A 70,669-nucleotide genomic window follows, 5' to 3' on the forward strand; every position below is an offset into this window, starting at 1 on the left:
TTTTTGTCAGGACTCCACCACTGTTTTTCCTGGAGGTAATTATTCTCAAAGTTGGCACAAACGTCCATTTGAACTCAAAGGCGAACCATGTAGATTTACAAGCCTTGAATTTGGCTTTTTGGCCAATGCCATATTGTTTTTTAGTACCAGAAGTGACACAATAATGTTAAGCAAAGTACAACTGAACTGAACAAGACTTTGCTAATTTTATTCTACACTTTTAAAAAAAGAACAAAAACTCCAAGAGAAGATTAAAGTTCTTACACGAAAACACGGGCAATACCCAAGCCAGAAAACACTGTGGAAGGGACCTGTCGCTTTGAAGGTATTACAGGTCACCTATTGTGCAAAATCCACTTCTTCATGTCTCTTCTACATCAAAATGTGTCCCCTCTTCTCCATGTCTCTTCTACATCAACATGTGTCCCCTCTTCTTCATGTCTCTTCTACATCAACATGTGTCCCCTCTTCTTCATGTCTCTTCTACATCAACATGTGTCCCCTCTTCTTCATGTCTCTTCTACATCAACATGTGTCCCCTCTTCTTCATGTCTCTTCTACATCAACATGTGTCCCCTCTTCTCCATGTCTCTTCTACATCAACATGTGTCCCCTCTTCTTCACGTCTCTTTTACATCAACATTTGTCCCCTCTTCTTCATGTCTCTTCTACATCAACATGTGTCCCCTCTTCTTCATGTCTCTTCTACATCAACATGTGTCCCCTCTTCTCCATGTCTCTTCTACATCAACATGTGTCCCCTCTTCTCCGTGTCTCTTCTACATCACCATGTGTCCCCTCTTCTTCGTGTCTCTTCTACATCAACATGTGTCCCCTCTTCTCCATGTCTCTTCTACATCAACATGTGTCCCCTCTTCTCCATGTCTCTTCTACATCAACATGTGTCCCCTCTTCTTCATGTCTCTTCTACATCAACATGTGTCCCCTCTTCTTCATGTCTCTTCTACATCAACATGTGTCCCCTCTTCTTCATGTCTCTTCTACATCAACATGTGTCCCCTCTTCTTCACGTCTCTTTTACATCAACATTTGTCCCCTCTTCTTCATGTCTCTTCTACATCAACATGTGTCCCCTCTTCTTCATGTCTCTTCTACATCAACATGTGTCCCCTCTTCTCCATGTCCTTTCTACATCAACATGTGTCCCCTCTGTAGAAAGAGACTCTGAAAGTTTCAGGAACAAAGATTCTCTCTCTTTTTGATCCATTTCTATAAAAACCTGTCTGAAAATGAGCTGATCAGATTTTGGCCACTTTATGATGTCATCACGATGTTTTGTCTTGTGTAACCATTAGCCAATCAGCAACCAAGGTAACTCCCCCCCCCCCCTTATCACCTGAATCTCCTCCTAGAGCACCATTGAGTTCTTTGTAACCAAATCTCTCTCAGAGGGGCGTGGGGAGGGGCTCCTTATTTTCATCTAAAGTAACAGACAGAGAATCAGCACTTTGGAAACAGGGCTGAAACAGAGGGGATTATGGGTAATGCTGCAATGATCTGTTTGGTGTTTCAGCCAATCAGAGACAGGTTCTGGATATATCTGAGACCTCTGATATATTGATGAAAAACAGTATGATAGGGGACCTGTAAGGAATCCTTGATGGGAGAACTGACTGCATTGTGTAATAGGGATCTTTAAAGTCGATCTTACTCGAGGCTCGGAGCGTTAAATCTTGGCCGGTAATCTTTGAAAACCGGGAAAGCATTTCCAGTGCAGCTGCTCAGACTGTGACAGCACAGTTTCTAGAGGCGAGAGCACAGCTGCTTTGCATTGATGTGATCTGACCACAGGGATGTTGAGGTTGTTAAGATACGGCTCTGTACAACAGGAGGGAGGGATTTAATATCTGAAGAACCAACACACACAAGATAAGTCTCTTTAAAGTTGTAAGAGCAAGAATGTAAAATGTAGATTTCGCACTGGAACAGAATATGTTTACAAAAATGATCTCCATACCACCTGAAGTCAATTCAGCCAGCTGGGACTTTAAAGAGAGTAATCTGGCATTGATAATACATAGACTGCAATCAATTTTTGTTCAAGCTGCTGCGATATGAAGTCATGCGTTTAATCAAAAACTGAAACACTGCTTCTAAAAGTTTTACTTGAAAGGAGCTTTTTCCTGCAGCCTCAGGGAGCAGGCATACATTTCTGATGGTTGCTGTTGTCATGGTATTAATATTAATGCCCCATAATCGTTTGGTTAGGTGGAGTAAAGGGTGAGTCATCTGTAAATATTCAAAGCATTCAAAAGCAAATGTGTCTCGTGCTCAAGAGCTAGCGTTGTTTTGGCAATACAAATCGTCAAGGGGCCCTATCCTGCTGATGTTCAGGAGTATATCAGTATGTAGTGTCTCTACTTTAAAGAGTCCTCTCCTGCTGATGTTCAGGTGTATATCAGTATGTAGTGTCTCTACTTTAAAGAGTCCTCTCCTGCTGATGTTCAGGTGTATATCTATATGTAGTGTCTCTACTTTAAAGAGTCCTCTCCTGCTGATGTTCAGGAGTATATCAGTATGTAGTGTCTCTACTTTAAAGAGTCCTCTCCTGCTGATGTTCAGGTATATATCAGTATGTATTGTCTCTACTTTAAAGAGTCCTCTTCTGCTGATGTTCAGTTGTATATCAGTATGTAGTGTCTCTACTTTAAAGAGTCCTCTCCTGCTGATGTTCAGGTGTATATCAGTATGTAGTGTGTCTACTTTAAAGAGTCCTCTCCTGCTGATGTTCAGGTGTATATCAGTATGTAGTGTCTCTACTTTAAAGAGTCCTCTCCTGCTGATGTTCAGGTGTATATCAGTATGTAGTGTCTCTACTTTAAAGAGTCCTCTCCTGCTAATGTTCAGGTGTATATCAGTATGTAGTGTCTCTACTTTAAAGAGTCCTCTCCTGCTGATGTTCAGGAGTATATCAGTATGTAGTGTCTCTACTTTAAAGAGTTCTCTCCTGCTGATGTTCAGGTGTATATCAGTATGTAGTGTCTCTACTTTAAAGAGTCCTCTTCTGCTGATGTTCAGGTGTATATCAGTATGTAATGTCTCTACTTTAAAGAGTCCTCTCCTGCTGATGTTCAGGAGTATATCAGTATGTAGTGTCTCTACTTTAAAGAGTTCTCTCCTGCTGATGTTCAGGTGTATATCAGTATGTAGTGTCTCTACTTTAAAGAGTCCTTTCCTGCTGATGTTCAGGTGTATATCAGTATGTAGTGTCTCTACTTGGACATGTCTCCATGCTAATGTTCCAAAAGCTCCTTATTGTCCTCATACTGCCTGTGCTGCAGCACCTCTTTTCACCCTCTGTCTGAAACCAGAGCCCAGTCTGCTCTGATTGGTTAGGTGGCCGGCTCTGTTGTGATCGGTCAACCGCTTAGAGATGTCCCGCCCCTTAGCCTATCACGTACAATGTGTTGGAGCGCTAGCCAATAGAAGGACAAAATAAACTCCCTCTGAAGGGAACACAGGCATTTTAGCCTTTGCAGACCATTTACATGCACTAAAACCTATATTACACACGAGAGGAAAGGAAGGGAAAACACCAAAAAGCATAATTGGGCTTCTTTAAGTCGCAATGTCATCCAACAATGCACATACAATATACCAAACAAAAAGAGAATAAGACATACAAAAGTGCAATAGGCATACTGGTGCAGGTAATAATTACATATAACATAGAATAGATCAGATATATGTAGCGGGGTCACTTTCTGTTGAAAGCTGGTAGGGACATGAGGGAGTTTTTAAAGGGTCCTCCACATTTACAATTTAGTGAAATGTACGAGGGTAATCATTTTGAGGTTGGTCTAGATAAAAGATTTGAAAAGCATGAAAATGTCAAGCAAGGTGAAATTCAGTGCATGCATGATTTTGGGTCCTTTTAAAATAAGTAAGCTAGGGTTGTTTCATTTATTTCATACAGTTGTATTGTGCTTTCTTAATGTGGAAATACGTAATTTTTGTAAACTTGACTTCATATCATATTTTGATTTAAGCTTTTTTCAAAAAATCTTTCCCAAAATACACTAAGAAATATTAATGGGGATGAATTCAGCCATGCATAAACGTCTGTGAGATTCCTCTGACTGACTGCTTCGTGTGGGAGGACGTTGCCGTGTTTCTACAGCCTGAGACACCCAGAGGAAGTGTGATCTCGCTGCAGCCGGCCGTATAAAAGCAGCTCGCAGTCAGAGCCACACGGACATGCTTCATGTGCAGCGTTACAGAGAGCAGCTTGTTCTCAGAGGAGGTCCTACAGCGTGCAGAATGAGGAAACACTGCAGGTGAAGAAGTCCTCTGACTCTGGAACGACACAGAGAGACACCAACAAGAACAACCTGGATTAACTTCTGCTAAATTCAGTTATGAGTGATCCTGATCATCTCCATGGATTTATTATTTAAAAGGTAAGTTAAATATATTTTATTTAAAGTAAAGGATGAGTAGTTTGTCCTGAGTTATGATCACTTTAAGTTACATTTTGGTTAAAAGTCCTATTTTACAGTTCATTTTAGATTGATTGAAATGATTGGAAAAACATCCACTTTAAAGCATACAAATAAATAAATAAATTAAAACGCCCTCATATCAAATGTAAGAAGGGAAATGTATGACTGTTATAAGTTATAATTCTCTCTATCATCATTATTATGTGCTTTAAATAATTTTTTTATCATGTTTTAACTATATATGAATGTCTTTATATTACCGACCAGCATGACATTTAAGAAAAATGAAATGCATGTTCTAAATAATAAACAAAATCCAAAGCAATTAAAAAAAAAAAAATTAGGAAAATTAAGGGCATGAAAAAAATCATGTTTGGGAATAGAAACAAATATATTCAGCCAAAACAAAAAATCGAAATATGAAACACAGTACCATATAAAACCACTTTAAAGAAAACAGTCAGTTGCAGTACATACATAGTATACATTACATGTCACTTGTTAGACGCTTTTATGCAAAGCCACTTACATACTCAATACTGTGGGCAATCCCCACAGGAGCAATTTGGGGTGAAGTGTCTCAGGGACACAACGACATGCTGACTGCAGTGGGGTTTGAACCTGTGCTCCCCTGATCCCAACACCACACGCCTCCTACATGTATATCGTATGGATGTAATCATCTAACACAGGGTTATTACTGCTGCTGCTTCTGCTGCATGATAGCAGCACTTTTACAGGAATGTGTGCAGGAGCTTTCAGTGTCAACAGAAACTGTCAGAACTTGTTCAGACGTCCCGGGTTGTGGTCTCGTGTAAAAAGAAGAATGAGGCTCTATGCAGAGACGGCTGAGGACTCATTTGTTGTGTTTAGACGTCAAGTTATTCTGCCTCGAGGTTAGCCCCCAGTGTGACATAAATAAAATATCTGATAACCTTTAAGAGACTTCATCAAGATTATAAGGGCATGAAAGGGAGAGTGTGTTTTAAAAGGGACGTAGCGATATCTGCATATCCTCGATTATAATTTAAACTAAATATTAAATATGAATTATTTCACATCTATGATAGATATCCCTCCATACAGTAACATTGAAGGGGTGTTATTGCCTTAAGATTTTAGCACAATACATGTATTTTTTTATTTTTATTATTCGTGGCTGTGGTCCTGGATCATAAGTCCTGGATGGATATCCTCGTGGATTCATCTTCTTATTATAGACACATGCATTTCCAAACATTTGGTCTACCTATGTTGCAAATGTATTATCTTTTCAATTTACACACGGCATCTATTGCACGTCTGTCCGTCCTGGGAGAGGGATCCCTCCTCTGATGCTCTCCCTGAGGTTTCTCCCATGTTCCCCTTTAAACTGTGGGTTTCTCTGGAAGTTTTTCCTTGTACGATGTGAGGGTCTAAGGACAGAGGGTCTAAGGACAGAGGGTCTAAGGACAGAGGGTGTCGTATTGTCATACTGATATTCTGTACACCCTGTGAAGTCCACTGAGACAAATTTAACATTTGTGATATTGGGCTATATAAATAAACATTGATTGATATTTATCTTATAATACAAAACAGTTTTGAAATGTGATTAAATGAAAACCCTTTTAGCACATACACTTTTTGAATCTTCTATTATCTTTACGGTCCAAAAAATCTGACACTCTCTCATATTTGTACATTCTAGATGGCACTCGACTTCTGCTGCTCAAAAAGCCAAAAACGACCTTTAAAAAACTCAACAAAAATGTCTCTTTGCAGAAATCATGACCATACTTCAGATTATCCACAGACCGTATTGTGAGCTGTTTTACGTAGGAACTACTTTCCTGCCGAACTTCACCTGCCTATCGTATCAGTGTGCCGAAGGAAGCTTGCACTCAAGGATGCACACGTTGACAAATTTAAACACTAATGACGTCCGTAAAGTTAGGAGAGCCTCTTGTCCAGGAGGAGATGGGCCCTTTCTGCTGTGCAGTGATACGTTATAAAATGAAGTGTAGTTTGGTTCACAACAAGGTCTGATTACCTTGCACGGCAACATTTCTGGAAAAAGACACGTTACAAATGTTTGAAGCACATGTTTGTGACTGAGCTTACCCTTTAAGTTTCAGCCAGCTGCATCATTCTATCAGAGGCAAATATGGTACCTGATTGTGCATCATTTTATTCACATTTCCCCCAATTTCAGGCTGCCATATATATGGTATCTTTGGAGGTATGGAAGCCCAAAAGTGGACTTTTTTCTGAAAGGATAATGTGGATTTGAAAAACCTTCATTAATGAGAGGACTGACAGGTTGCATTATGTGTTGTTGCACCAAAAGATCATGTTGGGGATGCAGTTTGATGCTTTTCAAATGTGTGTTTTGGGCGCTATGAGCATCACAACCCCAAAGCAATCTTTTGGAGAGAAGGCAGCCATCTTTAATGCTGAAAAGTCCAACACTATACCTCACACCAACCCACTATAGATTGATGAAAAGCACTGTAGGCTATAGGAATTTTGTATTTCTAATTTCTCATGTGAACTTCAGCTTTTATGCTGCTGCAACATACAAATGTCCCAACTTGGGATCAATAAAGTATTTCTTATCTGATCCTATCTTATCTTTAGCACACTGACCCAGTCTCTTTTCCTTTCCAGTGTCTTCTCACCCAGAGGAACCACATTAGGCCGACAGCCAAATGGTGATGCTGGCCATGCAGCACTACAACTCCTCCTGTGTTATCGCCCCCTTCCCCCTTTCCAACCAGACCCCCACGGTGCAGGAGACAGAGGTGGAGGCCGTATCGAGCAACGCCACCGGATCAGCTAACAACCCCACGGCCGCCGGCCTCAGCATGACTCTGGGCATCCTCTTCAACGTGGTGGCCCTCATCATCCTCGCCAAGGCTTACAGTCGCTACCGGCGGCGGTCAAAGGCCACTTTTCTACTCTTAGCGAGCTCGTTGATAGCGACCGATTTAGCAGGACATGTGATCCCTGGGGCTCTGGTGCTGAGGAGGTACTCGGTGCACACTCAGGGGTCCACAGATGATTCTGTTTCCACATTTCGAGGTGACCCGGAGAACCCAGATGCGTCGTGTTTGTTTCTCGGTGGTTGCATGGTGTTCTTTGGACTCTGCCCCCTTTTTCTGGGGTGTGCTATGGCTGCCGAGCGATGCCTTGGCGTCACCAAGCCTTTGCTTCACGCTCGTTTAGTCACAACAGCTCGGACTAAAATGGCACTCGCCTTGATTTGGCTGCTAGCTTTATGTGTGGCCCTCCTACCTTACTTCAGCCTTGGGGCCTACACTTACCAGTACCCGTGGACGTGGTGCTTTATCAGGGTGGTGGAAGGCACTAGAGACACGGATCTGGTCTTCGTGATGGTGTTTTCTGGACTGGCGTTGAGCTCTTTGGCCTCGGCCTTTGTGTGCAACACCATCAGTGGGTTCACGCTGGTGAGGGCTCGGCTAAAAAAGAAAAAGCCCTGCTCCCAGCGCAGCTCCGCAGGGTCTCAGGACACGGAGATGGTGGTGCAGCTGGTGGGCATCATGGTCACCTCCTGCATCTGCTGGAGCCCTCTGCTGGTGAGTGACTGCTAAAACAACTTCATTAAATCTTAAAAAGCATATTTGTAGATGACTAAATGTCAACATGTGTGTGATATTTCAAATCATAAATCGTTGTTGCATAGAGGCAACATTGTATTTTTATATTTAGGAAAGCCTATCTTAATGATTGGTCAGGTATAAATAAACGTTCTATGAATATTGAGATAGTAGATACAGATGTTCATTTTAATTCATATTTCTCCAAATAGTTTTACCTGCATGAACACATTAACAATCAAGTTACATTTTTGACATTGCATTTTCATTTTTAATTCATTTCATTTTCAATTTCAACAAACATTTGAACATTGTCCAATGTACGGCAAACTTTTGGAATTGAAAGTCTTCATTTTTTCATAAAAACACCCATACAAATAATTGGATTATTGCATATTCACTTTTCTTTGTATCAATGTTTACTCAAAAAACATATACATATTTGTTTAGTTTTAATGGTTGTATGGAATTACATTTACATTTTTGGGTTTACATAATCATTTAAATAAAGTCTACTATGGGCTGCCATACATTTCAAACAAATTCACCAAAAAGTTCTCTGGGTTTGTTATGAATAAAGATTGAGATAAAAGAGGTTAAAGCATTTGCTGTAATCATGCTTAAACAGACTTAATACCGAAGTATTTGTTTAAAAGATGAGGCCTTAACTTCTTTAATTGTTTCTTTAAAGGTTTTTGCACTGATGTCAGCCACGAAGTCGTACAGTGGCATGTTGGACAGTGATAGAGACACTTTTAGGGGGCTGATGGTGACCGGGGTCAGGATGGCAACCTGTAACCAGATCCTGGACCCGTGGGTTTACATCCTGCTGCGACGCGCCGTCCTCAGGAAAATCTACCGAATCACAAAAAGACGGGCCAGTTTCAAGGGGAGCACTTTCCGCTCTGCTCGCTGGGACATCAGCTCCTTCCAGACCTCAGAGAAAAGCAGCGTTAATAACATTTAAATGGACTTCTTCACCTCATGTAGCCCAGCACCTTTTACCCCTTCCTGTTTGAATGCAAAGTGTTAGTTCTTCTTGTTTAACACTAGAAGTTTTGTAAAAAATCTATTATATTTGGGAACATTTACAACTATAGAGCGGCGATATAATGGTTTATAGTACCACAAATATCAGCTATAAGTGGCTGGCAGGATTACAAATGTCCAGAAATCTATGAGGACATTTTTAATAACTCTGTAGTGTTTTCTTGGTGTAAATGGCTCCTATGAGGAACTAAGGAAAACCGAAGCACGCCAGCCTGTCAGACTCATGTTGGCTCAAAAGCAATTCATGTTGACATTGTTTTTGTAATAACTCTCACTGCCAGAAGGGTAGACGAACGTCCAAAGTCTGGAAGTTTATAAAAACATGTCAAACTAGAGACCAAATTCTCAAAATAATGACCCAGTGATGATTGGGTCATTATTATGATTGAAGATTTAAGATGATAAATTATGTAGTAGGCTATCTCAAAATAATGAACATGTCAGTTTGCTAATTAGCTAGCTAGTGAACATTAGTAATCTCTTTAGCTTGCTTACTAGCAAACGTTAGCTAACTTCCTAACAAGCTAGCTAGTGAATGTTAGTTATACATCTAATTAGCTATCTATCGGCAATTTGGCGATTCATAATGTAAATGATAATTTCTTATTTAATACCCGATGGTTAGGGTTACCCTATGTGGACCTGCGTCTACCCCTTATGGCAGTAAGAGAAATTGTAAAACCCCCAAACATCCGCGCAAATACTGTAATATGCGTTATTTGGATAAACTAATCACATGTTGGGAATCTAAATGGTTATATTCTTGCCTGGAAAAGTAATAATTTGAGTAACAGTTTATTTTTAAAAAAGCCTAAAAAAGGTGTCTTTTGCAAGTTAAGGTTGTTAAAGATGGCTACGCTAAGCTAAATAATCGCATTTCTGCCCTAAAACTGAAGTTTAAACACAAAATAAGCCAATGTGGAAGCTCCCTAGCTTGGACAAAGCGGGATGTGTCATCTACTTTTTATTGGATGATCTGTGTCTGATGGTCCGTATACTAGACATGTTTGCATGGCAGTCTGTCCTATACACGAGCATATGTAAATAGTAAATACAAAGAGATTACTTTGGTTGGAGTAAAATATGCTAACTTGTCGCTAAAGTGAAGACTGTATCATAAAGCAAACATCTCAACTCAAAGGGTTTGTTCGTTTAGTTCTCTGACACAATGTAAATTACTTTTATAAATGCTCACATAAGAGAGCCAAAGAAAAGGCTGTGCATTTACCTCAAATTGAAGATGTGAAAAAACAGCATGTATGTGTCTAATTTTATGCTGTGACATGAATGTGAATGTGTGACTGTTATTTGTATGTTTGTAAATGTCAATCAACAGTATTTCCCCCACGTTTCTGGGGACTGAAGTGAAGCTATTTGTTGCAAAAGCTAATTAAATGTGATGTTGTTATCAAAAAGGGAATGTTAAATTGAATAATAAATTGTTATCTGCTAATGTTTCATTTTCAACTGGTCTATAATTGATGACTTCAAATATCTTCTGATTGAATAATAAAGCATGGCACTCATTCTGTGGGAGTCTTTTTCTGCCAATATATTATGGAAAATAAGATACTGTAAGTCATAATAATAATAATAATAAGAAACATTCTAAAAATGATTTTGTAAAAATTATGTAAAATCTCAAAAGAGTATCTTTAAAAAAAAAAGTGTATTATTGACAACAATGACTCAATTTCTTGTTATTATGTAAAAATAAGTTTGTTTCATCACAAGGCTATGTTTTTTTTTTTTACTAGCAGACAAAGGCTTCCATATTTCTCTAATGTCTAGTCTTAATAACACATTACAATACCATAAAAGTAACCCATTAAAATACATAAATACATTTTAAAAAGGTGGTAGTCTACTATTGTGTAATGATTGCAAGTTTGAATTGTTTTAAGCCCAGCTGTATAATACGTGTATTCATTGTGAGTCTTATTTCAAGTGTCTAGTGCAGATTTGTGTTCCAGATTTTACGTTCCGGATTAGGATCAAAAAAAAAAAAAAAATTAACACTTTCAAGATAATGAACACAAAACTAACAGTGTTTTTCAGAGAACCACAAGCTAACTTGTCAGCTAACAATGAATTTCAGAATGAGTACCAATATTTTGGTGACTAAATAAACTGGAGAATTCCCACAATAATGCTCGACAGGTTTAGGAAATAAGATTATACTTTTATGTTTTACTTTGGTTACATTTGTCAGGCCCAAAATAACATTGAATGAATTAGCCCGGTGTTAGATGGACGACCATTACTCTTAATTGTCCACCTTCCTTTAGCCTGATTGGTTAACATCGCAGTCAGATGGGATATCTGACCAATGAGCGTTGTCCCTTTTGATATCGTGGGCGTGTCCATTTTATACTCCTGCTGCCTAGACCGGAGCAGCCGTCTATTAGCAGCAACGACACCACGGTAAGTGAGAATAAAACACAATTTGTAGCCCTTATTACGCATGGAATTGGTGTTTATTAGTCGCTGAACTCCAAGAGAACTAACGAAGCATGTTAATGTTTAATACAGTGTTAGTTTATATGCGCTTTATGAAGTGATACGTTTGGCTTTGTTCGGCTAAGCTAACAAGCTAACGGCTAACTATGGGGTCTCCTCGACCATTTTGGTGTCTGATAGGCAACAAAATAATATCTAAACACAGAAAAAAATCCCCCTTGTGTGTTTGCACTTTGATTTAGTTGTCAAGCTTGGTAGGTATGTGATGTGTTTGTGGTTCTGTGAGCATGTCGTCACGTCGCTTCAAACGATGGAAGAACCGTTTTTTTCAGTTGGGGGTTGCGTTCTGAAATAAAATGGCGTCTGTTTTCTAAATTCCCCTGATGATGAAGCTGCGGCTGGTTTCAATAACTGCTGGGTTTCTTCTTCATAATGCACGCTTCATGCTGGTTGAAAGATGTTGCGTCAATGCAGGTTTAACAGGTGTAACGGTAGCTTGCAGTGCCACACGTCAGTGACTTGTTGAATGAAACACAAACAAATGGCTAGTGTTTGTGCTGGTTGTAATTTAAACTAGAGGTATCACAATAACATCATGATATTTTGGATCCGATAAGTCGACATTGATATTGTAAGCTGGCATTGGTGTAGATCAGATTCAGAGTTTATCGCCAGGATATTTGCTTTGGTGTTTGGTGGTGCAAACATGAACACAACATAAGGAAATGGGTTGTAGGAGAAGATCAAGAATTATAAAAGGAGAATATAACTGTAAGAAATGGGTTTATATACAAATAAAATATTTTTTAAAACGGTTTAACATTAAAGAGAATAAGTAATATCTCGAACAGTTTGTGTTCGGGCTCCAAATTGATGCTTTCACAATATTTAGACAATTGAAATGGGGTGAATAATATAAATAAAAGTGAAAAAAGAAAACTCAACAATGTTACTATATATTTTCTTATTTCCTGATATTGATATTTAGCAGCCCTACTTTGACCCCCATGTCTTTGCTCCAACCAGTAAATAAAGAATCCTAATAAGTCTGTAAATCATCTCCAAACAAGCTTGCACTGGAGCATGTCAGCACTGTGGGTGTGTCACGATTGAAAAAGGATGTGGATCCTACAGATTTTTACCCTACTTTCCCCTCATGATCACATCCTATTATTGTTGCCACACAGTAGAGGTCATGCATGCATCATCACAGACGAATATCAGTCATCCATGAAGGAACATTGGTTGACCTCTACTCAACGATCAATCATGGCGGGTAGCATTGCCCGTTATGAAAAAAAATGATCATGTTGGCTCCATTGCCTCCAGATCTTGGTAGAACAATGAAATAGTTTGGTCGATTTCCTTAATCTATAAGCTAACATTTGTCTTCCAGCTGAATGACTTATTTAAAATAGTAAAATAGGTGCACGTCTTGTGAATCGATTCAGTGGTACTTTTGCATGACTCTTTGTGAAACTAATTTAGTTAATAACTCATCCAAGTGTTTGTTGACCAATCATTTCTTCACTCAAGTACACATGAAGTTGCCTGTGTTTATTACAACTAGCTGCATTTCTGCCTGGGCAAGCAGGGCTGTGTTGTGTTTAACCCCTGAGGCATTTGCTGCTGTGCCGACAATTCTCTTTTGTTTCCATAGCAGCTAACCACTTTCTTTACACTGATAGATGAAAGAGTCTTTTCAGAGTGCAGTGTTTCATCCTGCCCACATACATTTTCTATACAAATGGGAATGTATTTGAATGTGTGCCTGCCATTCTGACTTTAGTGGATGTGTTTCATTTCCAGATGGTTGAAGATGTTCCCATTTATTTCTGCCTTTTTATTAATGTTACAGACGGACTGCAACATCTGCTGCCAAGAACACGTTTTTTAACAGTCATTCGCTGGATATAGAAGTCACCACGGCCTCGAGACCAACAATGGTAATCACTTCATTTCAGTCTGTATTTAATGCAAATCTATGCATCACTTTCGTGGTTGTTTCTATGCCTCTCAATAGCCATGCAGCCAAAGCACAAGACAATAAATATTCCTTCTAACGTGACAAATAAATGTGTGGCGTCTAATTTGAGTCACAGGACTGGTGCCAGCGCTCGCTCTGCCCGAGGCTTTAGGAACACATGCTGCAGCTTCCACATCAGCGCTCGTCTCTAAATTAAATCTGACTGGCTGCGTAGACACTGGCTTGTGTAATCACTGGTGCTAGAAGCTGGGACTACACATGAGACCTTGTTATGCATGTTTTAAATAAATAATACAATGAGTGAGACGGAGATTCATTTTCATGGTTGACAAAGATGAAAGTTAAGCAGGATTTAATGAAGCTAGTTGAAAAACATTTCTCAATAAAACCTGGAACATTTTCAAGTGGCTCAGTGTTTTATGGTTCAGGCCCAGCAGCTCAGTAATCCTCCTTTTGTGAGACCAGTCTCTGTTGTATCAATTATGTTTGTTTTTCATCAAACTGTTATCAAAACTGCAGAATTGATAAGTGCAATATTATAAGAATATTAGGGCTGTCAAAGGATTACAATTTTAATCAGATTAATCACAGCTTAAAAATTAATTAATCAGATTAATCACCATTCGAACTATGTCCAAAATATGCCATTTCTTTATGTATATTGTTGTGGGAATGGAAAGATAAATGAAAGAAGGCGGATATATCCATTTAACATACGGTACTATGTATGTATGTTTATTATAACATTGTTCTGTGTGTCAAAATGAAAGACAGCACACACACCTATCAATCATCAAACCGTGCGGTCTTATTTCATTACGTGTTGATTTCTATCAACGGGGGAGTACTTCAGGAAAGTCGACGGGGGGTGCTAGTGGAGTACTTCGTGACCACAGTGTGAACGTTGTGATCAGCTGTTTTAGCGCAGTTCTCCAGTGACGGGGGGGGGGGGGGGGAGAGTCTCCCTCCGCAGCCGGTTTGTGTAGTTTTGGCACAATTCCGTTGTACAGACCAACGTTAAAAGCAGTCCTGTCTGTGCACATGGAGACCGACTCTGTCGTCCGGTGATTTAACCGCCTTCTGGAAAAGCTTCACAAGTACGTCGGTACGCAAATGCGCTTTGTGACACAAGTGACGGTACGCATTTCAGATTACGCACATAACCTGCGTACCAGTTATGTGCACCCCTGTACTACAGCAAAAGTGTTCTCCGTCGGGACTTCCTGCAACAACACCACGCCGCTATGTTTTATTGAGAAGACGATCACTACGCGACAAAAGCTTTCAAAGCAGTTTCTGGTCTTCGGTATTTCCAGATAAGTGGCTACTGAAATCAATCTTACTAACTGCTCTCTGTGTGAGTTGGCGGACTTTATTTTGCTTACTTTAACATCATTTTTCATGGTGGGGTTAAGCCATTTCTTGTTATGGGTGTAGCCTACCCCAGCCATACCCTGTCGCTGCCACTGGTGGGATGTATGGGGCGGGCCATTCTGCACATGCGTTAAATGCGTTACATATTTTAACTCAATTAATTAAAAAAATTGATTACCGCCGTTAACGCGATAATTTTGACAGCATTAAAGAATATATTTCTTAATTTAGTAATGTGTTGCAGAGAAGTTCAAGCCTACGAACCGTATTCTACAGACTTGACTAAAAAATCACACTGAGATTTATTTATTTTTTCCTTTACTTTTTATTTTTTCCTTTTTTATTACATTTGACAAAAAATACTTGACTTTTAAGTGTTTTTTTATATTTTTATAAAGAAGACATTAAAAACTCCATATACTACAACAAACTTCAGCAGCCATACATGTGGCATAATGATCATTTAAATATATTTTTTAATGTAAATGGTGTTTCCAATATGATGTGTCCCTCAAATATCTGGAATCATATCCCAGTTGCATTATCAGTCAAAAATAATCCTGTCAGAGCGCTACCTCTCTGCTGTTTCTTCCTCATTAACGTTCCTGTGTCTCCCCCCCCCCGCCCCCTGTAGCCTCCTCCCATGCGTCACCGGTCGATGCGCGTCTTCATGAACGACGACCGACACGTCATGGCCAAACACTCTGTGATCTACCCGACGCAGGAGGAGCTGGAGAGCGTTCAGAACATGGTCTCCCACACAGAGCGCGCACTCAAGGCCGTCTCTGACTGGCTGGATAAGCAGGAGAAGGGAACGTCCAAGTCTGACTCTGACATCGTAGAAACTGATAAAGAAAGGTGAGGAGATGTCAGATACCGTTTATATAGTATTTTATTCTATGCCTGAACGCACTGATGCTTCTTCTGTAACCCAATCATTTCCCAAATTCGGATAAATAAAGTATTTAGTTATCCATCTTGTGTTCAGTTTGTACAAAATGAGTCCTCCATTTTTTTTTAGTTTTTTTTTGGGTAGTTGTTGGCCTTGGGTGATTGTTTTTTTTCTCCCCCCGCCGACAATGACCGCCTCTGTGTTTTTGCCAGTGAGCACAGAGATCAGGCGACCCGCTCTCTGCGTGGTGTGATGAGAGTCGGCCTGGTGGCTAAAGGCCTGCTTCTGAAGGGGGACCTGGACCTGGAGCTGGTGCTGCTCTGTAAGGAGAAGCCCACCATCATGCTGCTGAAGAAAGTCTCTGAAAACCTCCTCGCACAGCTCAAGGTAAGTGCACGGTTCAGCTCATTCAATGCACTGAATAATTCAATATCAATTTCACTAGAGACCGACCGATATTGGGTTGCGCGTAGTAATCAGCAGTGAACCGCTTCAACACGTGTATTTCGGTTTATTCACAGCATTCATTTTCTTATTCTACAGTATTGTTGTTTTATAGTTATTTGTTAATGTAACCCAATTTGTGTTTTTTTTTATTGAAAAGGATATCGCATTGTGTGTGTTACTTTTGTTGCAGTTGTATATGTCTTAAGTGTAATTTGGCTTGGCTTCCTATTTTGTATGGACAAGCTTTTATTTTTTAAGGAGAGTTAGTTAGAAGTTATTGTTGCTATGGAAACAACGTAACGAAAAAAAGTCATATCTACATATAAAGACGGAGAAAGTAAACGATAAAGTTTATGGTTAAGTGTTGGCACCCCCCGAAGAGGCACAAGCTCTTACGTTCATATTGGAGATTTCAATCAATTCAATTTGAAAAAAACGAATATCCGAATAACGAAATTGAAACCCGAATAGTACTCGAACGAATGAATATTCGGACTTTCGGGTACAGCCCTAACAGGTTATAAGTACAGTGTGAGAAAAAGTTTTTAGAGAGTACTTGTCCATGGACAAGTGAGTTCGGCAATTTACTTGTCCGAATACATTTTTCACTTGTCCAGAATGGACAAAAATTGGGGCCACTGGAATCTTCTTCTTCGCCATCGTATTTTACATTTTCACACATAGGGTTGGGTATCGTGAACGATTCCGTTTCTGCTTTTCGATTCTGGTTATTTTCGGTTCTTTGAGAGGGTAAAAATAAGTCCCATGATAAAGTGGGAGAAAAATATATTTATGAAAACATTAAGTCAAATCTGTATTCCTATTTACAAATCACTTCATACTGTTTAATTTCTTTTGGTTATTGAATACAATTATATAAAAATAATCTCTGCATTGTTTAGTTAGTTCTAAGTGGTGCAGTTTGAGAATGTACAATTGGCCCAGTCTCCTCTGATGTTACACTGCAACCTGCCTGATACCTGCCTATGTAGAAAAGCGCTAGGCCTTAAATATAATGATAATAGGCTAATAATAATAGCTTATAATAATAAGTAATAATTAATTATTAGGCTACTTATTAGTAGCCTAATAATAAGGTCTAGCGCTTTTCTACAACTCAAAGACGCTTGCATGCTTACACATGTCCTTACGCATGTATATTACATGCTGCAGCTGCCCAGCTGCTCACTGTTTGTAAAAGTAAATAAATAGTATTTTCATTTCAATAATGTAGTTTCTATACCCTGCTTCATAAACAATACTGACATCCCTGTGCTCCTCCGAGTCTGGGGGTCCGGGGATGTGAGGACAGCGCGAGGACACAGGGAGGCTGCTTCACTTCATAAAGGAAATGGCGGTCAATATTAACAACACATGAGCTAAAACGCTTAATAACCTTCATTACGTGTTAGAGAAAGAACATAAGAAAGTTTGAAAAAGATGAGGCTGTTAAACGGGCAGCGGATCCGCTGTTTGTAGAAAGAGAGAGAGACGCTGAGCTGCACCATGCAGCGAACAGCTGATCCGGAGCATAGAGAGAGAGCTGTGGTCTGCGGGGCTCGGCCTCGCCTCCTGTCCTCACAACTCTTATTAATCCCGGTACCGGACAATTGTTATTTGTTCCTACTCGGAACAGAGTTTTGCTTCCCAACCCTGCCACTGTGCTACACTTCCAGCGCTGCCCCGCCCCTGTACAGAAAGCGGCGAGATGCATTTCCTTAGGAATCGACAAGCAGAACCGAAACTAACATTTCTAAATGATCAATGGCGGACACTGACAATTTGCGAATGAGTTCTGCCTTTTGTAAACTGAATTTATCAATAAATCAGGGCGAAAAACGTCACTTGTCCACCGGACAAGTCAATTGAAATATCTACTTGTCCGATATTGTAAATAACACGTCCCGGACGGTGGGACGTGTACTTTTTCGCACACTGAAGTAATACACTAACCAATTTGAATGAGACAATAATAATCCTTTCAACCCAAACATAGGTTTTGTTGCTCCTTAAACACTTTGCACTCTCACAGGTGATCACAGAAGACAAGTACATGATGACTCAGCACATCCGTGACGCCAGCATCGTTGTCAAGAACACGAAGGAGCCCCCCCTCACCCTCACCATCCATCTGACCTCCCCTCTGGTCCGCGAGGAGATCGAGAAGGGGACCACCGGAGGTAAGCTCCACCCGAGGGCCTCGGTGTTTCACAGGCCCTCCCCCCTCCTCCAGCAGGGGGTCAACCAGTTCAGATAGATATTGTTTATTGGGCCTTCAATGGAGCTAGGGGACATGAATGCACCGTCACATAACGAAACTCTGCTATGCTTATAGCTCTCTAGACTCTCTCGTAGTTCCATGTGATGTAAGTGTACATTTTTGATGGCCCAATATACAGTATAGAGGGCAGGCAGTTTACTGAAAGGCTCTTCTCTTCACCACCCATCAATGAAATGAAGGCTTACTGAGAATTTAACCCAAAAAAAAGCAAAGAGAGACCACTTTGTTTGCATGTGTTCTTATCATTGATGATGAACGGTTTGCATTGCAGCAAAAATGAGAAGCAAAACGTGGTGAAAACTGTCCTCAGACGTTAGACCAGGGGTGTCGAACTCAATTTCATCACGGTCTACATCAGCATTATGGTTGCACTCAAAGGGCTGGTTGTAACTTTAAGAGTATATCAAAATACATATATAAATATTTAATATATATACAAAATAATTTATTACTTTATTGCCTCTGCATTGGATTATTATGGGATAGGGTAATAACTTCATAATTAACTATGTCTGAAAGCAGAAGTCTAGGGCAAATAATTGCAAAAAAAAGATGTGACATTTTGAGAAAAAAAATCTAATTCTGAGAAAAAGCCACATTTTAAATGCATTGTGGGACATGTAGTTTATGGGCAACGTGCTTCTGTAAAGTAGCATGTAACTGTATAATAAACATATTATATTCTTTGCAAGCTCTTGTGGGGCCACATGAAATGAAGTCGGGGGCCGGATTTGGCCCCCGGGCCTTGAGTTTGACACCCCTGCGTTAGACCCAACAGTGGGCCGTTGACTGTCTCTGGTGTTCGTTAGCAGGGAAGGTACCGGGTTACAGATAATGTCAAGGGACACTTGGACTCTCCTGAACCTAAAGTCAAGGGGATTGCCCCCAGTGATGTTTATAAGATCCACAAAGTTTTCCAGTAGCTGTGGGGATTTAGCAGGTGTTGAACCTTGACCTTATCTGTAGCTCTGTGCTAACAGTGATGCCCATATTGGGTCTTCTTTATTTTTATTTTTTCAAGCCATCAGTTTTGCTGCAGTGTGGACTTGTTTTAATACCCACGTTTTTGTGCATCTGATAACTTCTGCCTGTGGTTCCAATTCTGATTCTCTCTGTCAAGCCTTCTAGTTTGTCAATTTTTTTAGGGACGCTGGACCTTTGACCAACTGGCCGCTCTCTGTCTCGGAAGGGGCAAAGTGCAGTGTACCCAGTATATGGGCAAAGGGGAGGGGCTCCACCTCCTGTTAACGCCAGGAAACCAAAAGCAGACCTTTTTTAATGTAACCACGGAGAGACAAACTCCTATTTTATACACCCAATTAGCACTTAAGCTAACTTTAAGTACGACCCACTTCACAGCGCTGTCGTTCCTGTGGGTTTTAAGGCTAACTATTAAATTGACGTTGGTTCTGCACTGGAGGGGTCCCCCTCCCCTTCCCCCTCCTGCCTGTGGTTTGGGAAAGCTGCCTGTGTTCCCCCTGGCCGGCTGACAGAACTCCCCTTGGTCAAACTGTACCTTGTCTTCTTATTCCACCTGCCAATAGAATCGCTTTCAGTCAACGATCCCCCGGATGTTCTGGACAGGCAGAAATGCCTAACTGCCTTGGCGTCTCTCCGCCACGCTAAGTGGTTCCAGGTTTGGACCTTGTCTTTATTTGTCTCTTAAAAAAAACAAACAGAAGTAGTTTTGTTTTATGCTGTTTTTTTGTCTTTTTTCTTTATTTGGGCGTTGTTCATGTTTTTCCTTTTATTTACTAGTAAGTAATACTTGACGATCTGGATGTGCGTTTCTTAGGAAACCTTTGTCATTACACTACTCTTTGCTGTAGAGTTGCTCACGTAACAGGTTTTTTTTTTTTTAATGTTTGAAGAAGCTGCTTTTTTAGAGTTCCTCTCACAACTCAATCATCCAAAACAAATCTGGGACTAATCCACCACGCATCCAGGTGCAATATTTCTCTAACGTCCGTGTTGGTGTGAGTTGCTGTTTTTTCACAAGCTACCTGCAGGTCACTGCTGCACCATTCTGTAGTTTTGGAGAGATTGTTTATTTTAATTTATTTTGTAGATAACTCATTTTGGCGTGTCATCTTCGGCTTTCTCACGGTAACAATCAGCGCTCCATCTCTGCAGCTTTTGTAGAGTATGTGGTCTCGACTTTTCCTGCTTTATCTGTCCCTCTGTGTGCCACCAAATCAACAGGAATATTGCACCTTGAGTATTTTTCTTTTTCACTGACTTAACCCCTTCAAATGTGTCATTTAATCTGGTATTAAGTTATTTACACATTTCTCTGAATTAAAGCATGTTTTGCAACACTAAAGGAAATGTCTTATATCTAATAATAACCCCATCAATCATGTTGGCTATTGACTTACAGCCATAAATAATCAAAAGTAGGTTCTTTGTATCCTGTATTTCCATAATGACAAAGCTAAGCTGCCTTAGTCTGTGTGGCTTCCTTTTATTTACTTTGATTCATTGACTGTGTTGCTTCAGGCCTCCCACGTCTTCCTCTTTGACTCAGTTTGCTTCTCCTCCCCCTCCCTGCTTGTGTCTCCAGGCCAGAGCTAACGGGCTGCGCTCCTGCGTCATCGTCATCCGGACCCTCAGGGACCTCTGCGCTCGAGTTCCCACATGGGCCCCGCTCCGTGGCTGGGTGAGAGATAAGCATCCTCCTTAGAGGCTAACACACAAGAGCGAGTGCATCACTTAGCCGATCTCCATTCAGAACACATACATTTTAAAAGGTGTTTCGCCTGCCGTCTGTCTGCAGACTTGTCAAAGCATTAATTCATTGTTTTTACTAACCAGTATCAGTATGTTGTTACTTCGGCATCATTTTGAAACGTGTATTACAATTAAATCACCGTCAAATATGTTCATTTTGTTGTAGTTGTAGCCTCCTTGCCAGCGATTCTCTTACTAGTTTAGCATACTCAGCCCGGTTGTTGGCCCGGAAAGAACCTGGATGTTGGAGAGCCAGAAAAACTGTGAAAAGGTACCCGCTAGCCGGAACTACGCCTAGTGGAAACACAACAAAAAACGAGCCGGGTTTGGCACGGCACGCTTAAACTGCTGCAGGGGAAATGCGCCATTAGTCTCGTCCTCACATCCCCTCTCTCTGGTCTTCTTTGCAGCCACTGGAGCTGATCTGTGAGAAAGCTATTGGCACCGGGAACCGACCCATGGGGGCAGGAGAAGCTCTGAGGAGAGTTTTAGAGTGCCTGGCTTCAGGAATCCTCATGTCAGGTATGCATGGATTATATTTAATGTGCTTTGAAATTGCAGTTTTCTTTCCTCTAAGTGCTCGGCCATTCAGTCGCTTCCCTTTGTTCCAGAAGGCGCTGGAATCTCTGATCCATGTGAGAAAGAACCCACAGACGCTATCGGCCACTTGGACCGGCAGCAGAGAGAGGACATCACAGCGAGCGCGCAAGTGAGTGAGACAGAGCTTTTTATGTTCACATTTACATGATGATAATAAATGTGTAATTGACACCATCTCTTGTATGTTCAGCATGCCTTAAGGCTGTCAGCTTTCGGACAGCTTCACAAAGTGCTTGGTATGGACCCCCTCCCCTCAAAGATGCCCAAGAAACCCCGTAGTGAGACTCCTATTGATTACACAGGTAAAGATGGTTTGTGGTTTTTTTCTTCTTAACCTGTTGAGCCCCGGGGGCAAAAACGCAACATCAGCAAGAAACAGTGTCTCATGCCCCTTTCACACCAATGCGTTTTCAGCTCCGGCTCGGAGGTGGAGCCTGAAAAGTACCGGCTTTTCCTTTTCACACCGAATCCGGTTCACTTCCAGCTCCAAAACATTGTCGGTCTAGAGGCAAGAGCTTCGGAGCTAAGAGGCGGCGTCGCTTAAGTCTCTCTTACGTCGAGGCGGGGGCAGGATTCGTCGTTGAAGTAGATGCTGAAGAACACAAAGAAGTCTTGCATTTCGCATGTGATGTTTGTAAAGTCGTCCCTTGTAAAGTTGTCCGATGCCTTCCATTTTGTTTCGTAAGAGGATAACCAAAGCGAACAGCGCTTCAATACGATCGGCCATTGTTGTTGTCGATGTGAGGGATTTCCGAGCGGTTTGGATTTTATGAAGCAGGCACGTAAACGGTGACGTCATGACGCAGCAGCGGCAGCTCTGGGCGGTGTGAACGGAGCGGGAGCAGAAAAGGGAAACCGGAGCTGAACCAGAAAAGCTCCCGCTCGGAGCTAGAAAGGGAAAAGCGCTGGTGTGAAAGCCGCGTGAGGGCTTCTTAACATTGCTTAAACTATGAATGTGTCATACCCACCTAACGGGAAAAAACGCAGCTAACTGAAGATACGAACCATTTTCACTGAAACAAAACACAAGTCTCACAAGAAGCGTCTAAATGAGCCCTGAGCGAAAAAACTAACAGAACTCACGGTATAAATACTTTATTACTTATCGGATCTGCACAAACAAGATATCGATTAGCAAGCTGAGATCCCACAGATTCTAGATATATAAGTATCATCACTGTCTGTGTCACTTTGAAATGATTACTGATAATCCATCAGCAATAAAACCTAGTTTTCAGTTTTCAGAACGTAACATAGCTTTCGACTGCGTGCTCATCACTCTCACTTCTCAATGGAACGTGTGTGGATTTAGGAACCTTCCCTTCGATTCTATTGGCTCGAACGGTTCAAAAGATATGTCAATCATCAAAATCGACCAATGGGTTCCAGAGAAACGGCAAATACACTCACATCCATCAAAATGACCCCAGAAGTGGGGTTTTTCTAAATCTCTCTAAAAAAAAAGAGGTCAAATTTCACTTGTTTTGCATCAATCTTGATACAGGGTACTTCTTATATGTTTGGATTCCTAAAGCTTTTAGTCGACTATCCCATCATTCAAGGGTGGTTTTCACTAAAAGTAATGTTTTATTTTTGAACGGACACTATCATTTACATTTTTTTACTATGTTCAATCTGAATTTACTTTAAAATAAAAAAAATCTATATTGATTCTGAATTTTCTACATCCAACTCACAGGTTTATCATGGCTTTGAGGAAAAAGATTATTCATTTACCCCTTTTTTAGAAGTGAAGATATAGTCAATTGTTCTGGGAATGTCATTTTCGAGCCTGAGGCCTAACAGGTTAAATGTACTGTAGAAACGCAGTGCGGTGTGGTGTGCTTCATTATGGTATCATTTTGTGCCTGTGTGTATCTCGCAGTTCAAATCCCACCCAGTACGGCGTACGCTCCACCAATGAAAAGGCCCATTGAGGAAGAGGAGGGAATTGATGACAAGAGTCCAAATAAGAAGAAGAAAAAGCTGCAGAAGAAATGTAAGTGCCATTTTAGCTCCTGTATTTGTTCAGAGTGCATCTTACCAACCATCCCTCTTTGAAACGGGTCTCATAAAGTTCTCTTAAGGGAGGAAAATGTGGTTAACGGATTATCCCGCTAACATGTATCTGTATCGGCTGTTCCCTCAGCTCCAGAGGAGAAGGCCGAGCCTCCCCAGGCTATGAACGCTCTGATGAGGCTCAACCAGCTGAAGCCGGGTCTGCAGTACAAACTGATCTCTCAGACCGGCCCGGTCCATGTTCCAGTCTTCACGATGGCTGTAGAAGTGGACGGAAAGAACTTTGAGGCTTCTGGGCCATCTAAGCGCACCGCCAAGCTGCATGTAGCTGTTAAGGTACCCAGGCACCTATTATGCAAAATCCACTTCTCCATGTCTCTTCTACATCAACATGTGTCCCCTCTTCTCCATGTCTCTTCTACATCAACATGTGTCCCCTCTTCTTCATGTCTCTTCTACATCCACATGTGTCCCCTCTTCTTCATGTCTCTTCTACATCCACATGTGTCCCCTCTTCTCCATGTCTCTTCTACATCAACATGTGTCCCCTCTTCTTCATGTCTCTTCTACATCAACATGTGTCCCCTCTTCTTCATGTCTCTTCTACATCAACATGTGTCCCCTCTTCTCCATGTCTCTTCTACATCAACATGTGTCCCCTCTTCTTCATGTCTCTTCTACATCAACATGTGTCCCCTCTTCTCCATGTCTCTTCTACATCAACATGTGTCCCCTCTTCTTCATGTCTCTTCTACATCCACATGTGTCCCCTCTTCTTCATGTCTCTTCTACATCAACATGTGTCCCCTCTTCTTCATGTCTCTTCTACATCAACATGTGTCCCCTCTTCTTCATGTCTCTTCTACATCAACATGTGTCCCCTCTGTGGAAAGAGACTCTGAAAGTTTCAGGAACAAAGATTCTCTCTCTTTTTGATCCATTTCTATAAAAACCTGTCTGAAAATGAGCTGATCAGATTTTGACCACTTTATGATGTCATAACAATGTTTTGACTTGTGTAACCATTAGCCAATCAGCAACTAAGGTAACCCCCCCTCCCCCCCTTATCACCTGAATCTCCTCCTAGGGCACTATTGTGTTCTTTCTAACCAAATGTCTCTCAGAGGGGCGTGGGGAGGGGCTCCTTATTTTCATCTAAAGTAACAGACAGAGAATCAGCACTTTGGAAACAGGGCTGAAACAGAGGGGATTATGGGTAATGCTGCAATGATCTGTTTGGTGTTTGGAGCCAAACACTTCAGAGGCATGTTTTGATGAAAAACCGTATAATAGGGGACCTTTAACCAAAATGAACGTGTATCGCAGGTCCTCCAGGACATGGGTCTGCCCACAGGAGTGGAAGTGAAGACTGAGTCGATAAAATTGGAGGAGGTGGTCGTAGCGGTCACTGTGGAGGAAGTGAAGCCGGTGATAACGCCCATCGAAGCTCCCAGCTCTTCCCCAGCAGCCGCCAACGCAGACGGCAGTGAAGCTGTAGAGGTACACCACTGTGGGCATGAAGAGGGGCTTCTTCTGGGGGGTGGGGGGGGTGTGCACAACATGTGACTGACCTGGTTTCTAAACTGTCAGACTGCTCGCCAACAGGGACCGATACTCACTAAACACGGGAAAAACCCCGTGATGGAGCTGAACGAGAAGCGCCGCGGCCTGAAGTACGAACTCATCTCGGAGACGGGAGGAAGCCACGACAAACGCTTCGTCATGGAGGTGGACATCGACGGGCAGAAGTTCCAGGGCACCGGGTCCAATAAGAAGGTGGCGAAGGCCTACGCTGCTCTGGCTGCTCTGGAGCGGCTCTTTCCAGAGGGCGCTATGGCCGAGGCTGCCAAAAAGAAAAAAGGACCACCAATGGTAAGCTCCCTGGAAAAATCACATCAAGGTGGAATTTCTAAATCAAAGTTTGGGTAATAATAATATATTACACGGTTTGTATTTTATAATGTTTCAAATTAAGGCTTTTATTGTCATGTGTGCGTAGCTAAGGTTAGATATGTCAATGAAAATCTTAGGTGGCGGCAAATAATCGATTAATATTCGCCAGGGCTGTCCGATTTTCTATTTTGATCATGGTCAGTTTCTGGCATCGCTATTAAGTACATGTTTCTGGTATCAGTACTTCACTCCACTGCTTATTTTTCTGACAACTTTTACTTCAAATACCTGTACTTTCTACTTCTTACATTTTCAAAACAGGTTTGTTACTTTAGTTTTAATCTGTGTTTCATTACATTTATTAGAGCACTTTTCCAAATGCTCAAAGCGCTTTACATTACATATCAGTCATGGAACAGTGAATACAGCAAATGAGGGTGAAGTGTCTTGCCCAAGGACGCAAAGTTATGGGTACTTTTTACTTAAGTACATTTCAAAGCCCATACTACTTTACTTTTACTAGAGTATTTTTAAACACGAGTATCTGTACTTCAGAGATGGCAAAAGTACACACATCCTTTACTCAAGTAGAAGTACAGATTACAGAGAAACCAGCCTGTTTGGAAAATGTAAGAAGTAGAAAGTACAGGTATTTGAGTTCAACATGTAAGAAGTAGAAAGTACAGGTATTTGAATTCAACATGTAAGAAGTCAAAGTAAAAAGTCGTCAGAAAAATAAGTACTGATACCAGCAACATGTACTTAATTAAGTAAACAAAGTATTTTTACTCAACTACTTCCCACCTCTGGTGTACTTCCACTTAAGTAAAGGATGTGTGTACTTTTGCCATCTCTGGTCATTAGGTTAAATAAGGGTCCTTATGTGGTGCATATGGCCTCTTCCTATTAAATGTACTAATGAACAATGTGTTTCCTCTTCAGCACACTCCAGGTTTTGGCATCATGGGAGCCTCGGGGGCCGGAGATGCTGCTCCGCCCAGGGGCCGAGGGAGAGGAAGAGGAGGCAGAGGACGAGGAAGGGGATTCAATAATGGAGGAGGCTACGGCCAAGGAGGTAAAAAAAAAACAACCCGCTTCTCACTGTAGCTCAGGGCTGGCCAAACCTTTTTCACCAGGGCCACATATAGAGAAGTATACAAAGGGCTGGGCCGCTCACTAGAGTTACATTGCCTGACAAGTTCAGTTGGAAGTTGGTAATATTTACATTAATGATGTGACCGTGTATGGGTTAAATTGAGAGATAGAGGGGAAGACATTGCCTGAACACTTCAGCGGGCTCGGGTTTCGAACCCACTAGCTCCTGTCGTGACAACTCCTGTCATTGATTGCATCTCTGCGTGAAATTAGATTTTAATTTGATTTCACCGACATGAAATCAAATGAAATGATGTTGATGCTTGAATTAGCTTCACATGTCGGCCTACTTAGTTCTGAACTTGCCATTTAGATCTAGAAAGGCCTTGGGGCTATGTTTGATTTAATGAAACACAATATATGCACTCCACTATGCTGTTGTAGTATTTACTGTATCTGAAGCTCTTTATATGATTGCTCATATTTCAAGCCATCTTTTTCCCGGCGCCTTGCTTTGGATCATCTTCATCAACCGGCCCCATTCCAAACTAATTGAATAGCCCTGTTAGTGTACAGTTTTACTATTATGCTGCTGCTGCTGGGTTTATTGTATTTTTGTAACTCTGGCACAGCAATGTCCTTCGGGATAAAGTCTTATCTTAACAAATCAATCCAATGTAGCTAAATCACTCTTGATACTTGAAACTGCCTACATCTCAGCTCTCCAGAGGGCTTCATTACTTTAGTTGGCCGCTCATTCCTTAAAACAGAAGCTTCAGGTTAGGGCTGCTCGATTATGGCAAAAATTATAATCTCGATTATTTGGGTCAATAATTGATATCACGATTATTACAAATTATTTTATTATCCATTTACTTTGAAAACCTCCATTTATTGAACAAAACACATTTGAACGGTATGTTTTGAACAGTTGATTACCCTGAACTCTAAGTATAATTCAACTGAAAAACAATATTAATAAAAAAAAAAAAAACATTTTATTTCGATTACGTTGTTTTCGTTGCAAGCCAAAATCGTAATTGTGATTAAAATATTAGTTCAGCAGCCCTACTTCAGATTGCTTATCATAAGAGGAAATATAAAGGGTGGATTTCAAGGTTATGTCAATGTGTCATTGGGCTTTTTTCTTATCAACTTAGATTTGTTTGAACATGTTTTCAACTTAAATTGACTGAATTTATTTGAGAAGTGGTCTTATTGACACATGAATACTGTGCGATATATATTTAAGAAGTACAATATAAGACAAGCAGAAGTTTCTTATACTTTAGTGATTATACAGCGTATTAAATGTCTTTCCTCCCGCTAGGTGGCTTCGGCTCATACGGTTACGGGAACAATGCCAACAATGCCAACTCCGGATACAGTGAGTATTCCTTTTAATCCTGGTTTTACTGGATGTTTAGTAGAGCTGCTCAATTAATCGTATTTTAATTACGATTATGGCTTGCAACGATTACGAAAACAACGTAATCGAAATAAAACGATAATTTTTTTATTATTATTATGACTTTATTTTTAAAAAAAAAAATTGTTCTTCAGTTGAATTATACTTAAAGTTCAGAGTGATCAACTGTTAAAAACATACTCTTCACATTTTTTTTCCTCCAATAAATCGATGTTTTCAAAGTCAATGAATAATCGCATTAAATAATCGCAATTACAATTATCGACCCAAATAATCGAGATTATGATTTTTGCCATAATCGATCAGCCCTAGTGTTTAGGGTTGCTGCTTGGCCACATGGTCAAAAAAAGAACCATGTCTTTTCTTAAGCTCAGTGAAAAAGGCCATGAGGTTAAGGAAAGCTGTGAAGAAGGCGAGTTCATCAGGACTTAAGAAAAGAGACTGCACTGACCCTGCAACACTTCATTCTGTTGAGACCAAGGAGGTTATTGAGTCTGCCTTGAAGGAACTCAAATGTTCCATAGATGGACTATTAAAAGCTACCAGCGAAACACCAGGAAGTGTTAACTATTTGATCATTTACAGTGACTAGTTCACACTGAGTTCTAAACATATAAGCACTTTACAGTTGTGGCATAAGATGAAAAGGTTTGATAAGCACTTTAACTGTCTCGGGTCAGGGCTCTAATGTGTTTTATTGACTTAACCCTTAGACGCATAAGTGGGTATTTTTCTTGAAGTATCTTTGTAATTTTATTTTTTTATCATTTCATATTCCAGCTATTCCTCAAAAAACATGTTTTGGATATCATGCCATTCAAATAAATGGTAGTTTTTGTATTTGTACCCCAAGCTTCCATAAGTGGGTCAAAAATGGAATCTTCTGGGAAAACGTTTTTTTTCTTTACGGGTCCTTTTTGACCCACTTATGGAAGAGTGTAGGGTCCAGTCACTCGTGCATCTAAGGGTTAACTAGGGATTTTTGCCTATTATAGAAACTCCAGGAAACAAGAATATATAATGTTTAAATATGTTGGGATGTTCCGAGTTGGATGATTTTACATTTCTCTGCTTTAAGCCACAGGATTGAATCTATTTTTTGACAAGCCGACCTCTTAAGAGAAGCCCTTTTTTCCCCTCTGAGGACTGACCTACCTGAGCGTGACGGGAGCAGAGAAATCTAAAAAAAAAAAAAAAAAAAAAATCTGACCAATGAGTCAACTGCCTCCTTTTGAGCAGATAAAAAAAAAAAAAAAAATCCAAATAAACAAAATCTAATTTTTTTTTTTTCCCTTCTCTGCCCTGTTTCACTCTTTAGGTGACTTTGTCTCAGACTGCTATGGCTACCACGAGTTTGCGACATAAATCGTCCCCAGTGTTAGAAAACCCAAAAAAACAGTCCTGTAGAGAGAGCGTAAAAAAAACAAAAACCCATGGACACATTTCTCAGTCGTGTTCCAGCAGCATCATGAACTCCCTTCACCACCAAGTCCTCATCCTGGGATTAAAGCGACACGACAACTCCTCCGCCCAATCATGTCCTTCGGGGAGACTTCCTGCCACTGCATGCATGTAGACATAAGTCTGTGGATGTCACCGGACTGAACGGCAGAGTTGTTATTGATGTGTAGGCCTGGGCACGGGGCGTCTGTGTAGGCGTGGGGTCAAAGCTTTCTCTTTATTTGGACCATGATTACGTGAAGGCCTACTGGACAACATCTCACTGCCTTTTGGATTATTGTCAAGACTGCAACACTGTCTCTATACTGTTTACTAATACCAGAACACTGGGGAAACATGACTAGGGCTGCACGATTATGAAAAGATGACTGATTTTGACCAATTGTGTGACGGAATGATCACTTTTGAACTATTATTATTTAGATCTGTCGAATACTGTTTGTAGTCCTGCAACGCAACAATACTTCATATATTTGTACCTGTTCACCAAATATTGCGCTTACTGCCATTTCTATATGGCACTAGTCCAAATGCGATAACACTTCGAATGTATTGTGCCGCCCTAATCATGACTTGTTTTTATTTCAATCCACTACCTGTCTCTCTTCCAATCCGGACTTGAGATGGTTTTATTTTTTGTTTCTGTTTTTACTATTGAAAAGAAAGGCCACATGGTTTGTATAGAATCTGCTGTTTCTGTCATATCGCGGCTCCACTGACTGCATGGTGGTCTTATTAGGCAGTGTTTGGTAGTTCCTCTATAACAGCAGTGGGAAATGAACTGTTGGCTCTAAGTTTACACACACACACACACACACACACACACACACACACACACACACACACACACACACACACACAAAACTGTGGCTGAATCGAGAAATGTTTGGGAAAGGAAGACTTTTTGCTGTTTTTTACATGTCTGTTTTTTTTTAATAAATGTGATGTCACCATTCATACGTGTGTTACTCCAGGGTCTCTTTTAATTTATGACAAGTGTGTTGCCCAGATTTTATACAGGGTGTCCGCGGGGTCTTAAAAAGTATTAAAAGTTGATCAATCAATTTAGCGGAAATGAAGGCTATTAAACGGCATTTCCCAAGGTATTACATTTTGTAGCTTGTTTCCAATAAGTATATAAATTGTCCAAAGAGGTTGTATTCTACAGTCTGCCTGAATGTAATCATTGCGTAGGTGTGTAGTGTGATTCTGTGTAGTTTATTTATGGCATCCGGTTGGATTTGACGTCATCTGAACAGGACATCGCACGCTCTCTGTTTGATAGCGCGCGAAGGTCCGTTTACGCCGGTTGTTAAACAACATCGTTATGGGGAAATGCAGACAGATCATAGCAGCATTACCCATAATCCCCTCTGTTTCAGCCATGTTTCAAAAGTGCTGATTCTCTGGCCGTTTCTCAATCGCGAGTCACTTGCTTCAGAAGCGAGGCAAGAATCCTTCCTTGCATTCGGAAAACGAAGAGTGGAACAGGCTAGCAAGTGTGCAGGTGTGCGTCATATGAGAGGCCCCGGCGCCTTACATTTTCCGCCACAGATTTGGGGAAATTGGTCCGTGCGCAAAGCATTGTGGGGATTTGAAGGACGCAAAGTCTACCCATGTGCAGCCTCGAAATTACCCCCAAACCAAGGACGCAGCCTCGGTGGAATTCCAAGTATGCTGGAGATTGGAACAGTCCTTCGGCGGCACTCGATGACTTAGCATCCTTGAAATATTGGCTTGGAAGCCGGTTTCCTCGAGATTGAGAAACGGCCTCTGTCTGTTACTTTAGATGAAAATAAGGAGCCCCTCCCCACGCCCCTCAGAGAGATATTTGGTTAGAAAGAACACAATGGTGCTCTAGGAGGAGATTCAGGTGATAAGGTGGGTGGAGGGGTGGGGGGGGGGTTACCTTGGTTGCTGATTGGCTAATGGTTACACAAGCCAACACATCGTTATGACATCATAAAGTGGCCAAAATCTGATCAGCTCATTTTCAGACAGGTTTTTATAGAAATGGATCAAAAAGAGAGAGAATCTTTGTTCCTGAAACTTTCAGAGTCTCTTTCCACAGAGGGGACACATGTTGATGTAGAAGAGACATGAAGAAGAGGGGACACATGTTGATGTAGAAGAGACATGGAGAAGAGGGGACACATGTTGATGTAGAAGAAACATGAAGAAGAGGGGACACATGTTGATGTAGAAGAGACATGAAGAAGAGGGGACACATGTTGATGTAGAAGAGACATGAAGAAGAGGGGACACATGTTGATGTAGAAGAGACATGAAGAAGAGGGGACACATGTTGATGTAGAAGAGACATGAAGAAGAGGGGACACATGTTGATGTAGAAGAGACATGAAGAAGAGGGGACACATGTTGATGTAGAAGAGACATGAAGAAGAGGGGACACATGTTGATGTAGAAGAGACATGAAGAAGAGGGGACACATGTTGATGTAGAAGAGACATAGAGAACAGGGGACACATGTTGATGTAGAAGAGACATGAAGAAGAGGGGACACATGTTGATGTAGAAGAGACATGAAGAAGAGGATTTTGCATAATAGGTGACCTTTTTGCCATGTTGTTGTTTCCCAGATTACTACAACAACAACAACAACAACGGTGGCACTAATGGAGGAGACACATCGGACAGCCCCTCCTCCGGGGGTCCTCAGGGAAGCAGCCCCCCCGCTCAGAGCTCCTACGGTTCATACTACCAGAACGATGGAGCCTACACTGCCTCACCTGCCACCAAAGCCCCCAAAAAGAAGCCCCCCATGCACAAGGCAGGGAAGGCGGCGTTCTCAGGTCCTCCGGGGGCCAACAGTGGGTCTGCAGAGGGTTATCAGCAGGCCAGCAGCCCCCCAGGACAGGGAGCCTATAACCAGTACAGCCAGGGCTATGGGCAGGGGAAGAAGAGCTTCAACCAGAGCCAGGGGGGGGCGGGCGGGTACTCGTACAGCACGGCGTATCCCAGCCAGGTGACGGGGGGGGCCGGCAGTCAAGACTACCTCTATGAAGGTGAGTAAGGGGATGTGTTTCCTTGACAAAAAGCACATTTTCCATGCTTTTACTTAATGTGTCACTTATTTGTGAATTTTATTTATGAATTTTATTTATTATAATATTTTTCTTTTAAAAAGATCCCAAACAAAAATCACAAGTAATAACAAAAAAAACATTGTTGGGAAAATGTCCTCTTCCAATATCAGAGTCACATGATAACAAAGGTATCAACTGTAGCTGTGAACCTGACAGGATGTGTGATTACCTAGAAGAGCATCAGGACTGTTTGAGGCATATGATAGCTATGTGATTAACATGATGATTCAGCCTCTATGGAGAGAGACATATGACAAGCATGCTCATTTCTGACGTGGAGCTAATCTGAAGTAAACATTGAATACTGTTTTCTATTCCTCCATCTTGTGACTGAGAGCATTTTGAGATTTTGAGAAAAATTCAGAATTTTGAGATTTTGAGGAGAATTCATAATTTTGTGGAGAATTCAGAATTTTGAGAAAAAATTCATAATTTTGAGAAAAATTCAGAATTTTGAGAAATCCATAATTTTGAGAAATTCATAATTTTGAGAAAAATTCATAATTTTGAGGAGAATTCAGAATTTTGAGGAGAATTCAGAATTTTGAGGAGAATTCAAATTTTTGTGTCAGAATTTTGAAATTGAGAAATACTCAGAATTTTGAGGAAAAAGTCAGAATTGAGAATTTCAGAATTTTGAGAAATAGTCCCAATTTTGAGAAATTCAGAATTTTGAGATGAATTCAGAATGAGTCAGAATTTTGAAATGTTGAGAAATACTCAATTTTGAGGAAAAAGTCAGAATTGAGAATTTCAGAATTTTGAGAGAAATGGTCAGAATTTTGAGAAAAGTCTGAATTTTGAGAAATTCAGAATTTGGAAAAAAAAGTCAGAATTTGGAAATTTGGAAAAAAAGTCAGAATTCTTTGATTACCTACAAGAGCCGGTACTCCTCCATCTTGTGACTGTGTAACTCCCTCTCTTGGATATCAGCATGTGAAGGACACTGTTCAGGAACTAGTTGATGTTCTGTGTGTGATGACTTCTTCCATTCTGGAGAGGATCACAGATACATGGATCCTGAGATTGAAGCTCAAGCCGGTGACCAGTGATATCTTTCTAACATCCTCTCACACTCTCCTTGCAGATTTCAACAGCTCGTCCAGTTACAACTCACAGAGTGGAGGAGGAGGAGGGGGAGGCGCCAACAACAACACCCAGGGCTTCGGCACCAACCACTCCCAGTACAACAACCCAGTGGGCTACGGCCGAGGCGACAGCAGCATGAACTACCAGTACAGATAAACTGCCCCCCCCCCCCTCCTCTGAGAAGCATCAGGTTCTCCAAAGAACGTGATCGACTGCTTTACTCTGCCTTCTCCGTGTCTGCTTCTAACGTGCTTTTGGGTTTAAATGTAGGACATGTGGGCACAAGCTGAGGTGCGTGGACCGTGGAAGAGTCGGAGTTTCTGTTTCTGTGGTCTGGTCAGTGTTGTGTTTTTAGGTTATTCTCTTATTTTATTTTTTCAAAAGTCATACCGCCACTCATCAGTGAATAAGAAGGTTGATACGACAAAGTACTCTGACTCGTTTTCCTTTCTGAAGATTTGTGTGGCTTTTTATTTCCCCTCATGTGAAACTATCTTGCAGTTTTTAAAACTACAAAGGTTGTTGTATTTTTTTGTAACTATTCAATAGCATCGCTTGTAATTTCGGCTTATTTTGTAATTTACCTAACGTGATGTAGTTATTTTATTGAATGGTTTTGAGGTTACTGGATGATACCCGTACGTTCTGATGTTCAGTCCACGTTTCTGCTCAATGTGGCTTTTTCATTGGGTGAGATTTGGTCCTGTTAATGTATAACAAAGTGTGTTTGTATTAATAAATGATTTTTATTTTGAAAATGTGTCTTTATTAGAGTTTTTACTGAGATTCAAGCATCTCTACTGTCAGGGAATAATTCTGTATACATGTTTACCTTTTACCCTCTGACGCAGCTGACCAGTGGGACACCTTGAGTGTTGTGGGACACCTGGAACACAAAAAAAAAAAAGCTCTCCTTTTCTAGTGATTTTTCAAAACGATGCCATCCAAAAATATTATTTAATCTTATTTATGACCATATTTAGATTTTAAAAGCATGACTATGGCATTATTCATTTTTAATCTCTATCTCTTCGAAATATATATATTTTAAAAGAAAAATGTTGACGTTAAATTGTCTTCATTTTTTTGCAAGGCAATACAAATAAATGACAGTTCATTATAGTAAAGTGTAAATAACAATGTGCAATAAGATATACAAATATTTAGATTAACTTTAAAAGTAATAATGTCCACATTGTACTAGAATATATACCAACACATTTGTAAAACTATATTTACAATATATACAGTAGTGCATCAGATTAAGCCCATATTATTGCTCGCTATTAGATACTGATTTTTTTCAGTTTAATTATTTTACAGGAAAGGGATTTACTATTTATCATAAGGATTTAAAATATGTTACCAATGGAAACTAAATATACAAAAAATAAACAACTCATTTGATCGTTTTTCTAAATTACAAAAAAAGTGTATTTTTCAAAAAACAAGATTAAAACGTTTCTTTACAAATTAACTACAGTTATTACAGTAATCGTTTTGTTATTTTTTATTTATTTTTTAAATGGTGCTTTTGGTTGTACATGATGTGTATTAATCTCAATAAAAATGTGATGACAAAAAAAAGTTATTACGGTAATCGGTTCCCACTTTCTCCACGTGGCTCTACTCTAATGCTTTCGGCCTTTGCAGACTCAACGTCACTTCCGGTCTCTTTGCGTCCTCGCAGGTTTCCAACATGTCGGACGCCGGTTTGTTGGAGACTCTCCTCCGGAGGATCGAGGCGGCGGACGGAGTTGTGGACAGCCTGGAAACAGCCTCTATTCTCGGGGTGGATCACCAGGTCCTCATCGGAGCCGTGAAGAGTCTGCTGGCCCTCGAAGACGTGAGTTTCCCGGGAGAAGAGGGACACGAAGTCGGTCTGCAACATGATGCAATGTTACTGTCAGAGCTGATGGACTAACGTGGTGTTACATTCAGTCAAATACAACAAGCACAGGGTAGAAATACGAGTGAATAGAATAGTGCATTGTCATTACACAGGTACAATGAGATGAGTAGAGCTACTCCTTTTGTTTAAGCTGCCATGGTGGTGTTAGGATTTAAGTACAATGTGGAGGTACTTTTACTTTACTTGAGTATTTCCATTGTTTTGCTACTTTGTACTTTACTCCATTACAATTCAGAGGTAAATGGTGTACTTCTACTCCACTACATGTATTGAATACCTCTAGTTACTTTACAGATGTGGATGAATGATGTGAAATATAATCAAGTGTTAAATCAGACTTTAGTTCCACCTGGAGTAAATCCACAAGCTACCCTGCAGTATACAAAGTCATTCAAACTAGCTGCACCTTTACCAGCTTTGAGAACACTTTCATGATCAATCATTATAAAACATATCATAATATATATTATTCTGAAATGGACCAATCTGCACAATGACTACTTTTACTGTCGCTACTTTCACTATATTTTGATGATAATACTTTTCTACTTTTACTTGAGGAACATTTTGAAAGCAGGAGTTTTACTGTAACAGAGTATTCCTACACTCTGGTACTTCTACTTTTACTCAAGAACAAGATCTGAGTACTTCTACGACCTCTGGTAAAATAATACAAGAAATATGAGGAAAACTATTGCATTTCAAGTGTTTCTTAAGTAAAAGTACATACCTTTGGGCACCTTTTTAAGTACCAAAAGTAAAAGTACTCATGCAGAATGATCATATTTGGATGTCAATCATACATGTGTACATCATTTTTAATTTTTAAAGGTGGAGATGACTCTTTTTATTTCCTATTTACATAATATTAGACGATCATTAATTATTCTCTTTGTATTATTAATATAAACCTACAAAGTAAATAATAACTAATCATCTCAAATAAATGTAGTGGTGTAAAAAGCACAACTTTTACTTACGTAAATAGCATAACGTTCAAATAATTAAGTAAAATACCGGTTCCTCAAAACTACTGAAGTAAAGAAATACTTAAATGTACAAAGTTAATTTCCTCCATGCAGCAAGCCAGGTGATTATTGGCTGTTGTGTTGGGCTGCACAATTAATCGCAATGTTACTAAAATGCAATATGGACGACATTGCAATAGGAGAAAGCACTCGTTAGGCTAAATACGTCTTATAATATCATTTAAAATAAAGTATTGTTTAGGTGTAGATAAAGGCCAACACATCGTATTCTACAGATCTAACAAACTAAACATTCGGAGCCTGACAATGTTAATATAATATTTTCAATGCAAAAATAATTATGATAAAAAAAAAAAAAGATCGATCCTTCCAATTGCCTGAATCACAATCACAATATCAGTCAAACATAAATGCATTAGTTCTCTTTTCTACTTGAGTGTTAATCAAATGAGCTGACAGCCATGTTTGTTTCCCTCTCTAGTTGATCTCAGCTGAGCTCCGCTCCTCGAAGCACTGGGAGCTGTCGGGGGAGGGGACGGAGATCGCTGAGCAGGGCAGCCATGAGGCGAGGGTCTTCAGCTCCATCCCTCCGGAGGGTCTTCCCCAGAGCGATCTCATGGTATATATATAGAAATGTATTTATTAGGCGTGTGGTGCAGTGGGTTGTGCGTTGGTGTTGGGATCAGGGGGGCACAGGTTCAAACCCCACTGCAGTCAGCATGTCGTTGTGTCCCCGAAGACACTTCACCCCAAATTGCTCCTGTGGGGATTGTCCACAGTATTGACTATCATATAATGTAATATTAGAATAAACCCCTTGAGATGCACCATCTTGTTTTCAAGGGGGTCCCGACAAAAGCAACGTCTCACAGACAGACATGAACAAAATAACAGAAAGCAAAGCATGACAAACAAGGACAAAGCACGTACCGTCCGTTAAGTAAAATTCATGAAGTAATCATTACGATGTGATGGACAGTAGTTTCTAACGGACCGGTTTCATCAACAACAAGAGCAGCTGAAAGTGAGATGATGACGCTGAAACACGAACGCTCTGCTGCCAATGCTTTTTTTGGTAGGTGGCCTGCAGGGGGAATAACAGATAAAGTACTTTATTGATCCCAATTTGGGAAATGTTTGCGTTGCAGCAGCATAAAAAGACAAGGCATTGTACATAAGAGAAATTAAAAGACTAGAAATAAACAACTCAAATAGAAATAAACAGCATTACAAGAAATATACAGATGACCTGAAGCAGGGCTGACACGGATGGGGACATTCAGACTGGTTTGGGTTCAGGCGTAGAGGAAAAGGAAATATGGCTCCTTTTCCTAAGTCTTAGTCACCTCTATGTATATTATAACATGTATACTTCAGGATACCACTCTACTGTTTGTTAATGCTCTTTCAAACCTCGCTCCTAAGAAAGGGTTCTCTACATTCCACCTCAAAAGGAAATAATTGGATATCTACATTCAATATAACGATAAGACAGTCCGCTGATCGATTAATGTTCAACATTTACATAATTAAATAACTTGTTGTTTAGATTGTAGTTTCTGTCTTTGTTAATTTTAGGATACCTTTTTGTCGTAAACTTAAAATCGTACATCTCTATCAGCCATCAGTACAAGAACTTAAGCGAAGCTGTGGAAGGCAACACAACTTAATTTAGCTCCTTAAATACTCTTTAAAACCCCCCAAAATCCATATTAGGCGCTTTCACACCGAGTACTTGTACCCGTACTTTTTCCGTTTAGTTCCGTTAGTGCCTGGAATTTTGCGTTCACACCAAAAAGAGAACTTAGTTCAGAGAACTTTTACCCCCATGTTTAGTGCCTGCTAGAGAGGTGGGACTCTCCTGGGGAGAAGAAAGTACCAATTTTCGATTGGCTGGGCGAATTGCAAACCACGCCTCGTAAAACTCTGAAAAGTTTTGTGAAGCCTCCATTGTATTTGCTGGCATTAGCATTATTAGCATTAGCATTAGCCCCGCGCACCAACGGAGAGAGACTAACTTATGGCAACACAAAAAAAAACATGGGAGCGGTGGAGTGATGAGGAGGTGTCGGCGTTCTGGCGATTTACTCTGAGGCTTCAGTAGAAGCTGCTGGGAGTCCCAGCAGCTTCTACTGAAGCCAGTCCCCAACTCCGGGGACTTCCGGCCGGGGACTTCGGGTGGCAGTATACGCCGTGAAGTTGTTTCTGGCCTGCCAGTAAACCCAAAGCAGAAGAAGAAGTGACGTCAGTGGCTCATTTGCGTCATCTTCCCTCAGGGAACTTATTCCGGTGTGAACCCGATCTGTATTTAGTTCCATAGTGCTGGCACTAAGTGCGGCAAAGTATTTGGTGTGAAAGCGGCTAATGGCCCCTTAAGAAGCCGGGCCAATAAGATTAGCTTTGTGGTGAAAAGCTCTTACATATAATCTGCTTATGGAAACATTTACAGGCATAAAAACTAATTTCTTGACATATCATTTTACTTATAAAAACACTGCATATTGTTTGTTTTATATGATCAGTAACACTTCTGTTTGTCCCCGTGCAGAAACTGTCCTTCGGGAAGATCGGCTTCAGCAAGGCCATGTCCAACAAGTGGATCAAAGTGGACAAGACTCACGAGGGCGGGCCGAGGATATTCAGGAGTGTACGTTTCATATCACGTCTTTAATTATTATTATGTCCTTTGTGTGGTCGGCAGTCCCCATTCTGAACTAAGACGTGTATGTGTGTGTGTGCAGGTGGAGAATATCGAGGACCAGGTGAGAGACAAACTGCTTCTGGTTCAGAAAGGAAACACCTCTCAGCTGGAGGAGAAGGAGAAGAACGAGCTGAAGAAGAGGAAGCTGCTCTCCGAAGTGTAAGTCCAGGGTCAGTTTATCGTAGGAACCTTCCTGACGGAGTGAAATGACCCAGAAGTACCTCAGTGGCAGCCATGATAAGAGCTGTTCGAATTCTCTAGTCCAGAGGATAGGAAAGGAGCTTTGAAACTTCCTTTATAACCTCCTTTAGCTTAGGATACACTGGAAATACTGAAATGAAAATCCTAAATCCTAAATACGTCGGATAGTGAAAGTGCAGTCGATTCTCAAAGCACCGCAGTCTCTTTTCCTAAGTCCTTTTTGATTTCTCCTATCCCTTAACCCTTAACCCTGGGACTTTTCACACAGAGGTCAAGGAAAAGAGGTTAGGAAAAGACGATAGGAGATGATTTTTGAACTATTCGACTGCAACCCACATCTCACCTCAGACAGCTGGGGACTGTGTGATTCTCCTGTCTACCACTAGGGGGCAGTAGAGGGTTTGTTGTGGCTGCTCTCCACATCTCAGCATGAGTCTTGGATCATATTTGAAACTGCAATTAAACAAACAACAACGAGGTGGTGGGAACAGAAGTGATTGTAATTGTTGTTGCCAACATTTGTTCTGTAACTCCTGTTATGTTGTACATACTGAAAGTATTTAGTAGCAGAAACAAGCAAAAACCATTGATGTTGACAAAACGCCATTGTTTCACTGTAATAGCGTTAAAATCACAAGCGCCCTTTAAGAGTCTATTTTTAAAGAAAATCTATTCGAGCTGTTCTTCATTTCCTCGTTTTAAGGTGTCATACATACAAGTGTATCTTACAAAACCTCTCTAAGCACAAATCAGCCTCCTTATCAACATTTCATTGTTTCACCAAAACGGCCTTAAGCGTTAGTTTGCCAGAAATGATACTGACCAACGCTATACTGCGCTTTGTGAATGGTATTGATGTTTGGATTTCTGTTACGTGTCTGTGTTTAGGACGGTGAAGTCGTACTGGATCACTAAAGGCAGCTGCTTCAGCACCACCATCACCAAACCGGAGACGGAGCTGACTCCTGAGATGATCGCTAAGTGAGTCCACTTATTTTGACATCATGCTTCTTTCGTTTGTTGATGACATCATGAGGCGTGTCCTGTCTGTCCTCCTCTGTCTGTCAGTGACGGAGGGCGGGACCTCAGACTCAGACGCAGAGAAAAATCAGCCCTTAAAAAGGGGACGAGTGCAAAGACTTGGACTCTGTCCTAAAGGCAGGGCAGGACAACATGATGGTGACCGAAAAGGACAGAAAATGATGACATGTTGTCGACATAAGGTTGAGCTGTGCAGGGTGTAAATTAGCATTAGATTTAATTGGCATTTTTACGTCTTGAATTGTATACTGATTACTTACTGACTCATTAACCTACACTATCCCTAAATAATAAATGATGTTATTACATGGCTTAGTTGAATACTCGATTATGATTGGTCAATCCAGAACACGTGACACGTTGTTAATCCAGAACAGACAGACCGCTGTCAAGGACTTATTGACCGTTGTTAAGGACGCTCACATCTGCAGAAAGAGGTTCGGTCGATTTAACTGTTTACAGTTTGGCTGTTTCAAACTAGGACAAGAAAACGGCAGAGAAGTAACGGGGCAGAAACCCTCCTTTTTACGCAGCGGTCCAGACATAGACATCAAACGGCAAAACATATTCAGTGTGCAGTTCCTTTGGCATTAGGGCAGGGATATCTAGATACTTTCCAAGAGTTGACATTATGAGTTGTGCTACTTTTAAAGCAAGCAACGATGTTTTCAAATCTGTAATCAAAAAGCTCTGCCTTCCTGCCGTTGCTACGTTAGTTCAAACGGTAACAACGGACTATTTTTCTTAGCGGATGAATGTCAATTTAAATCAATACATACATTTTCTAAATCCATAAAAGCATTTCAATTAATATTGGGAGTCATGTTGTTACTTTGTTGAGAATGTGGCTTGGCGTCGGGCTCCTGATCTGATCTGCCTGTCGGGTGTTCTTTTACCCATGATGACCGCCTCGCTGCACATTATCCCGTACTTATTTATATTCACGCTTGTTGAAAGGATCAGGACGGTTCTGAACGAAATATTTGAGCTGCTTTTCTGATGATAAATGAATGCAGACAAACAGTTTTTAAGAGTTTTATTGCCAAAGCTAGCCTTACTTTCCTTATATACGTAGTGACATGCTCAGGAATGAGAAATAATTCAAATATATTTAATAACAGGCTTAAACGGTTTTCATGCTGAGGCTTGTAAAATGTATTTAGCGCTTTTCTAAGTACTCTATACTTAACAATAAAGAAATGTTTAATATGAAATGTAATAATGTTTTGCTAATACAAGCAGGGATTTAATGGTTTTTGAAATAACAGAATTAAAACCTGCCGTCTTTCTTCTTTATTTGTTCCTGTGTTTCAGTGGCAGCTGGAAGGAGAAGAAGTTCAAGCCGTATAACTTCGAGGCCCTCGGCGTGGCCCCTGACTGCGGACACCTGCACCCCCTGATGAAGGTCCGCACGCAGTTCAGACAGATCTTCCTGGAGATGGGGTGAGGGGCCGTCAAAAGCACAGATACAGGGTGTCCGCGGGGTCTTAAAAAGTATTAAAAGTTGATAAATCAATTCAGCGAAAATGAAGGGTATTAAAAAGTATTAAGCAGCATTTTCCAAGGTATTACATGTTGTAGCTTGTTTTCAATAAGTATATAAATTGTCCAAAGAGGTTGTATTCTACAGTCTGCCTGAATGTAATCATTGCGTAGGTGTGTAGTCTGATTCTGTGGAGTTTATTTATGGCATCCCGTTGGATTTGACGTCATCTGAACAGGACATCTCACGCTCACTGCTTGATAGCGCGAAGGTCCGTTTACGCCGGTTGTTAAACATCGTTATGGGGAAATGCAAGTCTGCGTCCAAATGGTTGGAAGATGAGGAGGAAGGACAATCAATACTGTATTTGTGACCTGCTCTATCGAAATCAGTCGCATTGACCCGAAGACACATTTTGAGTTGTATACACTGCTGGAAAGAGGAGATTCCTAGCTTTCTGATGACATCAGGATTGTTGTTGCTCTCCAAATATTAAGCTAAATATGTCACATTATATAATGACTGTCACCGAGTCATCACTTTGAGAGAAAGGCCTTCAAAGTGGCCTCTTCTCTGGAATCCATCGATCTGATTGGTTATCAGCAAATGATCAAAATACTACGGAGGGAAGAAATTTTCGTTTGGATTACTGCTTGTGTGTGTGTGTGTGTGTGTGTGTGTGTGTGTGTGTGTGTGTGTGTGTGTGTGTGTGTGTGTGTGTGTGTGTGTGTGTGTGTGTGTGTGTGTGTGTGTGTGTGTGTGTGTGTGTGTGTGTGTGTGTGTGTGTGTGTGTGTGTGTGTGTGTGTGTGTGTGTGTGTGTGTGTGTGTATTTTTGCGTGTGTGTATTGTGTTTGTTTCCCGGGGAAAACCCTCGAGAGAAACACTGGCTGTTATGCCTGCTGTGACGTCAAGTTACTCCGTTCTCTGCTTGTAATTATGCCGTCTCAAGCTTCAAAGTTGTATTTATCATCTGAATTTGCCAAAACAAGTTTAATATTCTGAAAGCCAAGACTTTGTTTATTTGAAATCAGATGAAAACAAACTGTAACGGACCCTGCCGTGTTATTTATGATTACTATACGCTTACATTTATAATGTCAGCCGGAGGGAGGGGGGGCGGCGCTACGGAAGAGCAGATTGCCTGTCAGCTTGCCTTTACAAGCTTAAAGAATGTATTTATCGTGAGTTTGGAAATAAAAGTTTCATATTCTGAAAGCCAAGACTTTGTTTGTTTAAAATCAAACAAAACACCCGATTTCGATAGAGCGGGTCACATATAGTCAATGTGAGATGAAGTGTGTCGCCAAGGTAACCGGTTAGAACTCCATCTGGAGATGAGGTCTTAAAATGTATGGAAAGGGTCTTAAAGAAGGTTTTACATTTGACTCCAGGATTCCTGCATAGACCCTGATATAGCACAGATACATTGTGATGCATGCCCCCTTAGTAATCTCCCAACGTGTGCTTCCTGCAGCTTCACAGAGATGCCGACCAACAACTTCATTGAGAGTTCCTTCTGGAACTTCGACTCTCTGTTTCAGCCTCAGCAGCATCCTGCCAGAGACGCCCACGACACCTTCTTCATCTCCGGTGAGTTCTACATCTCTGTCTCCTGGTCCTGGTGCACTGAGATTCAAACATTCAAGATCTAAAGGCTTCATTTGTCAAAGCTGTGACGTAGTCGGTGGCAATGAACATCTTCAATTCCAGGGCGTCCAATATGCAACAGTCAGCGTACCCAGGGTCCCCGCGGATCCTTATAAAGTCTTACATTTTGTTTGTTGATATTCAAGGTCTAAACATTTCTGGAATTTTAGGACGGGAAGTATTACATTTCCATTGGTTTCCATTGGTTACTGCCATACCAGTTTGTGTTAATTCGAAGGCAGCCATGTTGTAATGTGCACTGAATATTTCCCTTTATTCAAATTCAATAACACTCAGTAACGATTTTAGATTTTTTTGTATTGGTATTATTTTTTCCATTTAGAGGTCTTAAAAAGATCTTAAAAGTCATTACATTTGTACTTCAAACATGTGCTGATACCCTGAGTGTACCTAACATTAACAAATACATAACATGGTGCAGGAATAAGAGAGCTGTGAATATAATACTGCTTTAGTCACTTTTCAGGATTATTGACTTTTCAGACCCTGCTCTCGCTCATGAGTTCCCACTGGAGTACCTGGAGAGAGTGAAGAAGATCCACTCAGAGGGAGGATATGGATCACAAGGGTGAGACTCAATCATTCAAATAAATCTCCTTTGAACTCTCAAAGCCATCTGTGATATCTTTATTAAACGTCTCTCAGGTATAAATACGACTGGAAGATCGAGGAGGCTCAGAAGAACATCCTCCGAACGCACACTACAGCCGTCAGCGCTCGCATGCTGTACAAGCTGGCACAACAGGTGAGACACACACACACACACACACACACACACACACACACACACACACACACACACACACACACACACACACAGCATCTAAAGTCATCGGAAGCAAATCCATGCAGCCAGGTTTTATACTTTCCGTTTTCCTTCTTTTTTTTTTAAATCCTTCCAATAAGTGGACGTTTTTGTAAGCAGCGAGATTGCAAAACAAATCGATGCAAAGAAGGGATTAAATGACACAAATTAATACATTTTTTTAACAGTTTTAAAAATGTATTAATATAAATGATAAGTATTTGGATGGAGCTCTATCAGAGTAAAGATTCTCCTGACGTTTGTTGAATCTTGTCATCATAAGCCTCTAAAATGCCAGTTATGTTGTACATTACTTCTGATAATATATATTGTGGTGGTACATTAACCACGAGGCTCTTCTCTCCCCCCCTCTCTCTCTCTCTCCCCCCCCCCCCCCCCAGGAGAAGTTCACCCCCGTGAAGTACTTCTCCATCGACCGGGTGTTCAGGAACGAGACGTTGGACGCCACTCACCTGGCCGAGTTCCACCAGATCGAAGGCGTGGTGGCCGACCGCGGCCTCACGCTGGGAGACCTGATGGGCATCCTGCACCAGTTCTTCACCAAGCTAGGTCAGCACGGAGGAACCAATGAGAGCGTTTCAATAATCAGAAAATCAGAAACCCTTTATGGAGAGGTGCATCGATGAAGTACTTTTGTAGGCCGACCCAGAAGGAAGCCGCTGGTTCCCTCGACAAAAAGCAACGGGATTTCTCCATAGGATTTTGGAATATTGTAAAAAATAAGGTCTGTGGAAAACGAAGGTGTTTGATATTTTGTTCATCCGGATAATATCCACATGTCTACCCTACTTTGATAATTTTCTAATCATAAATCTAATCGCCAGAAGCAAAATGCTAACGTTATGCTATAAAGGAACTACAGCAGGGTCGCTGCTTCAACGTCACGGCAACTTCAGATCCGTATTCAAAACTACAGATTCAGTTGAAGTGTTTGTTTGAACAGTCTGCAGGAGGCAGGGACTTGCTTTCAAGCAGAACAGAAACTAACTTAGAGGAGTGTTTACGTGTTTGGCGTAATGACGTACAACGACCTCCACAACTTCTGTAGTCCTATTCAGCCACTTGGTAACAACCATCGTTTCTCATTCAGACACGTCAACTCTTCAGAAATCACCAGTGGGGTCACTGCTGATGGATTTAATGTCGTAGAACAAAACGTGATCAGTCAATGTGTCTCAACCACAGAGCTTAGTTCCAGCTATTTTCCTAAATCCTATGGAGAGATCCCATTGGCTCTGAGACGAGGGACTAATAAAGGTTCTCTGATTCCCCCTGAGGCATTATGAGGGAAAAAAATATTTGTAGTACTGCTTCAAACTAGCTCTGAGAGGAATTGAATACAGCTGCTGATACGTTTGCACACTTTGACAAGTTTAGCTAGTTAATTATTGTCTAAACTAAGCCATGTGTCCACAGTGTCTTTCTGTCTGACTCAAAAAAAGCTTCCAGGGTTTTTAAAACAATATTTATTTGAGCTGTTTTATATTTGCTTGACATGTTATTTTCACTAGCAGCAGCAACAGGAAGGTTCTTGCTCTTTCTTTCTTTATGAAGGAGGCACTTAATGTGGACACGGGTTATTTGTTTTATTTAAACTACATCATTTGACCTCTTCCTTGTTCTTCTTCTTCTAGGAATTACTAAACTGCGCTTCAAGCCCGCCTACAACCCGTACACAGAGCCCAGCATGGAAGTGTTCAGCTACCACGAAGGTACAGTTCAAATCCTCGAGACCATTGACCCTCTTTAAATCTCTGTACACCAGAGAGTTTTGAGGAACGTTTAGAAACTTTGTCGGTTCCATTTGAGTTATTTGGGGGTTTTCAATTCCATTCTTTTTGTTATTTTCTATATGAACACGTCTGTAACTTCTCTCTCTCCTGCTGTTTAGTTCCACTGAATGTTTATGTGTGATTTCTCTCCTCACACACAGGACTGAAGAAGTGGGTGGAGGTGGGGAACTCGGGGGTGTTCAGGCCGGAGATGCTGCTGCCCATGGGTCTCCCTGAGGACGTCACTGTGATCGCCTGGGGCCTTTCTCTGGAGAGGTAAATGAAATACTGTGTGTGTGTGTGTGTGTGTGTGTGTGTGTGTGTGTGTGTGTGTGTGTGTGTGTGTGTGTGTGTGTGTGTGTGTGTGTGTGTGTGTGTGTGTGTGTGTGTGTGTGTGTGTGTGTGTGTGTGTGTGTGTGTGTGTGTGTGTGTGTGTGTGTGTGTGTGTGTGTGTGTGTGTGTGTGTGTGTGTGTGTGTGTGTGTGTGTGTGTGTGTGTGTGTGTGTGTGTGTGTGTGACAATACATTTAGTTCTGTATTATTATTAATAATGATTCAAAAACTGTTTATTGCTTAAATGTGCATCATAAATTAGTAATAATCCCAATTGTATTGCGCAGCTGAACAGTACATTTTTGAAAAAAATCTGAAAAAAGGATTTAGTTTAACCTAAATTCCACAAAACTCAATGTTTTAATCTCAATTTTTTTGTAAAATATATCTCACCATAAAGATGTAATTTCATGGTCACGTTACTGCTGATTGTCAAATAGACTTTGTTTAAATATAGGTATAGAGAGGTGCATGGAAAATAATGTCTGTGTCAAACACACGTTTATGAGATTTACACATTTAGTTCAGCACGATGATCTCCACATATTTATACCCGTTTATGATTTCTGAAGTATAAAGGAACTACAGCAAGGTCACATGACTTCACGTCACCACCGCTAAGCTAAAGGCGGCTAATGTTGGGCTATAAAAGAACTACAGCACGGTCACATGACTTCACGTCACCACAGCTAAGTTAAAGGCGGCTAATGTTAGGCTATAAAGGAACTACAGCACGGTCACATGACTTCACGTCACCACAGCTAAGCTAAAGGCGGCTAATGTTAGGCTATAAAAGAACTACAGCACGGTCACATGACTTCACATCACCACCGCTAAGCTAAAGGCGGCTAATGTTGGGCTATAAAGGAACTACAGCACGGTCACATGACTTCACGTCACCACAGCTAAGCTAAAGGCGGCTAATGTTAGGCTATAAAGGAACTACAGCACGGTCACATGACTTCACGTCACCACAGCTAAGCTAAAGGCGGCTAATGTTAGGCTATAAAAGAACTACAGCACGGTCACATGACTTCACATCACCACCGCTAAGCTAAAGGCGGCTAATGTTTGGCTTTAAAGGAAGTTACATAGCTAACTTGCTAATGTTAAATTCCCAAATTATGCTAATGGTTCTCAGCATTAATACTTTTTTATTCTTTTGACATTGAATTTAAATCATAATTTAAATTAGAAGCGACTTCAAGAGTTCTAAAATACCAAACCATTCCTACACCTGTATTTGAGGTTTACTTTAGGACAAAAGACATGTAGCGAGCCTCTCTAAGCTACGCTGAGTAATCCTTTCATCTTCCTCTCAGCCTGAGTTGTTTACCTCTCATACTCTGAAATAGACAGACACTCTGGCCTCTGTTGTGGCGGCGGTGTGCGTAACAACAACTGTTTCTCTATTTCAGACCCACCATGATCAAATACGGCATCAACAACATCAGAGAGCTGGTGGGACACAAGGTGAACCTGCAGATGGTCTACGACGGGCCCATCTGTCGCCTGGAGTCCTGAGATCATCTCCATATTTATCATTTACCTTGTTGACCCCGGGACATTTTGAGGTTGACCTCGGCCAATAAAAACAGTTGGCCTGAAAGCAAAAAAGAGTCGGTTTTTCTCCATTCGTAATTTAAGACGGACCTCAGGAACCTTCTAACACCCAGGAGCTGCCTTTGTATGAACTCAGTACTCCGTGCGCGGCTAAGAAGAACAGCTGCTTTTTCTATTAAAAACACCCCGGTTACTACAGAGTTAAATATGTGTACAGCATATTATGGAGTCTGAAGAAGGTACAATAAAAAGCTTTTTTCCAGAAACCATTACAACCTGTCTTGTGAGTCCATGTTGTAAACATAACTAGAGTTTTGTATCTGTCTTTTTAGGTAAAGGTTATATACCAGACAGTCTTTTGACAAGTTGTTTAAAGGTGGGGTAGGTAAGAATGGAGAAACCAGCTTGAGTGCGCTAGAAATTGAAAATACACAACCGGATACAATCTGCCACTTCCTCACAGAGCCCCTCCTCCAACACACACGGACGCGCACATGACCAATGAGGGCACGAGATAAGTTTGTGCACAGAAGGAAGGCTGACAGGCAGGTAGGCCGTCCAGTTACTTTAGCCGGGCCGGCTCAGATGATTGGTCGTGCTTTTTACAGAGCCACGGCTTCCACAGATGACATTTTTTTTAATGTATTCATTGCTATCGGGATGTTAAGAGCATTCCATGGAATATAACAAGTGTTTCTGAAGTGAATTACCCTACCTTTAAGTTGTATGCCAGGAACCCAAACTCTAACTTGGTTCTGAATACCTCAAAATTTTACTTACTCATGCCAACTAAAAGTATTTTTAAAATCTTTTCTAAGCGTGATGAAAAGTCAATTAGCTACAATGCTAACTTGCTAATGTTAAATGTACTAATTATGCTAATAGTGTTAGCATAATTACCTTTTAAAAAAACAAAAACCTTTTAATGTTTTTTTACATTAAACAAATCATCATTGAAAAAATTATAAGTGAAGTCATGATGTAGATACATTTTAGAATTAAATATATTCACATATATAATATAAAATAGTTTTACCTGCAAAGAAAATGGTATACAAGCTGCCTTTTATTTTGTCCAATAAGTAAGATGATTGTTGTATACGCTTTTGCTTTCTAGAATGTGAAATGTACTCAAATAGCAGAAATCCGTTTCTAAGTTAACGCTTACTGGAAGACTTGCGCTAATACAGATTACTGAACATTTGTATGTACCGTCGTACTAAGTTTGTTGTGTCTGGAAAGAAGATGTCTTTGTTTGTTATTTAGGGATTACAGTAAACCTTTCATTCAGTTCTTATTATAAATCCAAGTAAAGTTCCCTGTATCTGCGCCGGACTCGAGTTCAGAGACAGCTTAAATTAACTCACTGAGCTCTGAGAACTGAGCTGACATCGGTTAGACAAGAGTTGTAAATTAAAAATAAATCATTTCTTGTTTTTCAAAATAATCAAAACTTTCTAGGAACTTTTCCTGACATCTGGATTTTTCTTTAAATTGATTGTAGCTGCAAAAAAGGTTCTGATTTTACCCCTTTAACAAGTCAACGTCCAAGAACAAAGACTACAAACTGGGATTAAATGGGAAATTAGCCTACTTTCCTAGCCACACACACACACACACACACACACACACACACACACACACACACACACACCTCTTCAGGGGACATTACATTGACTTCCATTTTGTCCCCATAAGGGAGGCGAGTCCCCACACATGACTGTAAACAGATTTAGGTCCCCACAAGTATAGTAATGCTACGCCACGCACACACACACACGTTTTTGTGCTATAATCAGCGCTTGTATAGCTTCTGTATTTCCACAAAGGGGGGAATCCACCTGCTCGTGTGACACCTGCATTAAAGGGTCGCAGGATTAGGTCGTGTTGTGTACACGCTCTGAGTTTCTGGAACTCTGATAAGTCTTCGGCCTTAAACTAATCCCTCGGTGTCTTGAAATACCTTTTTCCCGAAGTGGGTGACACAGGTTGGAAGTGGCTCTGTTTACTACAGATAATGTAGAAACCTCCATCAAGAGTCTGACCTTCTTTTTGCGGAACATTAGGAGCGATAAAAAACAGAACAGACACCAGTACTTTCCATCCAAGACTTTTTATACAGAAAGGATACAGATTTTCCTGCTGACGGTACACAAATCAGTCTCTCACACTGAACATACATGAGCTCCAGTTTGATATTGTCTTACAGCCACTTTCTACTCTTTATTAAACTGCTTTTAACACATTCATAACCCTATGAAGCAGAGCCACACACAGACAATATCCAGTGACCTTCCCCAGTAATCCCATTTCTCCTTCGGTTCCCGTTCTCAGGAGACTTTTCCCTTGATATGAATGTGAACAAGAGTCTTAGGTATGCAAATGAACAAGGTAACGGCACAGAGTATAGTCAACATAAGACTGCTGCTGTGTCTCAATTTGTGCATTTCTGTACTTTTGAGTGTATAAGTGAGTGGCATAACGGTCCAAATTTGAGTTTGGAAAGCTGGATACTTCCCACCCCCAACGACCATCTTGGCTAATAGCAGAAGTTGCGCGACTAGCCAGAATTGCGTGTCCCTTCTAAAAACAGCAATATACAAACAAAAGTTATTCACTATTTTATAAGTGCACCACTACACTGTTGTCGGGGGTTTATTGAGCAATCTGTAATCATTAGCTACCCAAACGATTAGGTTTCTAGCTAGCTAGCTTACCGGGTCATAAAACGAAGAGTACAAATACAAATTAAAGGTTTAAATAGTCACCTGTTTGAGACATGAAATCAAAATGTTTATCAAAAAAGTTATATTTAAACATCCAGAGGGATATATTTAAATCACTACAACTGTCGTACAAAAATTAAGACTAAAAATAATAACCCAATTGGCCCTATAGATGCTTGTTTATTCGGAATAATAACGTTTGGGGTAACTATTTGTATTATTATACGGGAACATGCTCAACTTCCATGTGTACAGATGCAATGTACCAAGAGAAGTATCCGAATTGAGACACAGCGCAGGTTTCTGCACGTATAGAAGCCATCTCTTATCAGCCTCATCAATGCTCAACCAACACAAACTTGAATTGTCTCATATGCCGTAATCCCAACAATTGGTTGCCAAGTCATCAAAGCTTTTTTTTTCCTGCTCACAGTCCTTTCCCAAACATCAGAAGTCCTTCGGCACGCTGAGCTCCCTGTTGGGCCCGGGGCTGTTGTTAAAAGCCACATAGTGACTCGTTGGGCTGTGAGCGTGCGGGAAGAACGATGGGATGTATGGGATGGCAGACATTAGGTTCGGGCTGGATGAGGGGTTTTCGATGTAAGGAAGAGAGATCAGAACCTCGCCCTGCTCCCACACGTGGAAGGTATTGTGGGCGAACGGATGCACGGATGGAGGATGGCTGGCGACCACAAGCTCGCTTTCTTTGTCCTTTTCCTCGTCACCAGTCGGACCCAAAACACACTCTAAACAAAGGAGACATTGGTTAGCTTATAGATTTCATTTGACCAATGATATATGATAAATAAATGGCGGCTGAATTGTAGTGTTGTAATGTCATAAATCCATTATTTTAGGCCAAAGGTAGGCTACATGTACACCAAGGGGCTATTCTGCACGAAGCATGTATTTAACAAAGTAAATACATTCACATACTGACAACATAGCAAGCTAACGGAAAAGGTCCTAATAGTAAAGGTTACCATGCTGGTCTTATCGACAGGGTAGTTAGCTAAAAGACATAACAAATTGTTGAAATAGTTGGCTTAAAGTATAAAATAAATGGGGGAGAAGCTAAAATTGTTAGTTATAATTAGGAAATTTAAACATGCAATGTTGGTAGCATTTGATAGCAATGGCTAAAAGTATGGGTAAAGAATGCTAACAGTTAGCTTTAAGGCTAACAAGTTAATTAACGTTAAATGAAAATGATTCATAGTTAGCAAAAAGTTACGGATACAACGTTGACATGGTTGACAGTTACCCAGTGGCAGACAACACATCTTTAACACTGACAATTATATGTAAATATGTTGTAACCATGTTCACTTTTATAGCTTTGTAATGGACGATATTCAAATGCAACTTCAAATAAAAGAAAAAAAAGCACGGGTATGGTCTTGAAAATTAAATGTCAACTTTTCCCTTTTCATCATCAGAACACTGAACTTTGTGAAAATGAAAATATAATTATTGCGTTGTCCTCGAATAACACATTCATTTATGGTAAATGATAATGCTATAGTAATTGCATGGGCTTCCATACCTTGCATCAGGTGTTGCATTGGTCACATTAACCACCAACAACTTACTAAGCTTGTATGATATTATTATAATAACCCATAGATTCCACTTTACATTTGCTCGTTAAATAAGTAATGGGTTAAACAAACCAAACTGTAATTAGCATACATCTTAAATGTCCTCTAGAATGAAATATACCTGTAATGTCAATGGCCAGATCCTTGATGAGATGTCCCACAATAGCATAGGCAACTCCAAACACCACCAGGACAGCTATCAGCAGGTAAAGCACCGCCTTAGGAAGGGGCACCAGGTCCTTTATTGGGGGCTTATACTGAATATACAGAGGGTCTTCTAAGGCGGAAATTGGGATCCCTTTCCCAGTTTTGATCACAGTGGTGAAGTTAGCAACATTCATGATGAAGGATTATTCCAACAGAGAGGGGACTTTTGGTTCTTCGTTATCACTTAGAATTGGACAGAGACATGACAGTAGAAGTCCTCACGTGAAGCAAAAACCACCAGAAAGGAGCGAAGAGAACCTGCAAAAAAAAGGAAATTGAGAAAGTCAGATAATTAGATTAATATGGGAGGTTTGTCTCGTTGTTATTTGTGTGAAATGACCTACAATAAGAGTGTAAATATGTGATTTGTCAATGTGAGAACACCTTCCACTAATACAAACAAAAACAAAAAATTGAATAATTAAAATAAACTCAAATAATCTCAAGCAGTACATTTGATTTGAATTAAATTAAAAGCACTATATATTTGTAACATTTACACATTTTCTATGTAAAAAGCAAATCAACACACGTAAAACTACAATCCACAAGTAATTCCCAAACAGCTGATTGTTAAATTAACACAAACACATTGAGACAAACCTACCTCCATATATCACCAGCGTTTAATATTTAATGCATTTCCAACCTTGTCTCGAAGCCCAGAATCCATGCGAAGGTTTGAGTGAATAATTCTTCTCGGTACTTGTCCTTCCCTTATGTCCTTGGTGTTGAAATGAAGCGCTCCTCTCTCTGTCTGTCTGCAGGTGGTCTCTAACCTGTTGGCTCAGCCCACTTTCAGTCACCCACGCAGCAGGCTTAAATATGGCGCCGTCATCCCCTAATCTAATACCCTCCAGTTACCGAGAAGCCGCCCTGCAGGAAATCAGCCATTCAATCAGTCACTTAGCAAAGAGTAAAGGGTTATTAGACTGTCTCGAAATGTTGGTTAGAGATCTGAACACACTCCTTTAAAATGTAGTTTAGTTTAACTAGTGGTGGAAGAAGCACTGATATACTTTATTTAAGTAAAAGTAGTAATACTGTGTTGAAATACAAGTAAAAGTACAAGCATCAAAATGTACTTAAAGTACCAAAAGTATAAGTAACACACACACACACACACACACACACACACACACACACACACACACACACACACACACACACACACACACACACACACACACACACACCTTGTCTTAAAGAGGCAGGCGCTATAAATAGAGTTGACCCGCAAAGAGCAACTGAACAGTACATCTCGTGTCTTCTGACCTCCTCTGGTTAAACCCTTACGGTTCATCGTGGACACATTTGCATTTGAGATTTCTCTTATGCTGTGTTAATGAATATATGCGAAACACTTCTGAAATGTAAGTTGTTTCTTTGGAAATATTGGAAGTCTAACCATAGCTCCAATAAACTTTAAATATTAAGAGTTTAGCCAAAACACAAAATGGCTCCAGTGAAACTAGTGAAAACTTAAAACCATATTTTCTATTCATCCCAAGGCTATATCAGTAGAACATGTTTTCTGTTGTATCACTTTCAATCGGGAGCCCTCGCATCAATATTTATTTCCTGGATTCCTGCACAAAAGATACAAATCCATGTTTTCCTTACTTTAACAGCTACATGGTGGTTAGAATCTGTGCACCACATTTGTAGACAGAATGACATTTTAAGTATTTTTTTTTAACAGAAGTGTGACTTTTAACTCTAAATTAGGAGTTTCTACATCATTTTGAGAAAATATGTAACAACTGATACAAAATTACCAGATATGTTTTTTAAATGTTGTGTTATGTGTATATATTTCCATGAATGGGCGTGCGTTATCAAACGGACAGACATTAGTGATACTTAAATAACTTTTATTTATTAAAGCTCTCATCCACATCCTCCTCCTCTGGCACGGTGACATCACAGTGACTCACAGCCGTCCCCTCACCGGATCACTTCTTTAACCAATCACACAACGGTCTGCATAATTAGATCAAATCAGAAAACAATCAATCTTGACATGCGATTACAAACACACAAACGACAAACAGTGGGAACTAATGCTTTGTTGTTTTATAATTACAGTTGCAAACATTAGTGACAGCAGCATTGTTGACCTCAGAGTGGTGCAGAAAAATTCTCGATAATTCTGACTTTTTACCCAAAAATTTTGAGACGAGGGGACCTAAAAGTACAAAAACACTGACTCATTTCCAGGTTTTAGGACTCATTCCTGCACCACTCCATTAAAATCCTTATTTCTTTCCCAGTAGAGTCCAGGCACGTCTCTACAGGGAATAGGGAGCTGAGAAAAGCCTCAGATAAAGTGTAATTGTGAGTAGTAAAAATAGCCCTCTTTAAACTCTTTCTAAATTACAATAAGTAACACTTTGAAAATAAAGCAATCAAATACATTTCCTTTAAATCTGATTGAAAGATATTTCACTTTACAGAGAATTCATGAAAATAATCTCCAAACAGCTACATGTAAAATGTGGTTTGAAGGACGGCAGCTTCCTGTTGGAGGGTCTATTTGTTGACGGTGAACGACTGCAGGCCGGTGATCGCTCGGCCCAGAATCAGAGCGTGGATATCATGAGTTCCTGAGGAAGAGACACATAATCAACATTTAAATATAACAGTATTGTCATACTAATGGTTACACAAGCCAGAACATCGTTATGACATCATAAAGTGGCCAAAATCTGATCAGCTAATTTTCTGACAGGTTTTTATAGAAATGGATCAAAAAGAGAGAGAATCTTTGTTCCTGAAACTTTCAGAGTCTCTTTTCACAGAGGGGACACATGATGATGTAGAAGAGACATGGAGAAGAGGGGACACATGTTGATGTGGAAGAGACATGGAGAAGAGGGGACACATGTTGATGTAGAAGAGACATGGAGAAGAGGGGACACATGTTGATGTAGAAGAGACATGGAGAAGAGGGGACACATGTTGATGTAGAAGAGACATGAAGAAGAGGGGACACATGTTGATGTAGAAGAGACATGGAGAAGAGGGGACACATGTTGATGTAGAAGAGACATGAAGAAGAGGGGACACATGTTGATGTAGAAGAGACATGAAGAAGAGGGGACACATGTTGATGTAGAAGAGACATGAAGAAGAGGGGACACATGTTGATGTAGAAGAGACATGAAGAAGAGGGGACACATGTTGATGTAGAAGGGACATGAAGAAGAGGGGACACATGTTGATGTAGAAGGGACATGAAGAAGAGGGGACACATGTTGATGGAGAAGTGGATTCTGCATAATAGGTGACTTTTAAGTGAATTTGAAACATTCTCCCTCCTCCTCCCTCCTCCCCCCTCCCCCCTCCCTCCCCCCTCCCTCCTCCCTCCTCCTCCTCACCTTCGTACGTGTTGACAGCCTCCAGGTTCATGACGTGGCGGATGATGTGATACTCGTCTGAGATGCCGTTTCCTCCCAGCATGTCTCGGGCCTGCCGGGCGATGTCCAGAGATTTCCCGCAGCTGTTCCTCTTCAGCATGGAGATCATGTCGGGGGCCGCTCTGTGCACAGAACATGGACATTTGGGTCACCTACGACTCGGTCCATAAGATGAGAGAGGACTGTATTCACCCCGAAGGAAATCGTTATGCCAGAGTTACAAGAAACACAGCAGCACAGCTCTTCAGTAATTGAAAGGTAAAATGGAGAGTTATTAATAGACATATTATTCGTTTTGATGCTTTATGGACAATTACCTGCCAACCCGATCAGCCTCAGATATATATATATATATATATATATATATATATATATATATATATATTTATGGTAGAGCTGCACCACATGGAACAATAACTGATTGCTATAAATGTATCGTCTTTTTACTTTTTAGCGTCGATGAGTCTGCCCAGCTGCAGACAGGCCTGCAGGCCGATGGTGATCTCCGTCAGCATGTCGGCCATTTTCTTCTGCATCAGCTGATTCCTCGCCAGCGGAACGCCAAACTGGATTCTGCAACAAAACAGCGACAGAATTGAATAAAAACCATTTTTCCACGTAGCTCCAAAAAAATAATGCTAAACACAAACATGTATGAACAGATAGGAATTGATTTAAGTCTGACCTGTCGAGTGTGTATTGTCGAGCTGCATGGAAACAGAACTCTGCAGCACCGAGAGCGCCCCACGCGATCCCGTACCGAGCGTTGTTCAAGCAGCCGAACGGACCCTGAAGGCAGCACAAGGAGAGAGAATTATAAATGTAGTTGGTTAACACAAGCTGAAGAGATTTTAACGTTTTGTTCTACGATATAAAATCCGTCAGTAAATACCACCCACTGGTGAATAAAAAAAACGGCGGTTGCTAACAAGTGTCTAAAAGAGACGACAGAACGGCTTCACGCCCAACATTAGCCTCCTTTAGCTTAGGGGTGGTGAGGTGAAGTCATGTGACCGTGCTGTAGTTCCTTTATAGCCCAACATTAGCCACCTTTAGCTTAGCGGTGGTGACGTGAAGTCATGTGACCGTGCTGTAGTTCCTTTATAGCCCAACATTAGCCACCTTTAGCTTAGCGGTGGTGAGGTGAAGTGATGTGACCGTGCTGTAGTTCCTTTATAGCCCAACATTAGCCACCTTTAGCTTAGCGGTGGTGAGGTGAAGTGATGTGACCGTGCTGTAGTTCCTTTATAGCCTAACATTAGCCACCTTTAGCTTAGCGGTGGTGACGTGAAGTCATGTGACCGTACTGTAGTTCCTTTTATAGCCTAACATTAGCCACCTTTAGCTTAGCGGTGGTGACGTGAAGTCATGTGACCGTGCTGTAGTTCCTCTATAGCCCAACATTAGCCACCTTTAGCTTAGCGGTGGTGACGTGAAGTCATGTGACCGTGCTGTAGTTCCTCTATAGCCCAACATTAGCCACCTTTAGCTTAGCGGTGGTGACGTGAAGTCATGTGACCGTGCTGTAGTTCCTCTATAGCCCAACATTAGCCACCTTTAGCTTAGCGGTGTTGACGTGAAGTCATGTGACCGTGCTGTAGTTCCTCTATAGCCCAACATTAGCCACCTTTAGCTTAGCGGTGTTGACGTGAAGTCATGTGACCGTGCTGTAGTTCCTTTATAGCCCAACATTAGCCTCCTTTAGCTTAGCGGTGGTGACGTGAAGTCATGTGACCGTGCTGTAGTTCCTCTATAGCCCAACATTAGCCACCTTTAGCTTAGCGGTGTTGACGTGAAGTCATGTGACCGTGCTGTAGTTCCTCTATAGCCCAACATTAGCCACCTTTAGCTTAGCGGTGGTTATAAGATAAAATAAAGATAAGATGTACTTTAATAACCCCAATTTGGGAAATGTTGTTGTTGCAGCAGCATAACACAAAACAAGACATTGCACATAATAGAAAGAGTAGAAATAAACAATTCTAAAATAGAAACATCTCAAAATAGAAATAGAAATAAACGAGCATTAGAGAGTAAGAAAAATATACAGATGACCGTGAAGATAACAAAATCTATAAACTGTGTGACAAATAAGAATACTATTGAAGGGAAATAACCATATGATAATTCCCTGCACTCACAGCGAGTCCGGAGACGTGTGGCAACAGGTTCTCCTCAGGAACCTCCACCTCGTCCATCACGATCATGCCGGTGGCCGAGGCTCTGAGGGAGAACTTCCCCTCGATCTTAGGAGTGGAGAAACCCTTCATGCCGCGCTCCAGGATGAAGCCGCGCACCTTCCCGTCGTCACACTTAGCCCAGACCACCGCGATGTCTGCCACCGGGGAGTTGGTGATCCTGAGGGGGGGAGGAGGCAGAGGGAACTTCACGGGATGGTAAATAACACAAGTATGATTCAAGATTCAGATTCAAGATTCAGATTCAAGGCTTTTATTGCCAGAGCTACAGTGTAGTTATGCACACATGACAATCTGAGGTCACAGGCTCCTCCCACAGAGCAACACAATGAAACAGATTATATAGTGTAAGGAGAGTCTATATACAATCATTGGAATATGATATATCAGATAAATAATTTGTAAGCTATGGATGTTCTTTCAAAAGTTCAGGTGTGTAACATGAACTATGCCGTTTGATGTTGGGCACCTTTGTTTTGGGGAGGAACGGCCCCTTTAACTCGTCCCCTGAGGATTGTTAAGCATGTACCCAGGGACTGAGAGGGAAATGAGCTAATCAAGCAATCAGGCTTAAATCATGTTTTCTCTTTTGGAGATGAATATATTTGTATGCAGAGTCGGCAAAAGTACACACATCCTTTATTCAAGTAGAAGTACAGATACTCGTGTTTAAAAATACTCTGGTGAAAGTAGAAGTACTGACTAAACTTCTTTACTCAAGTCAATGTAAAGAGGGCTTTGAAATGTACTTCAGTAAAAAGTACCCATAACTAGCAGCTGTTTTAAAGAGTACCTGACCTCCCTTTATATTAATAGAACAATAATGTCATTGTTAGCTAATGAATGTTTCCATGCTGAACAACGGCAACATGACAACGTTTTCATTGGTCCCTCTTCTTTAGAGAAGACCAGGAAATGATGGATACACGGATCGTGTTCAAATCAATAGGCACGCAATGACTAAATAATAATGATCACGCCACCAAACACACATTCAAACTAAAGGAACCAGCCTGTTTGGAAAATGAGAGAAGTAGAAAGTACAGGTATTTGTGTTCAACATGTAAGAAGTAGAAAGTACAGGTATTTGAGTTCAACATGTAAGAAGTAGAAAGTACAGGTATTTGGGTTCAACATGTAAGAAGTAGAAAGTACAGGTATTTGAGTTCAACATGTAAGAAGTAGAAAGTACAGGTATTTGTGTTCAACATGTAAGAAGTAGAAAGTACAGGTATTTGGGTTCAACATGTAAGAAGTAGAAAGTACAGGTATTTGTGTTCAACATGTAAGAAGTAGAAAGTACAGGTATTTGGGTTCAAAATGTAAGAAGTAGAAAGTACAGGTATTTGTGTTCAACATGTGAGAAGTAGAAAGTACAGGTATTTGTGTTCAACATGTAAGAAGTAGAAAGTACAGGTATTTGTGTTCAACATGTAAGAAGTAGAAAGTACAGGTATTTGAGTTCAACATGTAAGAAGTAGAAAGTACAAGTATTTGAGTTCAACATGTAAGAAGTAGAAAGTACAGGTATTTGTGTTCAACATGTGAGAAGTAGAAAGTACAGGTATTTGAGTTCAACATGTAAGAAGTAGAAAGTACAGGTATTTGAGTTCAACATGTAAGAAGTAGAAAGTACAGGTATTTGAGTTCAACATGTAAGAAGTAGAAAGTACAGGTATTTGAGTTCAACATGTAAGAAGTAGAAAGTACAGGTATTTGTGTTCAACATGTAAGAAGTAGAAAGTACAGGTATTTGAGTTCAACATGTAAGAAGTAGAAAGTACAGGTATTTGAGTTCAACATGTAAGAAGTCAAAGTAAAATGTGGTCAGAAAAATAAGTAGTGGAGTAAAGTACTGATACCAGAAACATGTACTTAAGTTCAGTAACGAAGTATTTGTACTCCACTACTTCCCACCTCTGTGTGTATGCATGGTCCCTGTTTAATAAAGACATATAAATGCCGTTGCTCACCAGGTCTTGGAGCCGGTCACACTGTAGGTGCCGCTGGACGGGTTGTACTTGGCTCTGGTCTCCATGCCGCTCGGGTCACTACCGTGGTTCGGCTCCGTCAGACCAAAACATCCCAGGATCTCCCCCCGAGCTGCGAGTAGAGCACAACATCATTATGTCTATTTAATGGCTGAGGCATTAACTCTGGAACTCCCTTCCCAGCCACACCCGAAAGGCCAACACTCTTGTTTAACAGTTTTCATTGAGATTTCAAAATCTGAAAAAATATACATTCAATAGCATTGCATGAAAGGCCAACACTCTTGAATCCTTCAAAGAGATCTCTCAAAACTCACTTATTCACTTTTCGATTATGGAGACTGTAACGAATATTCGAAAAATCGCTGACATCACTAATTTGAATATCCGTCCATGACTCTTACCCAGCCTGGGGAGGTACTTCTGCTTCTGCTCCTCTGTGCCGTAGGCGTTGATGGGATGCATGACGAGGGACGACTGCACGCTCATGACGGAGCGATATCCGCTGTCCACTCGCTCCACCTCTCTGGCGATCAAACCGTACGCAACATAACTCACACCGGCACATCCAAAACCTTCACATCACACACAGGAAGAGGAATAACGTCAGGGGGTTGGAAACAAACTGATACAAGTCCAGAGCCAACTCAAGACACCATTATTCATTTAGGTCATTATTCAAGTGGATTTATTCTTGTTTTATTCAGTCCTTCTGCTGGTATTTTTTATTCGTTATTGTCTTCGTGAAGTGTGTTATATAATAAGTATGAAAAGTGCTGTATGAATAAAGTTAGAAGTAGTCATAGTTAAAGATTTCTCCAAAAACAAACAAAGCCCTCAGGTCCAGTGTGCCTACGACCAAAGTCCATTTGGGACAATTCAGTTCTTTCTGTGAGAGAAATGTTCCAGATTCACATTATAAGAAACGGTTTGTAAATGAAAATAAAAAGTTTTTTTTTCTTATTGAATTAACTTTTAGGTGTTATTTTTCTGTGTTAGAAAAGTCATGTCAGTTATTTTTCTATTGTATTTGATGATTCATTGCTGTCATGTTTTGCATTCTGTGATGTAGCTTGAGGTGATGAGCAGACATACATCTCTCGGTGGATGTCTGCTCACCACCTCAAGCTCAACCTTGACAAGACTGAACTGCTCTTCCTTCCGGGAAAAGATTGTCCCACTCTTGACCTAACAATCAACATCGGCACCTCTGTTGTTTCCCCGACTCAGACTGCAAGGAATCTGGGTGTGGTCCTAGATAACAAATTGTCCTTCACTGCAAACATCGCTGCTACAACCCGCTGCTGCAGATACACGCTTTACAACATCAGGAGGATACGTCCCCAGCTGACCCAGAAAGAGACGCAGGTTCTGGTCCAGGCTCTCGTCATCTCACGCCTAGACTACTGCAACTCCCTCCTGGCTGGTCTACCTGCATGTGCCATCCGACCTCTGCAGCTCATCCAGAATGCAGCGGCTCGTCTGGTCTTCAACCTTCCCAAATTCTCCCACACCACACCGCTCCTCCGCTCCCTTCACTGGCTTCCAGTAACTGCTAGAATCCACTTCAAGACACTGGTACTTGCGTACCATGCTGCGAATGGATCTGGCCCTTCCTACATCCAGGACATGGTTAAACCGTACACCCCAGCACGTGCACTCCGCTCTGCATCAGCCAAACAGCTCGCTGCACCCGCACTGCGAGGGGGACCCAAGTTCCCGTCAGCAAAAACACGTGGGTTTGCTATCCTGGCTCCAAAATGGTGGAATGAGCTCCCCATTGAAATCAGGACAGCAGAAAGCTTACACATCTTCCGACGCAGACTGAAAACTCATCCCTTTAGACTCCACTTCGAGCGATAGAATTACTAACAAAGCACTTATATACTAATAAAGGGCTGGCTTTCTAAATGCCAGTTGAGTAGCACTTGAAATGTTTGGCTCTATGAAACCTGATGTACTTATATGATTCTGTTTTCTTAAAGGTTGTATCTTCCTGGTCGAACGCACTTATTGTAAGTCGCTTTGGATAAAAGCGTCAGCTAAATGCAATGTAATGTAATGTAATGTAGTCTTTTGTGTTTTAATGTTGGAAATGAATAAAGGCAGGTAAGCATTTTTTTTAAAAAGCAGGCTGAAACGTTATATCTCACAACACAATTCTACAACACACATCTATGGAGCATTAACTGTGAAATCAAATTGACTCACCTTGTATGGTTGGGCCCAGCACGCCCATCTCTCCCATCTCTGACACGATATCTCTGTGGAACACTGGAAATAAATAAAACACACAATCAGCAGTTGTATGACATGAAGTGCAACAGAAGATACGCCGTTTTATTTTTAGCAAAGTCATTTTTTTTTAGCTAATTCCTATCTTTAATTATATGTGGCCGTGGCTCAGTGGATAGTGTGCTGAACTTTGAATCAGGGGATAGCAAGTTCGAGTCCCAGTGCAGTCAGCATGTCGTTGTGTCACCTCAAGTTGCTCCTGTGGGGATTGTCCACAGTACTGAATGTGTGTTAGTCGCTTAATGACATGTAAATGTGCACAGAATATATTCGTATATTCCAAAAATAAGAGCTTTTTCGTTACTAAAATGTGTTTTTTCCTGTTAGGAATCATATAAGCATGGCCTCAGGTCTCTGCTAGGTGACGATCATCAGAAAGGAACAGCTGTGACGTCTATCTTAATCTTTATTTATATTATCTTTAAACATTCCAGAGGCCACAAGACTGTTAAACACCTGAACTAAGAACATCCATAACGTTCACCTGTTTACCTGTATATACACTCTTATGGCACTTCTTCTATTTGATTGTATTTACTTGTATGTACGTAATGTATGCACTATTGTATCTGGGACCTCAGATGTTCCTCGACATAACTGTAGCTCTGTACGAATGACAATAAAAGCCTTGAATCCTTGAAATGGTGCCCTTGGTTATGTTTGTTGGACCCGAGACATGTTTTGGCTAGAGGTGAACATGTTATGAGTCTCTGACCTTCGTTTCTGTTTGCCATCAGGATGCGAGGCATGAGTTTCTCCTGGCAGTAGGTCCTGAAGGAGTCTCTGATCATGATCTCATCCTCCGTCAGCTGGCCCTCCAGGTTCAGAGCATCGCGCCAGTCAAACTGGACCTTCGCTGACAGATGTTAAGAAAAGGAACAATTCAAAAACCTTCAAACCATAGTTACAAATATGTTCCGGTGAGAGCTTGACATTTAATGTAGTATCTCCAGTAGATTTCCCTAATAAGGAGTTAGTAACACTTACGTGCTTTAGGCTTCTTCTCAGTCTTCTCTGCTTCTGTGGAAATGTAAAAACCAGGAAAGGATTGATATTAAGCAAGTAACGATAAAACACAGTTTCCCTGAGAACAATCACTATGAAACAAAGATATCTCATGTTGTCAGTACCCCAGTTTGCCTGTGCTGCAGTTCCCTGTGATCTGGAAGCTGAGAGGACGGCACATCTGTGAGGAGAGACCAGGAGACGGCACAGAGCGTTTCTCAAAGCCATGATGAAGAGGAGCCTGTAAAAGAAACATTTATATACATTATAAACTGGTAACTTAAAGTGCAATCCTAGAGCTTGCATTGGAAGTGATGGCAGTGACTTTCACAGTGTGCCAACATATGCTAAGTAGGAGCAGCAAGGTTCTGTTAACCCTGAACCAGTGAGTGACTGTCAGTCGTGGGCTGGTGGACCAATCATTGAGATTAACTTATGTAAAAGTAATAATAGCACAATGTAAAAAATACATTTTATTAATAGTATTACAAAAAAATCATTGTAGAAAAACCTACGTTCTTTTATGTAAACATCTGTACAATATGTGTGTAAACTAACTACAAACTAAAGCTGTATAATAAAAGTAATATCCATTTATATTGTAGTGGAGTTGAGGTATAAAGTGGCATGAAAAGACAACGCTCCAACAAAGTAAAAGTACCTACATTTTGCAAAAGTATTTTCTTTCTACTAAGTTACATTCGACCACAGGTGAGTGCATAGTCAATACACTTGTTATTGACTACAACAATCAGTTTGCTACGAAAGCAAGGCTTGAGTTACAACTGTAGGTAGGTGGATAATACTAGCTGGTGTTTCTAAATGTCAGTAGTATAAAAGCAGTTTTATTCTGTATTACTGTATTCTCTAACAACCTCTGACAGTGCTAAGCTAACCTAGCTCAGCTAACCTGTTCGGCCTCAAGTGACATTATTGTAGCTACAAGCTAACAGTGCTACCTCACGAAAGGTCGCTAATAACTTTGCTGTAAACGACATAATATCCAAATGTTCAGGGTAACAATGTGCTGTACTAGCGCTGTTTGTTAAATAAAGCAGTAAAAAATGTGTTAGTGTTTGTATAAGGAGTATTTACCTGTGTTTAGTGGGACAACAATCCTTTTTCTGTCTCCTCTGTTATGCCACTGAGTTATATAGCAAGGCGTCAAAATATAACATGACGTCATGACGCAAAGCACGCAAGACTGTTCGTGCTGCGCCATCATTGTACCATGTGCCTGAGATCAGCCTATGATCAACTTTTATCTTATATATTCAACCTCTGTGAAGTCAATACATTAAAAAACTGAGACTTAAATATAAACGTATACATGATCTTTGTTGTTTTGGGCATCTATTATCATTAAAGATGGCTGATTGATTTTAGGGGATAGTTCACCAACTGCAGAGGAATCTGATTGGCTCTCCAGCAGAGGCGTGTTGGATGTTGGAGGAGTGGATTTCTGTGGTTGTCTTATATTCCAGTTCCCAGAATAAAGGCAACTCTGTAACAATATCCCAATAGGTTCAGCCACTCTTAGTCATGCTCTAGACACAATAACACAGCTAATTCAGTCGTTTGTATAGCAGTACTCCTGTGTACTGTTTGATGTCACCTTCACTTTGTTTACACTTATTCATTTAGCTACTCATGGACGAGCTGTCTGAGCATTTTTAAAGTTTCAATGAAGGAGGCAAATAACATTTAAGATTTGTTTCTTAAATGCAACCATCTCAATCTCAATCTTTATTTATTTATTTAACCATAATGCAAGTGAGAGCATGACAATACATTTCCAGAAGGGTGCAGCATTATACAAAAATAGACCTAAAATAGGACTAAAAGTGTTTTTCAAGGTACTCAAAGACACTGTAAATGTTCATGGTAAAATGTATACAAAAAAAGGAAAAAATATACTTTACAATACCCAATATAAATGAGAAATTAAAAGAATTAATTGTTTTTTTGTTACCAGCACACAAATCCTCCTTATGTATACATAAATACAGTTAGCTTCCTCAACATGATACATTACTGTCCAACAGTCACTAAAATTAGCTCCATCTGCACCAGCAACAGAGGGCTCTCTCGTGTTAAAGGGGAACTCTTTGATCTCACCTGTTCTCCTCGGCAGTCAGATCAGGCAATGTCGGGTCTGTACGTTGAATTATGAATAGATTGCATTATATATTTAATGTTGTCTTGAATTTCATCAGGGCCATAGCATTGATTTGGTGCACTCTGCTGATTAAGACACATTTTCTCTGTGAATGAGTCATAATTGACAAACACATGTTACAGTATGTAGCCCTCGTTATATTTAATACAAAAATGAGAATATTTAGACAGATATATGCAACACTAAATTGTAAAAAATACTCTGTTATAAGTAAAATAACTCCATTTTACATCTTACTTAATTAAAAGTAGAGATGTATTGACATCAATATATACTTAAAGTACCACAATTCATGTAATCGCACTCGTTACGGCCCATTTCTGAATCATTTGTAATAATTTACTGGATTTAGGTATTGATGCAATAAAGTGCTCGCACAGTATTTAAAGGTGGAGCTATTTTGACTGACTATATCTAGTGCTAGATTTTATCTAGATATTTAACCTATAATTATATGTCAATATGTTCATTTATTAGTTGATTTAGATTTTGTATTAGCTTATTATCTGAACCTGTAATGTATATGAAGCAGTCAAATACCTGTAATGAATTACAAAAGTACCATATGGGCTGTCAAAATGTAGTTTAAAGTAGTATAAAATACTAAAAAAAATCTAAATTGTACTAAAATAGAGTATTTGAGAGTAAAGATACTGTATTACATTGCACCACTGGTTATATTGCAGCTCATTGGACATTTATGCCTATGCCAGTGAACGGTAGGAATACAAACTCCCACCTTCGCTCACTGATTGGCTAAACGCTTTGTCAATCACTCCGTCTTGCGTTCTCATTGGTCCTCACTCTTCTCTAAGGAATGCCCCTTTAAATGTTAGCAGTACCGTGAAGATTTTGAAGCGGACTCCTTCTAAGTGTTCAAACTGACTGAAGCGCCTCACTAAAACCTCATTCAAAACTGGAAATATGTTGTAGTTAGCCGTCCTTTTCAAGCTCCTTTTGCCCAGAAGAAACACTCCGGAGTCATGGAACTGGAGGACAAACCGAAATATGGTAATTATTTAAAATTCAAAGTCCACAACTCGCGGGGCATGCTTCAGTTCATTTTGCCACTCAAGACTTGAACTGTAAACAAGGCTCTGTTTGGCGCATACATTACATACTAATCGTTTTGTTTCCGTGTTTACATTCAGGCATGTTTTCCTCGTTCACTTTTTATGGTCCCACTCTGGCTCAGCTGGCACTACTTTATCTTGTGAACTTAAATATTAACCAGTGGAGGAATCTAATGTAGTCCATGTACTCAAGTATTGTACAATCACAGTGGAGGAAAAAATACTCAGATCCTTTAAAATAAAGCAACATGTGTTGTGTTGTGTTATTATTAGATTATATTATATTATCCTATTTCTATCATTAGAAAATACATATAACAGTTTTTGTGATGTTGTAATTCGTCAATATGGAGCACATTTTGGTAAATACAATCATATAAACACATGTTTTTATGTTAAAAGTACCTACAAATGGAGTAGAACATGGAAATACTCAAGTAAAGTAACCCCAAATGATACTTAAGTACATTACTTGAGTAAATGTACTCAACAATTCTGAGCTAATTGTACTTTCTCTGAGTATTTTTAATTTAATGCTACTTTATACTACTACATTTTTGGAGTCAAGATAGTACTACTTCTAACTCCACTACATTTATCTGACAGCTTAAGTTGCTTTACATATTCAGATTATTAATTAATACAAGATATACATCGACTAATAAATAAACAATGACATGGGATCATAGGTTAAGATATCAAGAAGCAGTATTCATTTTACTGTTTGGTACTTTTAGTGTATTAGGATGCTTTTTGGATGATTTTGAAAGCATTCACATTTTAGTAAACAAAAGTATTTGCATCAAAATAATATACATAAAGTACCAAATATAAAACTATACTTGTTATGCATTATGGTGATGCAGTGTATTGTCAGGGTGCACAATGTCTCATGTGCTGGTCCAGTTGCTGCCACATTCCTCCGGCTGGTATGGCAGCACACGCCCAGCTATACATAGAGCTTATTAGAAAATACCTCAAACATGTGGTGAAGGTCTCTGTTTGTCACTTCATGCCTTCAGTCTTTCTTGTAAGTGTCATATTATCAATATTATACCTACTTTAGACCACAAACAATATCGATATATCTGTTTGCAGTAGTGGGATGTCTGACAATTACGGGCCTCATGTCTCCATGCTTTAATGTTCAAAAAGCTCTTTATTGTTCTCATACTGCCTCTACCTATTTTCACCCTCTGTCTGAAACCAGAGCCCAGTCTGCTCTGATTGGTTAGCTGGCCGGCTCTGTTGTGATTGGTCAACCGCTTTAGAGATGTCCCGCCCCGTAGTCTATCACGTATAATGTGTTGGAGCGCTAGCCAATAGAAGAGTGTTACAAAGTGATGTCACTATGTTCAAGAAGTAAACAAAGGAGTCGAATGGAGGCGTGTCAGGCAGGGCGGGGGAGTGTGTCAGAGAAAAACACAGGGATTTTAGCCTTTGCACACCATTTACATGCACTAAAACCTGTATAACACTCACAAAGCAAAAGGGAAAAGCCCCAAAAGCATAATATACCCATTTATTGGTCTTGGATTCTGTGATTGTCCCCAAATTCCTTTTGAAATGACTGTGGTTGGAGGCCAAGCTGCACACACATCAATATTCATCTCGAGGAAAAGCAGCTAAAAAAGTAGACGAGGATAGTATCCAGAACATGGTGTTTCAGAACATACTGTGGGGTTCGATATAGCTTCACATGCTGGAGTAATTTCAGACTGAGACATAAAGAGAAACCTCAATGACAGGATCTGAGCGGCCGGGCCTGGCTGCAGATTAGATGTAATTATAAGCCATTTTTAGTAGAGTGGTTGGAAACCCGAGTCCTCTCCAGCTCTCTTTTCATCGTTGTAAAAGCTTCTTTCAGAGACTTTTGCACATTGTCTTCATCTGTTTTCACCAGAAGGGGAGTGTAATAAAGTACATTTACTCAAGTACTTTATTTAAGTACATTTTACCTGAGTATTTTCATTTTATTCTACTTCTACTTCTCTGCATTTTGGAAGCGATTATTGTAATTTTAATGAGGTCATATTATGCTTTTTAGGGGTTTTCCCTTTCCTGTAACGCTTCCATTGGACTCCTTTGTTTACTTCTATAAGATAATGACATCACTAAGTAACACTTGCATTTCTATTGGCTAGTGCTCCAACACATTGTACGTGATAGGCTAAGGGGCGGGACATCTCTAAGCGGTTGACCAATCACAACAGAGCCGGCCAGCTAACCAATCAGAGCACACTGGGCTCTGGTTTCAGACAGAGGGTGAAAAGAGGTGCTGCAGCACAGAGAAAAATAAAGAGCTTTTTGAACATTAAAGCATGGAGACATGTCCCAGTAGAGACACTACATACTGATATACACCTGAACATCAGCAGGAGAGGACTCTTTAAAGTAGAGACACTACATACTGATATACACCTGAACATCAGCAGGAGAGGACTCTTTAAAGTAGAGACACTACATACTGATATACACCTGAACATGAGCAGGAGAGGACTTTTTAAAGTAGAGACACTACATACTGATATACACCTGAACATGAGCAGGAGAGGACTCTTTAAAGTAGAGACACTACATACTGATATACACCTGAACATGAGCAGGAGAGGACTCTTTAAAGTAGAGACACTACATACTGATATACACCTGAACATCAGCAGGAGAGGACTCTTTAAAGTAGAGACACTACATACTGATATACACCTGAACATCAGCAGGAGAGGACTCTTTAAAGTAGAGACACTACATACTGATATACACCTGAACATCAGCAGGAGAGGACTCTTTAAAGTAGAGACACTACATACTGATATACACCTGAACATCAGCAGGAGAGGACTCTTTAAAGTAGAGACACTACATACTGATATACACCTGAACATCAGCAGGAGAGGACTCTTTAAAGTAGAGACACTACATACTGATATACACCTGAACATCAGCAGGAGAGGACTCTTTAAAGTAGAGACACTACATACTGATATACACCTGGACATCAGCAGGAGAGGACTCTTTAAAGTAAAGACAATATAATACTGATATACACCTGAACATGAGCAGGAGAGGACTCTTTAAAGTAGAGACACTACATACTGATATAGCGGTCACAAACATCAAACAAAACATCTCCGTTTTAAAAAACCACAAGCTTCCACTTAAACATGCTTCATCATTCCCTAACAATGTAAACTGGGTCATGTGACTCAGCTGAATGTCTAGTGGTTCTGCCAGCTTGCAACTGAAACACTGAGGCATGTTCACAGCAGTGTGAGGAGAGAGAGGCGATTAGCTCTGGGAAAATGAGACCTACTCAACATCTGAGAAACAAATGTAGAGTAACTTGGATGTGGAAGAAAGACCACCCCAGTGAGCTGCATTTATCACCCACTCTCTTTTACCAGTCAGGAAAGAATGATTCTCTGTGTCTATTATTTTCGTCAAATGTTCCATGAAAAGTCTCTTAAACTCAGTCCTGTGCATGTTGGAGCAATTCATTTTTTTGCAGTA

General features: G+C 40.5%; 6 protein-coding genes across 8 annotated transcripts in view; 4 read left to right on the plus strand and 2 right to left on the minus strand.

Annotated features, from left to right (window-relative positions):
- The first annotated feature begins 4,196 nt into the window (after positions 1 to 4,196).
- LOC307014154 (prostaglandin E2 receptor EP1 subtype-like) lies at positions 4,197 to 10,569 on the plus strand. The gene is made up of 3 exons (XM_079641918.1): positions 4,197 to 4,421; positions 7,113 to 8,041; positions 8,754 to 10,569. The coding sequence occupies exons 2-3, from the start codon at positions 7,154 to 7,156 to the stop codon at positions 9,027 to 9,029; spliced, it is 1,164 nt and encodes a 387-aa protein (XP_079498044.1). The 5' UTR covers positions 4,197 to 4,421; positions 7,113 to 7,153; the 3' UTR covers positions 9,030 to 10,569.
- Positions 10,570 to 11,402: 833 nt separating this feature from the next.
- LOC307014998 (interleukin enhancer-binding factor 3 homolog) lies at positions 11,403 to 34,734 on the plus strand. 2 transcript variants are annotated; one of them, XM_079643309.1, is made up of 18 exons: positions 11,403 to 11,536; positions 13,431 to 13,518; positions 15,568 to 15,791; positions 16,038 to 16,212; positions 18,305 to 18,452; positions 20,098 to 20,189; positions 21,117 to 21,212; positions 21,694 to 21,805; positions 21,895 to 21,992; positions 22,074 to 22,185; positions 23,769 to 23,882; positions 24,033 to 24,238; positions 25,229 to 25,402; positions 25,493 to 25,774; positions 26,738 to 26,870; positions 28,221 to 28,277; positions 32,381 to 32,806; positions 33,975 to 34,734. In XM_079643309.1, the coding sequence occupies exons 1-18, from the start codon at positions 11,442 to 11,444 to the stop codon at positions 34,130 to 34,132; spliced, it is 2,790 nt and encodes a 929-aa protein (XP_079499435.1). In that variant the 5' UTR covers positions 11,403 to 11,441; the 3' UTR covers positions 34,133 to 34,734. The 2 variants fall into 2 exon arrangements, with proteins under 2 accessions (XP_079499435.1, XP_079499436.1); XM_079643310.1 differs by having other exon boundaries at positions 21,898 to 21,992.
- An 892-nt stretch (positions 34,735 to 35,626) lies between these two features.
- farsa (phenylalanyl-tRNA synthetase subunit alpha) lies at positions 35,627 to 48,740 on the plus strand. Its single transcript, XM_079644806.1, has 13 exons — positions 35,627 to 35,822; positions 37,359 to 37,496; positions 39,426 to 39,524; positions 39,619 to 39,737; positions 40,668 to 40,760; positions 42,135 to 42,263; positions 43,779 to 43,894; positions 44,456 to 44,540; positions 44,618 to 44,717; positions 45,179 to 45,347; positions 46,433 to 46,510; positions 46,732 to 46,846; positions 48,321 to 48,740. The coding sequence occupies exons 1-13, from the start codon at positions 35,676 to 35,678 to the stop codon at positions 48,424 to 48,426; spliced, it is 1,494 nt and encodes a 497-aa protein (XP_079500932.1). The 5' UTR covers positions 35,627 to 35,675; the 3' UTR covers positions 48,427 to 48,740.
- Positions 48,741 to 50,551: 1,811 nt separating this feature from the next.
- On the minus strand, positions 50,552 to 53,938 carry LOC307017234 (uncharacterized protein). 2 transcript variants are annotated; one of them, XM_079646791.1, is made up of 3 exons: positions 53,649 to 53,938; positions 52,914 to 53,257; positions 50,552 to 51,937 (listed from the first exon to the last, which is right to left on the minus strand). In XM_079646791.1, the coding sequence occupies exons 2-3, from the start codon at positions 53,131 to 53,133 to the stop codon at positions 51,639 to 51,641; spliced, it is 519 nt and encodes a 172-aa protein (XP_079502917.1). In that variant the 5' UTR covers positions 53,134 to 53,257; positions 53,649 to 53,938; the 3' UTR covers positions 50,552 to 51,638. The 2 variants fall into 2 exon arrangements, with proteins under 2 accessions (XP_079502917.1, XP_079502916.1); XM_079646790.1 differs by having other exon boundaries at positions 53,607 to 53,938.
- Positions 53,939 to 54,856: 918 nt separating this feature from the next.
- gcdhb (glutaryl-CoA dehydrogenase b) lies at positions 54,857 to 65,152 on the minus strand. Its single transcript, XM_079646844.1, has 12 exons — positions 65,003 to 65,152; positions 64,033 to 64,148; positions 63,890 to 63,922; positions 63,618 to 63,758; positions 62,819 to 62,881; positions 61,012 to 61,182; positions 60,590 to 60,719; positions 58,560 to 58,776; positions 57,104 to 57,207; positions 56,866 to 56,991; positions 56,380 to 56,540; positions 54,857 to 55,605 (listed from the first exon to the last, which is right to left on the minus strand). Exons 2-12 carry the CDS (start codon positions 64,133 to 64,135, stop codon positions 55,532 to 55,534), a joined length of 1,323 nt encoding a protein of 440 aa, XP_079502970.1. The 5' UTR covers positions 64,136 to 64,148; positions 65,003 to 65,152; the 3' UTR covers positions 54,857 to 55,531.
- A 1,763-nt stretch (positions 65,153 to 66,915) lies between these two features.
- Positions 66,916 to 70,669, plus strand: part of LOC307014751 (choline transporter-like protein 2) — a 32,147-nt gene continuing 28,393 nt past the window's right edge. Inside the window, exon 1 of the mRNA XM_079642861.1 lies at positions 66,916 to 67,097. Within this exon, the coding sequence (XP_079498987.1) occupies positions 67,070 to 67,097 (28 nt within the window). The 5' untranslated portion in view covers positions 66,916 to 67,069. The remainder of the gene's footprint in view (positions 67,098 to 70,669) is intronic.

This window comes from Notothenia rossii, assembly GCF_949606895.1.
Source record: "Notothenia rossii genome assembly, chromosome: 8".
Lineage (NCBI taxonomy): Eukaryota > Metazoa > Chordata > Actinopteri > Perciformes > Nototheniidae > Notothenia > Notothenia rossii.

Coding starts and splice junctions, on each gene's coding strand:
- LOC307014154 (XM_079641918.1), top strand. CDS start 7,154: ATGGTGATGCTGGCCATGCAGCACTACAACTCCTCCTGTGTTATCGCC. Junction 8,042..8,753: donor TCTGCTGGAGCCCTCTGCTG/GTGAGTGACTGC, acceptor GTTTCTTTAAAG/GTTTTTGCACTGATGTCAGC.
- LOC307014998 (XM_079643309.1), top strand. CDS start 11,442: ATGAGCGTTGTCCCTTTTGATATCGTGGGCGTGTCCATTTTATACTCC. Junction 16,213..18,304: donor ACCTCCTCGCACAGCTCAAG/GTAAGTGCACGG, acceptor GCACTCTCACAG/GTGATCACAGAAGACAAGTA. Junction 28,278..32,380: donor CAATGCCAACTCCGGATACA/GTGAGTATTCCT, acceptor GTTGTTTCCCAG/ATTACTACAACAACAACAAC.
- farsa (XM_079644806.1), top strand. CDS start 35,676: ATGTCGGACGCCGGTTTGTTGGAGACTCTCCTCCGGAGGATCGAGGCG. Junction 39,525..39,618: donor GGCCGAGGATATTCAGGAGT/GTACGTTTCATA, acceptor GTGTGTGTGCAG/GTGGAGAATATCGAGGACCA. Junction 42,264..43,778: donor CAGATCTTCCTGGAGATGGG/GTGAGGGGCCGT, acceptor TGCTTCCTGCAG/CTTCACAGAGATGCCGACCA.
- LOC307017234 (XM_079646791.1), bottom strand. CDS start 53,133: ATGAATGTTGCTAACTTCACCACTGTGATCAAAACTGGGAAAGGGATC. Junction 51,938..52,913: donor TCTGGCCATTGACATTACAG/GTATATTTCATT, acceptor TCCTTTGTTTAG/AGTGTGTTTTGGGTCCGACT.
- gcdhb (XM_079646844.1), bottom strand. CDS start 64,135: ATGGCTTTGAGAAACGCTCTGTGCCGTCTCCTGGTCTCTCCTCACAGA. Junction 61,183..62,818: donor GCTGGGCCCAACCATACAAG/GTGAGTCAATTT, acceptor TGTGATGTGAAG/GTTTTGGATGTGCCGGTGTG. Junction 56,992..57,103: donor CGACAATACACACTCGACAG/GTCAGACTTAAA, acceptor GTTTTGTTGCAG/AATCCAGTTTGGCGTTCCGC.